The sequence below is a fragment of the Dermochelys coriacea genome, chromosome 10, assembly GCF_009764565.3.
Source record: "Dermochelys coriacea isolate rDerCor1 chromosome 10, rDerCor1.pri.v4, whole genome shotgun sequence".
In the NCBI taxonomy this organism is placed as follows: Eukaryota; Metazoa; Chordata; order Testudines; family Dermochelyidae; genus Dermochelys; species Dermochelys coriacea.
This window is the reverse complement of record NC_050077.1, coordinates 83000160-83072248: the sequence shown is the minus strand read 5'-3', so window position 1 is coordinate 83072248 and position 72089 is coordinate 83000160. Positions and strand designations below refer to the sequence as shown.

Genomic DNA, 72089 nt, shown 5'->3' with positions numbered 1-72089 from the left:
CAAGTGTGGAGGGAAGCTGTGGGGACAGCAAGTTGGGCTGTGTTATTGTTTGAGTTATAAATAAAGCTGAACCCCAGGGTGAGTTTAGAGACTGAGGGTTCGTCGACGCAGCTCCTGGCAGTGACAGACTCGGGCTTCCACTACCAGCACTCAAAATAGCTGTGTGGACAGCGCTTTTCAGTTGCAGCTTGGGGGCCATGGGCTTAGAGCTCCACAGGCGTCTGTCCCATGGAGCTCTAAAGCCCACCTCCCTCCTTAGAGCCCCCAAGGTACAATGCCTGTAGCGTGAGTTCGGCGAGCCAGAGTCTGTCTGCCTGGGCTCGGAGGCTCGCTGCAGCAGGCTGCGTCATCGTACCCTTAGGCCACATCCACACTCCAAGCGAGGGGTGTGATTCCCCTACTCGTATACACGTCCTCGCACTATCCAGGTGAACTTAAATAGCAGCGTAGCCGCAGTTACATGGGTAGTACAAGCCCACCCAACCTCTGGGTATGGACTCAGGCAGCTAGCCCACGCTATTGCGTTCACACTGCTATTTTTAGAACACTAGCTGAAGCGGCGCTAGCTTGTGTCTGGGAAGAGCAGGCCCAGCTGTGTAGACATACCCTTACTCATGTTCTCTGTTCTGCTGAGGGGGAGGAAGACTTTAGCTCACCTGCCATGCCCTGTTAAAATGAAACCCTAACTGGCAGAATCGGTTGCAACACAAGGAATTGCCGTTTCAGGTCCGGAGCACCTGGCAGTGCATTTGCACATGCATTATTTAGAAAGGAGCCCGCTATTGCTCATTGTGTTTTTAATGGGAAAATATTCTCAAGTGGATACTCCACCAAATATTGCACGTTGGCATTTTGACAGCTGGGGGAAAGAGTCCTGAACAGTTCAAAAGGGTTACAGCCTTTTGTGAGGTGAAACTGCTTTAGCCACCTCCAATTTCCTCCGATTACCATTACCCTCTGATCCCACTGAGGGTTACCAAAAGACATTACACCATTTCCTCAAGAAACTCCCTGAAAAAGCACAAGAACAAATCCACACAGACACACCCCTTGAACCCTGATTTGGGGTATTCTATCTGCTACCCAAGATCCATAAACCTGGAAATCTTGGACGCCCCATCATCTCAGGCATTGGCACCCTGACAGCAGGATTGTCTGACTAAGTAGACTCCATCCTCAGGTGCTATGCTACCAGCACTCCCAGCTATCTTCGAAACACCACTGACTTCCTGAAGAAACTACAATCCATTGGTGATCTTCCTGAAAACACCATCCTGGCCACTATGGATGTGGAAGCCTCTACACCAACATTCCACACAAAGATGGACTACAAGCCGTCAGGAACAGTATCCCCGATAATGTCACGGCTAACCTGGTGGCTGGACTTTGTAACTTTGTCCTCACCCATAACTATTTCACATTTGGGGACAATGTATACCTGCAAATCAGTGGCTCAGCGATGGGTACCCACATGGCCCCACAGTATGCCAACATTTTTATGGCTAATTTAGAACAACGCTTCCGCAGCTCTCGTCCCCTAATGCCCCTACTCTACTTCCGCTACATTGATGACATCTTCGTCATCTGGACCCATGGAAAAGAAGCCCTTGAGGAATTCCACCATGATTTGAACTATTTCCATCCCACCATCAACCTCAGCCTGGACTAATCCACACAAGAGATCCACTTCCTGGACACTACGGTGCTAATAAGAGATGGTCACATAAATACCAACCTATACCGGAAACCTACTAACCTCTATTCCTACCTACATGCCTCTAGCTTTCATCCAGATCACACCACACAATCCATTATCTACAGCCAAGCTCTATGATACATTTGCTCCAACCCCTTAGACAGAGACAAACACCTACAAGATCTCTATCAAGCATTCTTACAACTACAATACCCACCTGCTGAAGTGAAGAAACAGATTTACAACCTATCCTGAAGGACGACCCATCACTCTCACAGATCTTGGGAGACAGGCCAGTCTTTGCTTACAGACAGCCCCCCAACCTGAAGCAAATACTCACCAGCAACCACACACCACACAACAGAACCACTAACCCAGGAACCTATCCTTGCAACAAAGCCCGTTGCCAACTATGTCCACATATCTATTCAGGGGACACCATCATAGGGCCTAATCACATCAGCCACACTATCAGAGGCTCGTTCACCTGCGCATCTACCAATGTGATATATGCTATCATGTGCCAGCAATGCCTCTCTGCCATGTACATTGGTCAAACTGGACAGTCTCTACGTAAAAGAATAAATGGACACAAATCAGACATCAAGAATTATAACATGCAAAAACCAGTTGGAGAACACTTCAATCTCTCCAGTCACTCGATTACAGACCTAAAAGTGGCAATTTTTCAACAAAAAAACTTCAAAAACAGACTCCAACGAGAGACTGCTGAATTGGAATTAATTTGCAAACTGGATACAATTAACTTAGGCTTGAATAAAGACTGGGATTGGATGTGTCATTACACAAAGTAAAACTATTTCCCCATGTTTATTCCCCACCCCTAACCCCCCACTGTCTTCAGACGTTCTTGTCAACTGCTGGAAATGGCCCACTTTGATTATCATTACAAAATGTTTCCCCTCTTCCCTCTCCCCCCCCCCCCCCGCTCTCCTGCTGGTAATAGCTCACCTTAAGTTATCAATCTCATTACAGTGTGTATGGTAACACTCATTGTTTCATGTTTTCTATGTATATAAATCTCCCTACTTTATTTTCCACTGAATGCATCCAATGAAGTGAGCTGTAGCTCAGGAAAGCTTATGCTCAAATAAATTTGTTAGTCTCTAAGGTACCACAAGTCCTCCTTTTCTTTCTCCAATTTCCTAACGCTCCTCTCCTCAGAAGGAAAAGAATAAGGCAATACTATCTCATACAATGAGTTCAATACAGATTAATGAAATGGTCGATGAACATACTTTGGTCCTAAATATCATCACGCATCCTGACAGTGCCACTATGGCGAAGACGTTTTTTATATTTCTGCTATAACTCACTATTTTTAAGGTTTTCTAATGCGGGGGAAAAGATTTACTCTGGGCTAAAACTTGGAATCTCAGCCCAAGAAGGTTTGCTTACTATAGAGGTCAACTCAAACCCGCAAGAGCCCTGGCTCAAAACTGGGCAGAACCAGCTGTACTTTTCAGAACTGGAAGTAAAGCATACCCTTTTTAAGAGTGAGAGAAATTAATCACTGGAACAATGGACCAACGGTCATGGTGGATTTGCCGTCAGTGACAATTTTTACATCAAGACTGGATATTTTTCTAAGTGATCTGCTCTAGGAATTATTTTGGGGAAGCTCTACAGCCATACAGGAGGTCAGACTGGATGATCACAGTGGTCCCTTTTGGCCTTGCAATCTATGAATCTGTGAAAAGTAGACACTCTCCTTTGTGGTGGTTTCTGATCTCCTAAATAAAGCACAGTGGAGCCTGGTCACTGTTAAGTTGCTTCTGGAAAACATACAAAAAAAGTGGGCACTGATGGAGTTGGTGCTATCCTATGTAGCTCTCTTCCCTATATATTCCACCAATGTCCCAGCATGGGGCTAACGTATGCTGTGTTACTTTTTCAGGTTAGATATAAAAACGAAAACCACAAGCACTCATGGTCATGAAACAACATCATGTAAGAGCAAAGATGAAGAACCCTGTGGTCCTGGCAACATCTAAACTCCAGCAATTTCTATACTCTGGCTTGGTTACTGTATTTTACTTCTTCATTTCCACTTTAAATAATTATTAAACATCAATAATGTCTCTTATGAAAAATTCCCTTGCTATATATCTACAGGACGATATTTAAAAGGGATGTCGGTTAAAACAAAACCAGTTCCTTACCTATGTTATTATATAAAATGATTCATAATGAAGAATCAGACTCTTCCTCACTGCCTCGAATCTAACCCTGAGCGGTAAGTCCTCAAGAGGGCACCTGTCCTTTGAAGTACTGAACATATATCAAATATATCAGAGGGATAAATACCGGAGAGGGAGAGGAATTATTTAAGCTCAGTACCAATGTGGACACAAGAACAAATAGATATAAATTGGTCATTGGGAAGTTTAGACTTGAAATTAGACAAAGGTTTCTAACCATCAAAGGAGTGAAGTTTTGGAATAGCCTTCCAAGGGAAGCAGTGGGGGCAAAAGACCTATCTGGCTTTCAGATTAAACTCGATAAGTTTATGGAGGAGATGGTATGATGGGATAACATGATTTTGGCAATTAATTGGTCTTTAAATCTTCATGATAAATAGGCCCAATGGCCTGTGATGGGATGTTAGATGGGGTGGGATCTGAGTTACTACAGAGAATTCTTTCTTGGGTATCTGGCTGGTGAATCTTGATCATATGCTCAGGGTTCAGCTGATCACCATATTTGGGGTCAGGAAGGAATTTTCCTCCAGGGCAGATTTGAAGAGGCCCTGGAGGTTTTTTGTCTTCCTCTGTAGCATGGGGCACGGGTCACTTGCTGGAGGATTCTCTGCTCTTTGAAGTCTTTAAACCACGATTTGAGGACTCCAATAGCTCAGACATAGGTGAGAGGTTTATCGCAGGAATGTGCGCGTGAGATTCTGTGGCCTGCATTGTGCAGGAGGTCAGACTAGATGATCAGAATGGTCCCTTCTGACCTTAGTATCTATGCATCTATGAACATCTTCAACCCCCACTGAAATGACAGGGAGTAGGAAGCGTTCATCATTTTGCAGCGTAGGGACTATTGTGCTTTTGGTACTGCACAGGGTCTCAGCTCAGAGTGGGTTGTTCCATATGGTGCACCAGGCATGCCATATACTCCAGCACAACAGGGGACCAGCTAAAGAGGGAGCCTGAGCTTTTAAGTCGAATCGCTTTGCTTTTGTTTTGTGTCACAATCTGAAACATTTAGCATACTTTTTGTGTTTCTCATTAATGGGAGCATGTTTTCAAAAGGATTATATAATCATGCATATTTATGAGACAACCGTGGATCAAGAATACGGATATTTAACAGATGCAATTATCTTTAAAAAGTTTGGCTTTGTTTTCATGCTAATGAATACAACAGTTTTAAGCAAGCTAATTGGCTTGCCAGTTATTTGGTGGAGATTGACTGCTCATTACAACTCCTAGATTTTTCTTATAAGCAAATTTAAAAGGAGACAGTTCGCTCTAGGGTTAAAGTATTTTAGCCTCCAAGGGATACATAGTTTGAGTTTGTTGCACCCACACAAAAATAATGCTTCCTAAATTCTGGTGGCATCAGTTCTTCATTAGACAAAATATCTTTTTTATTTCCATTGGAAATCTATGAATGTTAGATTAAAAAGGGCAGGGGAAGGGGGGAGGAGCACTTAGAGGAATCACTCACCACAAAAGATAAAGCAGAACAAAGTTTTATTCTGAAATGCAGGCTTATTAATTAATATTGTGAATTCAACCAGAAACCAAAGTATTCCTAAGATACGCTTAGTTTCAATTAAATGAGTATTACAGGTTAACGGAGGAGGGCATATTCCTCTTACATGATTTGCAGCCGTCAGCAGCCTAGACATCACATAAGGTCACAAATCCTGGCTCTGTACCGAATTGGCCTCATCAGCAGAAATCTAGCAAGGCCAAGGGAATGGAGAGAGAGTTTTCTGGAGTGAAAATTTCACATGCATGAGTCTGTCCTCTCTTGTGATGGTCTATCCACCTGACAAGAGGACCAGAACATGGTCTTCACTGCCATACAGCAATGTGTTTAAGTTGATCATTAATATGAATCATTAATTAAGACATGAATTAATTCATTGGCATGGAAGCCTCAAACAAACAGTTACCCCTCAAGCTAACTAAAGACACCCACCCATTTTGCCCTTTGTCCTTTAAATATCATTTGACATGTTCAAACATTAATGGACCTTACAACTCTTACAAATAGAATTGCCTCCACTGCATGCAGAACTGAGAAACATAGAAAAAGGCTACACCAGAAACCAATGTCAGAGCCAGGATTAGAACTCATGACATCCGACTCGGTGGCCGTTCCTCGAGACCACACTCTCTCCTATTTACAACGTGATCATGAATACAGCTGATTTCAGCCTTCCTCTCAGCCTTTTCAAATCAAGGATACATGCAATTTTCCAAGCATAATTTTGAGAAGCCCCTATACTAAAATTTGGGTCCACAGGTGCTGAGCCAGTGTATGTCTGTGGAGTCACATAGCTGCTGATCCAAAGGTTTGTCTATTCCATCTTGCTGTTCTCCCTCTCCCTCACCTAAACTCCCTCTGGTGTTCTCAGTCATATACTGCCTCATCTCTCAATTGAATTAACTGTCAGCATACCATCAAAGTCAGGCTATGTAGAGCTCTCAGAGGGTGAGCTAAATAGTTCTTTTGGCTGGTCTGTTTATAAGCACAATTGGCTTGAGCTTTATCAGTGCAGATTTGATTATTTAAGAGAATTATTTTATCGAGTAATTATGTTCAGCTGAACTAGATTTCATTAAGCAATGCCGTCTTGATGTCAGAAACAAATACATTATTAATTTTGTAAAAGCGGCAAAGAGTCCTGTGGTACCTTATAGACTAACAGACATATTGGAGCATAAGCTTTCGTGGGTGAATACCCACTTCTTCAGATGCATGTAGTGGAAATTTCCAGAGGCAGGTATTTCCACTACATGCATCTGAAGAAGTGGGTATTCACCCACGAAAGCTTATGCTCCAATATGTCTGTTAGTCTATAAGGTGCCACAGGACTCTTTGCCGCTTTTACAGATCCAGACTAACACGGCTACCCCTCTGATTATTAATTTTATAATCTTTAGCTATTTCATTCAATTTGCAATATCAATAGACAGATTTGTAGCAGAAGCACAAACATACATTTTCAGGCATAGTTGTAAACAAGAGCTATTGAGGTCACCAGGCACTTGTCTATGCAATATGGAGCGCAGGACGGGCAAGATGACCTACTGGAGCAAATTTGCCAAGGAGGCTTCAAAGAGGTACTCGCAAACATTGAGAGCAACCCGTTTTTATGATCAAAAATCTTTCTTTGCACATGCAAATAAGCATTTTCTCACGGAGTTACGTGTCTAGGTGCATGGTGGCTCTACTGAGCCAAATACACAACTGTGTGCACACTCTGGTGAGAAGTTTAGTGTGGATTAGAAGGAACAGTGACTGTGGTAGGAGGAGAATTGAGAGAGACAGGGAAGAGGTTTTCTGTGCTTGGACTATGGTTTCAGTGTCTGGGTGCAAGAGGCTTCCTATGGAATCTGTTGCAGTTGCTCTTTCCTAGTAGGTGTGTAATATTTTCCTAGTGGGTGTGTAATATTTTCACCTCAGTCTGCATTGATGTAGTTCCACAGGTTCTCTCTAGAAAGAGAGCGACCGGAATTAAGAAGTGAAGAGCTCTAAGGCTGGGCAAGCAACCAAATACATTTGGTAATTAGGTTTCAGAGTAGCAGCCGTGTTAGCCTGTATTCTCAAAAAGAAAAGGAGTACTTGTGGCACCTTAGAGACTAACAAATTTATTAGAGCATAAGCTTTCGTGAGCTACAGCTCACTTCATCGGATGCATTTGGTGGAAAAAAAAAAGCAAAAAAAAAACAAAAAAACAAAAAAAACACTTTTTTTTTTCCACCAAATGCATCCGATGAAGTGAGCTGTAGCTCACGAAAGCTTATGCTCTAATAAATTTGTTAGTCTCTAAGGTGCCCCAAGTACTCCTTTTCTTTTTGGTAATTAGGAAAATTGTTTCCTTTCAGAAGAACAGGGATTTCCCATAATCCCAGGGGACACCTGGAACGATTCAAGGGCTAGCAAGCAATCGATGGCAGCAAGTTGCAGGGCAGAACAGGAAGATCTGGCAGGAGAATTTCTACAGGGAGAGCATCCAGTAAATCAGTGGTTCTCAACCTATTTACCATTGTGGGCCACATATGCAGCTTTCTATGTGTTATTCGGGCTGCATCCAAGCAATATGCATACATATGGCCCTGAGAATGTCACATGGGCCACAGCTGAGTGCTGATTGGGCCGTGGGTTGAGAACCACTTCAATAACTCATTGCTTGGCTTGCTTACATAGGTCAGTTGGGATGGGGTGGATCTGTGTTACGGATACTGTTCCACTGAACACTGGACTCCAGCCACATACACATTTCACATAGGCTACCAAATTGCCACCCTGCAAACACAACTTTCAGCCTCAAAGCCAGCCCAGACTGCTGGTAGTGCCGACCTACAGCTGCAGGACATTGCATCCCATTACCAGTCCCATGGGACATCCATTCCCCTCTTTTTGTCCATTACACTGAGGTTCTGGACTAAAGTAAAAGTGTGCATCATGCAGCTCTGACATTCACACAAAGAACAGAGATGGAGGGTGCCTCAAAACAGGGCAGTGCAGAAATATAAAGAATACCAGAGAGAATTTGGATTAGGCTAACTTTCAAATTACAGTGGATTAATGGAGAGAAATTGGCAGCAACAGCAGCAATTAGGAAACATATAGAATTGCTCAATCCTCAGAGGTGGGAAAAAGCAACACACTACCCATTACAGACCCTTTTCAGAGGATGCGAAGCAGTTATTGCCTAGCCATGGAAGGTCAAGAATCCCACGTCTGCGCCCAGTCAAGCTTTTTCAGCAGGAAAAAGTGTCACCCATGGAGGACTCCTTGGGTTGGAGCAGATGTCATTTTAATATTTCTTCCCTCCTCCATGAAACGGCAACCCTGATTCACCAGGGTGAAAAACTTACACTCAGCAAATCATGATGATCAAAGTCATTCCAACCCTGAACATCTCATCACTCAGAGGCAAGGAAACTCGGAATGGGCTGCACTTGCAAAGCTCGTGAATGGGAAATCAAGTCACTCTAAATACTGGGCAAATGTTTTGAACCTAAGTGCATAGTTAGACCATTAAATCCATGTTTAGGCATTATAAAAAATCAGGTGCCTTGCATTTAATGGGGCTGGGCATTCACAGCTCCTGTTCAAGTCAGTGGATTTCCATCCCCAAAATTAGACCCCCAGGTCTGAAAATCCTGGCCACAGTCACTGGAATATTTGATTTAAATGGACTGCCTTCTATAGGAGACAAATAGGGGGCATTGTGCAAGAGTCACAGTGGGGTAATAGTCTAGGAAGAGATTTGGGAGCTTCCCAAAGGTGTTACTCGAGGATGGTTTTCCCTAGGACTGATCCTCTAGAGTCTCAGGAAGATGTTGGCTGATTTTATGCCAAGATGGGCCTCAGAGACCCAGGCACCCAACAAGGTGGACTATACAAATAAATCACAGGACACCAAGCAGGGAAGAGAGAGCCCAGAGAGAGCACTTTGCATTGGGAGAGGGCTCACTGATGAGCAGTTGCCATTTGGCCCATGAGTAACTGTTAGAGATGCAAACGCTCCACTTCCTCCAATAAGTCAGGAGGAAAAAATTTGCTCAACAGGAGCCCACTTCCCCCAAACATTTGTACAACAAAATTAGTTTCCTAGGCAACAATCATACCCATTGGATTTTGAAACCTGTCATTTCAAATTAAATTCCAGACCAATTCAAGATGCCACACAGGGTAGGAAAAGCTGTTGTGTTTATTCTTAGCTTTCGCTAATGATGGCAAGATTAGTTAAGTTATTTCAAACTATGATGTTTAATTGCACAAGTCCTTTCAAATTTATAGCTTATAAGAAAGAAGCAAATCCAGTGGCCAATATGTATTTCAGAAGTATGTCTCTAGTGTTGTAATACAATGTTTTTGGCTGATTTTACTTAGTGCAAGAAACCTTACATTTCTTCTTTTGTGCTAATCTGATTAGAATATTAATAAAGATTAATTGAAAACCCCTTTTTTTTTTTAAATAATCTCAGCTGGTCCTATTTCCCATCATGTGAAAGACACTAGAAAGACTGTAAATGTAACTCCTCCTCCTGTGGATTATCAGATACAGGATTAACTTCTAGTGAACCAACCTACACACATTTCCTGTGTCCTTTTCTGTCTGGCATGACCAACTGCTACTGATGTGTCAAGAGATGGTCTGTGTCTTTTTGCAGGAGTCAAAAATATTTTATGAAGTAGAAAATATAACAGCAACAGGAGCTACTGCTCAAGGTCTTGTGCATACAATTCTACAGCATCCAAAGGAAAAGGAAGACCAGCACCCCCTCCCAGAAACAGAACTTTGAGTCCAAACCCTTCTGAATTCCTAGGGAAAGAGGGACTATTTGGGTTTGAATCTCCAGATCTAAATCTACTCCTTATGGCTTTTGTTTCAGGATGCATGCAAAACTGGAAGGCGCTAATTTTCTGGTAGCAGCTCGGATGCCACAAAAACATCTGAAAAGCAGCTGTTCTCATAAGATTTTCAACAGGTGTTGGTTTTGCAATTAGAACTGAGCAGCCAGGTTCTAAGCAGATACAACTGCCACCCAGATCCAGCTGCAGATTCTGAGCCTTAAACTGGAGGGAAGACGAACTCGTTTATGATAGGATAATTGAAAAGTTGTGAAATTGAGTAAAAGTCCAATTCCTACATTTATCACAGCTGAAACACTGGCTGCTGGGGACATTAGACTCATCGTGAAGACTCTGGAATGTTAACATATGTTAAATCACTTCCCGTGGTTTTCATCTGCTTGCAGTCTGTGGTCATGCGCACACACACACACACACACACACACACACACACGTTCTCAATGCACTGTCATTTTTCATTTAAGTTAAGGCATAACCACCATGTCTCTTTATACAAATATTTACACAGTTTGAATCAGGCTTGGATGGCAGAAAGGTACAAATGATACAAGTTTTAAAGAGGGGAGCCCAACACATCTATGCAGAATATGCAGACATTTCTCCAGTGGGAGGCCAATCCACTGTGAATGACTAATCTTATCCTCGTGCTGAATATTTCAAAATGGGTGCTCAGTTTCATTCTGGTTAAGTGGACCACATACTAGCCTATTAACATAACCACTGCTCTCGCGGTCTGTGTTACTGCTTCCTCACATTTGGCACAGGTCAACATAACATAACATGAAGATCAATGTAATGCAATATTGTTGCCTTTAAAAAAAAAAAAAAAAAAAAAAAAAGGACAGAAAAAATAAAGTCAGAATTTGCTTCTGCTCCGGACATAGGGCAAACTGTACCTACTGCAGCTTGGTAGAGTAATATCAAAAGACCAAGAACTTTGCTAGATCCATTGATTGATATGGAACTCCAGTCTCAAAGTCCTTCCAAGACACAAATCCCACACTCACTAGAAAATAAAAGTGGAAACAACTGATTATTGCCAGATACGCTGTTTTTCACAACCATGTCTCTAAATCCAATTAAGATACAATTTGAGGTTCAATCAGTTACATCAAACAACCCCATGGATTACATATTTAGAGACCAAATCTTTGCCCTGTACCTATGAACTTAAGTGGCAGAACCACTATTTAAAAAATTATTATAGAAACTTGAATTACATATTAATCTGATTTTCCAGAAGGTCTCTAGGAAATGTTTTCAATCAAGAAGTACATTTAGACTGTAATAAAATATTACAGAAATATTGACATCAGTTCTGGCTTTACTTTAAAAAGAGCGATTTTTTTTTCTTTTGCACACTGCCAAAGTAGTTAGCTGGCAAGCTTGTGAAAAAACAAGGTTTGAGAGGCACTTCCCTCCCTCCTGCCCCAGGCATATCCCTATCTGAGTGATCTGATTGTTTATTTTTCCCATGCCTACCCCAAGAACTCCATCATTTCCCCTTCCTAAAAGCTTCCATGTGTCTCCAAAGCACTCAGTCCCACAGGTGATAGAGAGACACTAACTATTTATATAAATTCAATGGAGGCAGGGTAGAGAAATTTCTTCAAAGCTGCCATACATTATTAGATGTGTTGTGCAGGCAGGATGCCAGATAATTTTAATATGGATCTATATACAAAGAAACTGTCTAGTTATACATAATGAATATTTAATCATGCGTAGATCAAGCAATTTCACAGAAGTAATTAAAAACAGGCTTTGTTTATTGCTAAAAATTATAGGTACCCTATTGACCTGGTGCTGAAGATCCTTTGCCATATTGAACATGTTACTCGCTGACATTACATTATTAAATGTAGGATTAGGTTTTTTCCCCTCCCCCCTTTGCAGATAAGAGCTCTTAAGATATCTTGTCTGTTTGTGCACAGAAGAAGAAAAAACGGCTTGTGATGAAAATAAAACTCTGTACGATTAGGGAGGGTTAAGAAAACACCATGCCACCCAGCACACACAGGCAAAGCAATTAAATACCAAACATGTTATTTTTAAGTCAGTACAGGCTGTGTATATTTATTATATTTTCCGTTAAAGTAAACCATAGCCATATCCTCAGAGATACAATCCAATGGCAAGAAGCAGTAATGCAAGAGCATGGTTAACACCAAGGGGCCCTGATTCTGCTCCCACTTACATCAGTGTAATGCCGGTCTATCTAGGGCCTCAATCCTGCTGTTGGATCAGTGCAAGAAAACGCTGGCATTCAGGCACTGATCCAACGGCAGGATTGGGGCCGAGGTTTGCACACTCACCACCCGGGGGGGTAGCTGAGCAATCTACGGAAAGATAAAACAAGAGTGTGACTCTGCTGCATTCTCTCCTCCCTGCCAGCTATTGACTTCATGCTGTGTGAGTGAGAAACCGAGTGAGAGCACAAACAGGCCCAGTGTTTAAAACCATCTTTTGATACATTCCCCTAAGCTGCAGTCTCGTCTCAAGGCATGAGCATAACTGCTGTTAATGTTAGCGTGCGTTATCTGAGCAAACCAATGGGAGAAGAGACACCAAAGCCACGAGTCATTTAATTTAATTTATTTATTTATAATATTAAAATGAGCTCAGAGTGAGGCAAACGAGTTCTGGGCCTACACAAGGATGTAAGAAAAATAATGAAAAAATGCTGGTGCCAGAGAAGTTAGTTCACATCTCAGCCCTTACCAAAGGCCGTGGGGAGGTTAGAGTCCTGCCAATGTTTCTCATTACATGTTAACAATTGAACAGAATGAGTCAAATCCTGCAGTCCTTGCTCTAGCAAAATTCCAAGTGACTTCGTTAAGAGGTGTGCCTCAAAAAGAAGAAGGAAGATTTGGCTCAGTACCTGCATTCTCTCAAATACAATTAATCATCATAAAGTACAGATTCTGCATTAGTTTGGCAGTCTAGCTTTGGGAGATATATTTTATAGTGGACTGGTGGGCTCTATAGCAAGGATCCTATTGTGAAGTCAGTGATTTTAAAGAACGGACCAGCATCAACTCAGTTAGCCCTACAATGTAGCTGTTAGCCCTAAAATTAGATATATTTGAGTATTAGTTTTAATTTCAATGGAAACAGTTTGGTTTGGTTTGGATTTTTTAAGACAAGAAATATTCCCTGTAGGGTTTGCCATATGAGTTAAGAAACCAAGAAGAATTAAGAGCTGAAAGTGAAACAAAAATAGAATGGCCTTCATTGACCTTGGTTGTCTAGGCTGAGAAAGTGAAAGGAAAAAAAAAAAGCAACAACAACAACAAAAAAAGAGCAACAGCAGCAAACAAACATCGAGGAATGAATAGTAAATGAGATTTTTAAAATTCCTTTAGCCTTAAAACCCCCCAAAAATAGACAAAAGGAAATTTGTTTGTAACTGTTTGTGGCCTGATTCACCACTATCCTGTCCCTTCAGGAGTCCCATACACCTGAGCAAATTGGGTGTAAGATGCTACCAGGTCTGAATGTTACCATTTTACACCTACTTTCCACAGGTGTAAACAACAGCACAAAGTGCCAGCCAGGCTAGATGATATTTAAGTTGACAGTTGACAATTTAAACTATTATTGTTTGTATGATGGCAGCACCTCAAGGCCTCTGCTGAAATCCGAGCACCATTATGCTAGACACTGTACAAACACACGTAATAAGAGACACTAGCTGCCCACAAGCACTCACAGTCTAAGTGAGGTCTTTGGGGCAGAGACGGTCCTTTTGCATAATGGGTTCCTGGTCTATGCCTAATACAAATAATAGACAAGACAGACAAAGGGTAAGAGGGGAAACAAGGTAATAGAACAGGTCAACCCCACAGCCCTGGTCTGGTGAAGCTCAATCCAGTGCCCTAATCCATTGGACCACACCGGCCTCTCCAGCAGTACAACATTGCTTAACAGCTACATTTAGAATCTGTCGTTCAATTTTTTGTATAACAATAAGCCACTGCCATTGTTTGAAGTTCAAGAGAGTTCATGGGAAAGCTCTAGGTGATGACACTTATAAACACTAAGAGCTAAAATAAGAGAGAAAAATAGCAACACGGACAAAGAATTTGAATCGTGCAGATTTTAATAAAAAGTTGGAACACTGGCCAAGGGTCGTTCAGTTTAACTATTATGAAAATTCACATACTTTACTATCTCCAGTTTTGCTATGGGACACTTAAAGATATCCCCACCTATTCCATATCTATACCTACATATATAGTTAAATGTTCATTTCATTCTCTATCCAGCTGATATCTGTCCCAACATTAAATATGACCCACGGCATACAACAGTGTAACTGACCTAGAATGCTTTCCCAATAAATCCTTTTGGTGTGTTAGACTAAATATTTAACAGCTTTGTCAAATAAAAGGGTAATATCATGTCTAAACTGGGATTGGTCACAGTTTGCTTCACTCTTAATTGGTTTGCTGCTTTCCTACGTCCAACCCATAGAAAGAAAAATAATTTCCTAATGAAAAAGTGCTGCGTTAGTCAAGATTTCTCCTTTCGGTTAAGGTGAGCAGTAGGTCAATTCAGAAAATGAGGCACATTCAAATTCCAAACCCACTGGAAAGCACCGATACAGTAATGATAAATGTAAGAGGCTGTTTGGGTAGCAAGGACTTGCTGAGAATCATTTGTTTGGCTTTTTTAACTAGCTAGTGGTAATTGCAAAACCATATCTATTCACAGGTTCATAGAGTTTAAGTCCAGAAGATCATCTAGTCTGACCTTCTGTACATCACAGGCCACTACATTTCAGCCAGTGACCCCCATACTGAGCCCAACAGCTTATCGAACTAAAGCATCATTTGTGTTTTGGCTAGAACATATCCTTCTAAAAAGGCATCCAGTCTTGATCTGAAAACATCACAAGATAGAGAAACCATCACTTCCTTTGGTAGTTTGTTCCAATAGTTTATCATCCTCACTAGTAAAAAAAAATAAAAGTACTACTTGTGGCACCTTAGAGACTAACAAATTTATTTGAGCATAAGCTTTCCACTGTATTTTCCACTGCATGCATCCGATGAAGAGAGCTGTAGCTCACGAAATCTTAGGCTCAAATAAATTTGTTAGTCTCTAAGGTGCCACAAGTCCTCCTGTTCTTTTTGCGAATACAGACTAACACGGCTGCTCCTCTGAAACTAGTAATAATGTTTACCTTATAATGCTGAAAACATATTGATCATGGTGAATAGATTGCATATGGCAGGATGGCTACTGCAACACACAAACACTGCATGCCAGGTTAGTTAAAGGGGTATTTTTAAAAATTACTGTATAGCACCTCAGCAGTATGGGTACTTTATAAAGTTTGTATTATACATTGTCTGCAGTCCAGATTTTGAGTTCTCTCAGCAGACTAGATGCCAGGACTCGGGTTCTATTTTGGCTCTTGTCGCTGACTTGCTGTGTAACTTCAGACAAGTCACCTTTTTGTGGCTTATTTTCTCCATATGTAACATAGATACAAAAATACCTCTCTCACGAGGCTGTGGAGAGGCTTTATTATTATTCATAAAGTGCTGTGATAGCCACAGGTGAGACGTACTTTGTAAGTGCATAGTGCTATTATTTTTGGCTTTTCTCTTGATAACTTTCTGCCCCAGACACTTTACATACTACTCCCTTCTTATGCTTTATGGAGGATGGGTCCATCAACGGCTAGTAGACAGGATGGGCAGAGATGCAACCCCATGCTCTGGCTGTCCCTAGCCTCTGATTGCCAGGAACTGGGACTGTATGACAGAAGATGGATCACTCGATGATTGCCAGTTCTGTTCATTCTCTCCAAAGCAGTGGATCTCAACCGTGGGTCCGGGGCCCCCTGGGGGGCCGCAAGCAGGTTTCAGGGGGGTCTGCCAAGCAGGGCCAGCATTAGACTCGCTGGGGCCCAGGGCAGAAAGCTGAAGTCCCACCACGTGGGGCTGAAACCCAGGGCCCTGAGCCCTTCCACCTGGGACTGAAGCTGAAACCTGAGTAATTTTGGCTTCCTGGGGGCCCCTGTGGTGTGGGGCCCCTGGCAAATGCCCTGCTTGCTACCCCCTAATGCCAGTCCTGGCTTTTATATGCAGAAAACTAGTTGTTGTGGCACAGGTGGGCCATAGAGTTTTTATAGCACATGGCGGGGTCGAGGGGGAGAGGCTCAGAAAGAAAAAGGTTGAGAACTCCTGCTCTAAAGCACCTGGCATCAGCCATTGTCGGAAGACAGGATACTGGGCTAGACGAACCATTGGTCTGACTCAGTCTGGCCATTCTTACATTTCTGTTTTCTCTTTGCCATTCTGCCCGTCATAACTCACTACTTGGTTCACCTATGGCCACTAGTCTATTTACCGCCAGTTTCATCCTCTTTTTTATTTGTAACTGGCATATAAATGAACACAGGTTTACTACAGAAGTGAATATCTCAGCTCTCCAGCAGACTGCATTTCCACCTATGCGCTGGAGGAATTTACTTCCGATGAATTCACATGAACTGCTGGTTCAGAGGCATGCAGGAAAAGGAGACTGTTGTCCAGCAGAATTACTGAAAACTTTAAAACTAAACAAAAACACTATTAGAGGTCCCTGACACCCACTAAACTCATTTAGTCCTTTCAGCTTAGGGAAGTAATTATTCTAAATACTGTAAGCAATATTAATAGAATCCCTGAGCCTTATCATCTTAGAAGTGCCACATTTCCTACGAACCAGAGAAAAAGTGAACCATGTTCATTTTAATTGAATTGTGCGGACAGTGCTAGATCCAATTAGACTAAGGGTATTTTAACTGCAAGCTCCTTCTTTCTAATAACTGAACTCGCACACTTCTTTCTAATAACTGTGCAACCCTCTGGTATGCTACAGAATCTAGCCTAAAAACTGCAGTTCTACCACTGATGGTGGAAGCACACAACAAAATGAGAAACAGCAGTTGCCTACTAGTAGCATGGCAGATCCGGGGCAACCTTGCAATTCCAGCTCCTGCCCTCAGAGAGCTCAGCTACTTTGTGCAGATTATGTGTTGGTTGTCCAGTGCACTTTACCCTGTACCATATGATACATGGTGTAGCTTCAGGGTGGAAGGGGAAAGGAGAGAGATAACAGAGTTGGCATTGTACTATGTAGCAACCTGCTGTGGATCAAGAATTGACTCAGGGGATCCAACCCCAAATGCAGCACCTAACACTATACTGGGAGAGTCGTATCTACCTGTGACAGATACCTGAGAAGTGTGATTCCCTCCCCCACTTTTTTTACACACACTTTGGCAATATTCCAATAGCTTGTCATGCCAATCAAATCCCACTGAACTGAGTTGTATTGCTGAGGACACAAGATGCCCAAGTATTTAGAAAACAGATTTCCTCCAAGACTGTTCCACCTTCAGTGTTCAATGCAGAAATGGCAGACATCCTCACAGGAACATTAAAATAACTACACACAGTGACATATTGAGCCATTTGCATTATTTTCATGAAGTGCCGGCTGTATAATTATCAGGAAAAGAGTGTCAGGAGGGGACCTGTAACATAAAGGCGGGAGGTTGTGTGTAACGGTACTGAAGATCACCCTTTGACACAGTAATTTTCATTTTAGCAGTGGCAGAGTAAGAGTGCTGTTAGGCACGGAGAAATGCCATTCACTGAGTGATGTGCAACTGACAACCGCCGCTGACCCAAATTCAGCCCTGGTGGGTGTAATTCAATGAGGTTAATGGAGTTACACCAGATGTTAGTTTGGCCTGCTCAGTCTATTCCAAATATTCCCTGGCATTTCTCCAACAATTATTAGAGGACAAGAGTCTACAGAGAGACACTATTAAAGTCTTGACTCTTACCACTCGGTGTCTAGTTATTTGCAATAGTCACCATGCTGTGCATTAAAGTGCTGTAACAAAACAGAGCCTTTACCCATGCTGTGCACCATCGCTGCCACAGGTTGAAAGCCACTCTGTTAATGACTTTGTGACTTTGTCCTGACCCATAACTATTTCACATTTGGTGACAATGTATACCTTCAAATCAGCGGCACTGCGATGGGTACCCGCATGGCCCCACAGTATGCCAACATTTTTATGGCTGACTTAGAACAACGCTTCCTCAGCTCTCGTTCCCTAATGCCCCTACTCTACTTGCGCTACATTGATGACATCTTCATCATCTGGACCCATGGAAAAGAAGCTCTTGAGGAATTCCACCATGATTTCAACAATTTCCATCCCACCATCAACCTCAGCCTGGACCAGTCCACACAAGAGATCCACTTCCTGGACACTACGGTGCTAATAAGCGATGGTCACATAAACACCACCCTATATCGGAAACCTACTGACCGCTATTCCTACCTACATGCCTCTAGCTTTCATCCAGATCATACCACTCGATCCATTGTCTACAGCCAAGCGCTACGATATAACCGCATTTGCTCCAACCCCTCAGACAGAGACAAACACCTACAAGATCTCTATCATGCATTCCTACAACTACAGTACCCACCTGCTGAAGTGAAGAAACAGATTGACAGAGCCAGAAGAGTACCCAGAAGTCACCTACTACAGGACAGGCCCAACAAAGAAAACAACAGAACGCCACTAGCCATCACCTTCAGCCCCCAACTAAAACCCCTCCAACGCATCATCAAGGATCTACAACCTATCCTGAAGGATGAGCCATCGCTCTCTCAGATCTTGGGAGACAGACCAGTCCTTGCTTACAGACAGCCCCCCAATCTGAAGCAAATACTCACCAGCAACCACACACCACACAACAGAACCACTAACCCAGGAACCTATCCTTGCAACAAAGCCCGTTGCCAACTCTGTCCACATATCTATTCAGGGGATACCATCATAGGGCCTAATCACATCAGCCACACTATCAGAGGCTCGTTCACCTGCGCATCTACCAATGTGATATATGCCATCATGTGCCAGCAATGCCCCTCTGCCATGTACATTGGCCAAACTGGACAGTCTCTACGTAAAAGAATGAATGGACACAAATCAGACGTCAAGAATTATAACATTCAAAAACCAGTTGGAGAACACTTCAATCTCTCTGGTCACTCGATCACAGACCTAAGAGTGGCTATACTTCAACAAAAAAGCTTCAAAAACAGACTCCAACGAGAGACTGCTGAATTGGAATTAATTTGCAAACTGGATACAATTAACTTAGGCTTGAATAGAGACTGGGAATGGATGAGTCATTACACAAAGTAAAACTATTTCCCCATGGTATTTCTCCCTCCCACCCCACCCCCCACTGTTCCTCTGATATTCTTGTTAACTGCTGGAATTAGCCTACCTGCTTGTCACCATGAAAGGTTTTCCTCCTTTCCCCCCCCTGCTGTTGGTGATGGCTTATCTTAAGTGATCACTCTCCTTACAGTGTGTATGATAAACCCATTGTTTCATGTTCTCTGTGTGTGTGTATATAAATCTCTCCTCTGTTTTTTCCACCAAATGCATCCGATGAAGTGAGCTGTAGCTCACGAAAGCTTATGCTCTAATAAATTTGTTAGTCTCTAAGGTGCCACAAGTACTCCTTTTCTTTTTGCGAATACAGACTAACACGGCTGCTACTCTGAAATCTGTTAATGAGGGGCTCAGCCCTGGGCCCACATGTACAGCCCAATTATAGGCCCAGATTCTGATTCCCTACCTTGCTCGGAGCAGCACCTTATTCCATGAATAGTTCCAGTGATGCCAGTAGACACATCATTTTTGGCATAAGCCACTATTCAACCTGGCCCCCCAGTGCCTCTCTGTACAGGAACTGTCAGGGAGCACTACAGGACTGACTCTATGCCCCACAAGCTGGAAGCAAATTGCAGGATACCCACCCAGCCAGGTACTAACTAACCACTGCTGGTTCAGGAGAGGAGAAGTGTACGTGACCCACTTCCCAACCTTGTATAGGGTTACCAAGTGCCCATTTTTCAGCTGGAAAGTCTGGTTGAAAAGGGGACCTGGCAGCGTCCGGTCAAATGTATTGACTGGACACCAAAAGTCCAGTTACCGTGGGGGGTTGGGGGCGGGGAGGAGGTGCTGGGTCATCCACCCACATCAGCCCTTGCTCAGCCAGGACCACCTGTTACCTACATCTCATGGACAGGCAGGGAGCAGGCTCCGTGTCAGGCTGTGCAGCTCCTGTCCCAGCCCCAAGCAGAGGGAGCCCAGCTGTGGGGAGAGAGGTGGAAAGAATCAAGCAACGAGGAAGGGGGAGGGGAAAGGGAAGTGAGCAGGGGCGGGACCTTTGGGGGGGGAAGAGGTGGGGCAAGGGGCAGGGCTGGTTTTCAAAAATGAGAAAGTTGGGAACCCTGCTTCCCATGGAACTGTGGCTGTATGAAAGCCCACTGACCATGCTTCTGGCATTCCCACCACACCACCACTTCTGCCCTGAAATGAGCTATGAGGTGTCTCTCTGGTATATGGGCTGTTCAGAGTCCTCGGTGCAGGGTCTATGGTGCCTTCATCTCTTACTCTATGCAGTATTGATCATAGAATCATAGAATACAAGGGTTGGAAGGGACCTCAGGAGGTCATCTAGTCCAATCCCCTGCTCAAAGCAGGACCAATCCCCAATTTTTGCCCCAGATCCCTAAATGACCCCCTCAAGGATTGAACTCACAACCCTTGGTTTAGCAGGCCAATGCTCAAACCACTGAGCTATCCCTCCCCCCTCCATCACAATTAGATGCTCTTTGTTCTTCCGAGAGTGGGAAAGGCACCTCAGGATTTACCTCAATAATCCACAGCCTCTGAATGCTAGAGCTGGTTGGGAATTTTTTGACAGTGTTGTTCATTTGTTTGTTAATGCCAAGTTGTCAAAATCAAAGCTTTTTACAGGTAAGGGTCAGTTTTGACAAAAAAAAAATTTTTTACTCAAAAATTTTTTTTATAGTAGTTTCAAAATGATCAAGAATGAAAAATTCCAATTTTCTGGTTCAACATGACTTTTTGTTTTGAAATTTAAGATAATGATAGAAAAAATGGTTGAAATCAAATGTTTTGATTAGCCCAAACTGAAATTTTGTCTGCCTTTTCAATTTCTGAACATTTAAAGATTCTGTGGTTTTGTCCTGATTCAGGACCAGAAAATCTTTTGATATTTCAAAAATGTTCATGTTAAAGGAAAACCATTTCCCATCCAGCTCTACTAAATGCTTCCTACAGTGGATCAAAGCAATTACCACAGTATGTCAGACCAATAGTCCCATAATTGCCACTTCCTTCCCCATAGTGGGAAGTACCAGATGCTTCTAAGAAAGGTGCAAGAAACTTCAGAAGTGGTCAAGTATAAAATAACCAATAGTAAAGTTGCTTCCTGAGTGTAAGGGACTGCGGAAGACTTTGTTACGGCCTAGCTAGGGAATTTCTGCTTTCTCCAGCCGAAGGACACAGCTGCTTTGTTATTGTGGGATATAGATAGTTATTGAAGGACATAGCTGCTTTGCATGGCTCTTCGCCAGGTAGCGGAAAGCCCCCTCTTTGGGAAGTACCTAATTCTATATTCATGAGCTGTTTTTGTGTAGTGCTTATTAACGCTGACTGTCTGCCCCTCTGTTGGACTCTGTCCCAGGCAAAGCTCCGGTGTGCTGGGTTCCCCGTCTTCGTGACTGCAACGCTTGGAGTCCCCGTTGCGTGTGGGTCACTAACCTTCAGTAAAGCCAATAACTCTCAGCTGTGTGTAAGCCTCGTTTTTCTCAGAGTCCTCGTGACAGGCCTCTGGTGCTTCGAGCACCTTGGCTCAGAACACAGACCTCAAGTAGGTAGGTGTTGATTTATGTCCTGCAGCATGAGGAGGAGTTGATGGCATTTGAACATCACTAAGGTCAAATGGACAATGCTGGGTCTTTAAAAGCAACAATTCAGGGCTAAAACTACACTGATCCTGTACATAGTTATCTTGTATATTCTGTATGTTAACATTAGCTAATCTGCACATATGAAAGGAAATTCAAATCACAGAATGTAATTAAGATATGAATTCTGATTTACAGGCAAGGAGGAGGGAAATAATACATGGCCTTTCAAGGTCAAAAAACAAACCCAGACAAAAGTATTATCTCCAGCATTGCACAGCTGATTGCATCATCTGCATATGAAATGAAATATAATTAATATTTGTCATGCATAGTCTGTTGCAGAGGGCCTCCCCCCCTTTCATTAATCTGTTAGTGACATCCACAGAGTTGCATATGGTAATAAAATACCGAGAACCATCTACAGTGATCTGAATTGGAGATCAATCTATTCTCGTCAGCAAGCCTAGAAGGCAGAAACTGTAACTTCCCCAGCAGTCAGTGACCTAGCTTGCAACAATTTGCTTAATTAGGAGAAAACAATATTTTTCACTAAATTGGGTGACTAATGTTTATCATGATAACCTGCCAAGGAGGTAGCTTTGCCCTTCTCCAATGTGCCAGGAAGACAGCTGAATGTTATATTTATCTAGAAAGGGTCCCACAGCCCTATGGTAAAGAGGATGAGAGACAGATTATACCTTCATGTTAATGGATGATGATTCTCTTCCTGCCTGCCTAGGAGACCCCTTAGGTCTTTCTCCCTAAGACATAAAACAATTATTTGTCCCAGGTATATTTTTCATCAACCCCATAAAAACTTCCAGATGATGTTAATGGAGGATAAGTTTATCTCCAATGGGTCCCAGGCAAGCTCATATGAAGGATGTGCCAAGTACTAATTAAACAATAAGACATAACAGGGCATGTGTTAGAGTGCAATCATGAGACACCTAGTTGAGCAAGAGTGATTGCACTGGTGATTAGAAAGGATTTTTTAAAATTTGTTTCATTCTGAAGATAGATTTTTTGTTGTTGTTGTTGCTGGGGAGGGGGGAGTTTGGGATACACAGAAGGGCTCCATTGACTCTAGTTCTTTGCATTTAAAATCTGCTCAGAGAGGCATCAAAGAAAGAAAATCATCAGTGGAGACCTGGCTTCCTGCATCTCACTCAGGTTGGGCCACACGAGTCCAAACACTGAGACTTGGTGTCTGGGTTGCAGCACCATTGCACAACCCTTAACATGACAGGCCCAGTTGCATGTGGCACCTGTGAGCCCTTTGGCTCTGGGCACCTGTGTCCAGCAGCTGTTTAACATGACTCAGAAACAGTGCTTTCAAAACAAAGCATTATTTATTCCGTCCCCGACAGGTAGCAAGCAGGTAGTGCAAAGGGTTAAACACCAACAGGCCTCTATGCCTGGGTCTGTCTTACACCTTCCTTTCTGCAGGCCAGCTTTCGTAAGCACCCCAGAGCCCAGTTAACCCCCAGCTCTGGCTGGGAGAATCAGGCTGTCCTGCTCCTTAGCCCGCTCTCTCCGTCTGCGTGTCCCCTCACCAACCAGGGAGCTGGTTGCTGATGCTCCCTAGGCAGCCTCTGAGCTTACTGAGCCCCCTTCCCGTTTTCTACGTCCAAGGTCCTGTAATGGCTAAGAGTATGTCTACATAGCCAGGCTGATAGAGTTGGACTAATGAGACTTGCACTAGTGCTCTAAAAATTGATGGAAAAAAACAGCCTGCTCCCGTGTCTCTAGGCTTCAGAGCCTGAGCTCCAGCCAGAGCCACAACTTCAAAGCACTGTCTACACAGCTATTTTTAGACTGCTCGCACAATCCCCACTAGCCCGAATCTGTCAACCCAGACTGGGAGGCTGGCTGCTGCAGACTGTGTGTGTAGACTTACCCAGAGTATTCCCTTTGGTCTCTTCTCTCAGCCTTGGCTAACAGCTCTGTCACCAGGCATGGGGCCTCTTCACAGCTATAGCCCTGGCTATTGCATTGGAGTGTTTGTTGGGATGCTCTTTATCTAGGCCATGGTTTTAGCTCACCTGCTTGATTCCTTTAACAACCCTTTTGATCTAAGGTCTGGTCTAGACCAGGAAATTAGGTCAGTTTAACTACATCCATCAAGGATGTGAAAAATCCACACCCCTGAGCGACATCGTTAAACTGACCTAAATCCCTGTGTAGACAGTGCTAGGACGATGAAAGAATTCCCACAAATAAATATATAATAAGCAGCAAAATGCCTTCATCAATGACCATTTAGCCTTCCAATGCCTTAATGGGATTTTTAGAAATTCATTAGATTCAAAGGTCCATTTCAGCCATGCCCCTGGCAGATTATTGAAAATTTAGTGGTGATGGGAGTCACATAGCCCATTTTTACACTAAAAGCTTATATCGGTAGAACTACATCGCTCAGGGGTGTGAAAAATCCTGAGCAATGTAGTTATACCAACCTAGCTTCCGGTGTAGACAGCACCTCGACAACAGGAGAGCTTCTCCTGTCAACACAGCTACCACCTTTCACGGAGGTGGATTAACTATGCCAACAGCAGAAGCTCTCCTGTTGGCATAGGAGTAACTTCACTTAAGCACTACAGCGGCACCGATGCAGCATTTTAAGTGTAAACTTCCCCTAAGTGTTCAGATGGATTAGATAACCTTTCTTCCTTGCTAATTCTTTTGGGTGTATGTTGAAGCTTCTGACAGTCACATGGCACATACCTATAAGGGCCTGCTCCTGCTCCTACTGAAGTCTACGGCAAAACTCCCGTTTGCTTCAATAGAGCAGGATCAGGCCTACAATTCCCAATATCAACTGCGTACTTCTATCACTTCAGTACTTACCTGTCGATCTCCATGTGCTCATGTGTGGGGAAGCTAGACAAGAAATACATCTTTTCTATAACTCTTTCCCTGGTTTATAATCCATTCTTCTGTGCAATTGGATTTGAAATTCCTTCCTGGGTTATTTTGACTGGTTGGGAAGCCCCATTCTCATTTACACTAAGACCCCTTTCTGTGGTTCTGGCAGTGGAAAGGGACCACAAACTGGGGGTACATGTAATTTACATTGATTTTAAGGCCCCTTTCCACTGCTAGAGCAATGAGAATCAGGTCCAGGAACTCTACTTTCTTGTCCCAGTAGAGACCAAAGCACACCCAAAGAGCATTGTACTTGTTTTCCTTTTTAAGAGAATCCACTGGTGACATTTGTTCTATGATTTGCAGTCTCCCCTCTCCAGAGGACCTTCTTTTTAGCATTTTCTCAGTACTGAATTCTGAATTGCTACATAGACTTGCCTTAGCTTGAAGTTCAGCAAAGCTAATTACTATTCTCTTCTTATATCAAATCAGAGAGCTTTAGAATACTTTCATCCAATTTTCCCTTGTGCAGTGACTCTATGTTAATTAGCAACTTTACCCCCAATCTATATATAACACTGAGTTTTCCTGGGGTGTGATTTTTCTACCTTATTATTTTTCAACCACACACACAAAAAAAAGTTCACTGGACACCTCACAAAAAATAGTCAAGACAAGATCCCTGCCTAAACAGGAGCTAGAGCACTCAGAGTCCCTGGACCATTTACCTAACCCAGTAACTTTAACAGATTAAAAAAGGCCCTCAAATTGAGGGATTTTGGGATATGGAATGACATGACTTGGACATGGCTTTTCCGGAATCTGATCATCTTTAAAGAGTGTCTTGCAAGACGCTCTTTATCACTAGGAAGTGAGATTTCCCACATTGTATCTCACCTGATTTTCTGAGCCACAGATTTGAATTTTACTCTGATCTTCTCTAAAGCTAAGAGGGGTCCATATATAATACTCTGGTTCAGACTCACCTCTGAAACATGCAGGGAAATGAGCCACACAAGGGTTTTTTGCTTTCACAAGACCCACTTCCATTACATCTTTTCTTTCTCTTCTTATATCTTTTATTAGCCCAACAAAAACATTTGAGGTTTGGAAACCATCACAGCAAATTTATTATGGCAGAGATTTCGGCACCTTTTCCTAGTGTTTACTTTCTAACTGTCTCTTAAAGCCCAGACAATGAGGTTCAAATCCTTTTGAACTTGTTTTCTAATTTCTCTTCCCTCTACAAGTAAAAAAAAAAAAACCTTTTATTGGCACCTCATTTCAGCTTCTTTCAATGTAACTTGCTGTTCCTATATGTACGGTCTCCAACTGACCAGCCCTGTAATGTTGGAATTACACACATTTCCTCAGGAAAGCTGGTATTTAACCAATTTTCTGCAGCCTTCCAGCTATCACGCATACCCCCACGCCCCCAGCTTGTTGCTGCTACTTTAATCCAGTGGGTGAGGAGCGGGACAGGGGGTTACTAGTTTTAAGCTAAATTTCATAGTCAGTAAAATCTGAGCTTCAGACATTCAAGGCCAAATTCGCAGGCCAGCGTCAAGTTAGCTCTAGATTTTATACAGCCACTTTGCATAGACATCTGATTACACACATAATACTGCACCACTCTAGCAGATGGGCCCAAGTACCTGATGTGTGCATGGACAAAGGTGCACATCTGCTACTCTGAGCAAGATCCACTGTGTGTATAAAACCAGTCTAGGGATGTAAGAGGATCCAGTTTTATACCATCAGGGACAAGCTGGGTGGTTGTTCTAGGACATTTGCATCTTAATTTTATTGTGTTGCGACAAGACAACACTGAGTGCTTCTAAGCACTCAAAGCTTATGCATTGCTGTATAACCTCACTTCCTGCAGTGTATTTCAAGAGGACTAGGCTATCTATTCCCGTCTTGTTCAGGAGGGCCATTAGCCAATCAAATCCTCCCAACACAGTATTAAATTAGCCATGAACTCAATCCTCATTGCCTGGAAGATTTAATTTACCCATTTTAATTCATTTACCCATTCTACTAAGAGGCCACCAACAGCTTGGCTTTTAGATTGTAGCATGTTGCAGTTTGCTGGTTCACAAGGCGAAAGAGCATCAGAGGGTGCAATACAATGAATGGGAAGCAAGCTTCTCTGTTCATTCAAATGGAGATAGATTATTGCAAACTCCTCCACGGTGTGTACAAAGTGGAGGAAAGTGCACTCTTCCCCCAATCCCAGAACCTGTGTTTGTGGGGAGCAAAGCACCCCAGAGGAGGACAAAGAGGAGACAGGTTCATAGCCCAGTTGCCACCCCAAAGCTTGCCAGATGTGCTGACGGAGCAAGGTAGACCACTTCTAAAGACAAAGTGGCTCTGCATTGTTTCTTACTCAGAGCTGTGGCACAGTATAAACCAGCATCCAGTGTGACCTGAATCCTGCATGTGATCTAAGGAGAAGATGCTTCCGGGTCAGTTAGAAAGAAATTTTTCTTTTAATCCACAAAAAGCCAAGTGTGTACTGTCAGCACATGCGTATTATTGCTTTAATTCTGTAGTAGGGAGCCCCCAGGGAGGTGATGGGGGAAGGTTCTAGGAAGAAGATCTACAGAGAAGCTGATGGAGAGATCCAACTGGAGTGTACATGTGTGCAAAACCTAACTTGCACACATGCATCAGGGTGCATCCTCACCTATGCTAGGAGCATGCAAATGTGCACTTCGTAGGTTTGGTTCTGAAGTGTGTCTTGCTCTTGTGAATCTCATCAGGAACAGAGACATTTCTCTTCCTCAACCTCTCCTCCACAAATATAAAGTCACCACATCACACGATTCAACAACACACATATACCACTTCTACAGAGCACAGCCCAGTTTTTTGGGGGGGGGAAGGATTGGGGGGCAGCCTCTAACTCAGATTTAGAACAGAAGACAGTGGGTTTGGGGAAAGATCAGAGAAGAAGAAATGCCAAGGCAATCAAGTGAATTTCCTGAAAGTGCTGAGTACCAAATGGAGATGTGATATTATGGAGAATCTGCAGCCTTCCCTTCCCAGGTCATGCAGGAGAGTTAGGTAAATAAATGCAATCTAATCACTTCCCAAAGGAAATGCTAACACTTTCCATGCAAGTTTCTTTTCCTAAAAACGTTCCTTAGGTCAGGTGTTTCGGTTCATTGGTGTCAAATTCACCCCCTCTTTATCCTCATCTGCTTCAGAAAATATCTGGGGAGTCCAGAATTCCCATCTCCCCCAGCATAGCAGCACTCACAACCCTCTCCACACAGGCACACTGATCTGAGACTTTTCAACATTTTAAAAGTTCCCTGAAACTTGCACCCCAGGGATCAGAAAAGCACAAGACATCTCCCCTCCCTTGAAGGTAAGCCATAGATATTCAGAACCATCTCAAAATAATACAGTAGTCCATACTGGCTTCGAGTATTTGTGGATAAGATTGATCCAGCATCCAGCTGACCGTGGCATTTCTCATTCCATACCCAGCACACACTGTATATATCAGTCTTATTCTCTAATATGGCTAAGAGAAGCCTGGAATTTGAAAGCCCATCATTAAAACTAATAGGCATACAGTATAGTGCAGCTTTCCTCTTTACTGGCCCACACTACGGAGAGCCAGTCCCAAGCAAAGGACAGCTGAAACCTGAGCATCATGTATACAGACACAGCCATTGTGGTCTCACTTGCATCCGTGTAAATCCAGAGTAAGTCAGGGGAGTCACTCTAGATTTACACCAATAGAACTGAAATGAGAATTTGGCCCACTAAGAGGAAACTAGAGCAGAAGTATTTGGAAGTAAAACTCAGCAAGCTTCACTTTCCCACCTTCCCATGAACCAGGGGCTGACAACAGTCTGCATCTTTCATACTGATTGCAATGGTGATGCAATCTACTAAAAATAGCCAAGTGTGCTTTGACTGTCATGGAATAAAGAAAAACTTCCGGTCCCCCTTTTATAGAGCAAATCAATTCGCATGCTCTTCTGTTTGCTGTACACATGACTCACAGGCATAGATGTACATACTTGTGGAAAAGCCCAGATGCTAGAAAAAAAACACATGCAAGAGGCTTGATAAGGAAGTCGCAACCTGAGCAAAGTTATGCATTTGTCAGAGGTGGAAATTTGGCCTTGTCATAACAGATTTTTAAAAATTAAGGACAAAAAATCAGAAAAGATCAAAATTATTCCATTTTGGGGGTGATTACATACCATCAATTTACCCCAAAGTTGGGTGAGGGTCATAAGCAGCCTTGCTTATTAATGATAACATTTGGCATTTTTAAAGTGCATTTCAGACCCAAAATTGCTTGACAGGCTAGCGCGCCACTCAGTAATGAAGCAGCCATCAGTGAGGTGAAACACAGCAGCTATTTCCTAGCACAGGATGCTGGGACAGGAAGGAAAGAAGAACAGCTTATTCAATTCAAACTGCCGGCAGAACGTAGGTAGGAAGAATGTGACAGGGTCCAAGACCCCTTCTCTCGTCAGATGTGCAACTGGATCTTTAACCATCACAAAGTGTTCAATTTTATATCTCGTCGGAAAGACACCACCCTTCAGCAGCACAGTGCCCTCTCTGTAATGGAGAGATGGGTGACACCTACTGAATCATCAACACCAATGATGGCAGAACCTAATCAAGGTGTTCCTTGATTGCTTCCCCAGCCTTATACTCTGCTGAGTTATGAGGTGTCAGAGGAACACTGCACAAGACCTTTTTCCATTATTGTATTCTTGCTACTGTAAGAGGGAGGATCAAAGACCAGAAAAAAAAAATCTAAGATGACCTAAGAAAATTGAATGTCAGATGCTGTGCAGAAGACACACCAATCCCGCAAAGCAAAATACATTGCAGCCTAGGATCTGTGTTCATCTATGCTGTTTGGAAAACATACCTGATTGTACTTGATAGGAATGTGGGGGTTTTGAATGGCTTGGTGCTCTCACGGTCATTGTGGACCATCCAGAGCTAAAAATAAAATTGTGAAAATAGGATGAAGGGAAAAGAAAATATGCAAGTTCAAGAGACTTAGTGAAAAGAAATATCAGAGTGAATTCAGCAGAGAGTTCACGTTTACAGATAAGCGGCATAATCGGGAAGGAAATTGAAAATGGAATTCCTTGGAAAATAATGTGTGTTCTAATTGGTTCCCTCTGTGTCGATTGGACGAAACCTCTCTCCATCTGGATCTAATGTCAGTGTTATCGTAGCACTGGTACTGTCAGAAACAATGACCTTCTCTGAACCAGTTTGTTTTGGCAGGAAAATTAACTACACAAGATTAATTTCCAGTGTAATAAAACTTCTGCATCTGACAAGTTTAGCTGAAGTTTTGGGTCAGGTTCTCCATTCTGGCCAAGCACAGGATCAGGAGTGGGGCACACAAGTGGCTTTCAGCCACTTTAAGACCTCCTATGTCCTTGACCTTGCCAAAGGTCAACCCAGCCCCAGAGTTGCTCTGAGTTCCACAGCTGAATAGATTCATGGGGACAGTCGGCAGCCAAGAATACTCCTGCCATGCCCCCTCCGCTGGGGTGTGGGCGGAACCGTGTTCTGCCACACTTACGCCACCTGGGCAAAATTAGCACCTTGTGGGACAATATACACAGAACCAGTTCTGCCCTGACTTCTGCAACTCAAAACACTCTGGGTCTCCTTTCTGACCAGCAGCATAAAGGGGCAGTGGAACAGAGGATCTTCTTTTCTATTTATCTTAGTTATTTCTGAAGGGCTTGTCACCATGAAGCCTGCAATAAACTGGACGGAATTCCTCCTTCAGTCAAAAGCAAATGACACTGCCTCTTCGCCCTTCTCTGTTATACTGTAATGTTACGAACAGACATTTTTCATGCCCTGTGTGACTGGACAGTCTTTCCTCGCTACAAGATACACTTTGACCAGTTCACTAGCTGGTTTGGGGTTCTGTTTACAATAAGAGCTTACAACTACATAGTGGAAATATATTATGGACTTGCCATGGGGCAGACAGGGGCAGAATTTGTACTCACAATTTACCATAACAATAAAGCATGCAGTTGGGGTCCAGATAAGAGGAGTTGACATAATGTAGCAGCTTTACAATTAAAGGAAACCTACAAAATGTGCAATTTACAGGGTAATCACAAGATGGGCAGCAGCACTGCTTCTTCGTAGCAAAAATTATGACATTTCATGATCTGGGCAAAGTCCTGCGTTTGCCAGAGGAGGAAATTCGGCATTTTCACAATGACAACCTATTTAACAGAAAAGTGGCCATTTCCCACAATGTTTTTATTGTTGTTTTATAAGATTCCAGAGGAGGCCAAAGAATGGATCCATGAGGTTTCCCTGGCCCTGGGAAAGGTGGGGGCATGTCCGTAATCATTGCTGATAAGTGCAGGCAACTTCCATTCCCGAAATACATCTGTCAACAACCCTTCTTTACCGTCAAAGTCACGTCAGTAAGTGTTTCTTCTGGATGGTTCTGAAGCCTAGCACCATGACATGCACTTTGTCTGCCAGATGAGATGCATTGAACAGAAGACGTTTTTTGCAGTAAAGACAAACTCATACTTTAGTATATTTTTGTATCGTTCTAGTTTGGTTGCCTCTGAAGATGCCCTTCCTGGGCTTGCTGGACAGTGCCATAGGTGCTGGAACGAGGGGTGCTGCCACACCTCCTGACTTGAAGTGGTTTCCATCATATAGACAGGATTTACAGTTTGGTTCAATGGCTCTCAGCACCCCCACTATCCAAATTGATCCAGCCCCCCTTGACCGTACACGTAGTAGTTAACATTAATAAAAGATTAAACGAACTATGGGATCAGAAAGGCTTTCAAGGAACATATAATGTTATACTAATCCTAGATTTATGGATTATTACGCATATTACTGGATTTAAAAATTGAACTGAAACTAGAGAAGGAAAAAGGATTAGGCAACATCTGAACTATCCAAGCATGACTGTTACCCTGAGAGAAATAAATATCCTCAGCCCTTGAAGTCATCTCCTTTGAAGGAGAAGGAACACAAGTTCTTTCCTATTTTTCCAGTTCTGAATAGGGACAGCCCAATTGTCTGGAATAAGGCTCTGACCCAACTCCCAGAGACGCCAACAGGACTTTCCATTAACGTCATTGGGTTTTGGATCAGGCCCTTAGTAGCAAATCCAGAACTGAAAGCTGCTCCTTACTAAGGCACAACTTAATAAATGATATGATGAGCAAAGAGCTTACACTCATGTTTGAGCCGAGGCGCACTGTGGCTCCGACGCAGTGTTAGACATAGTACAGTACCCAGCACATCGGGGCTCTGATCCTCACTAGGGCCTCTCAGCACTTCCAAAACACAACTCATGGACACACACTAGTGGTGCTGAATGTTCCAGGGGGGAAAATAAGCTTGTCAAATCGGGGTGTGGCAGTTTTCCTTTCGGCTTGTCTGCAATCATAACTCTCAAGGGCAGGCAACTTCCACTCCAGGAACACATCCATAAGAGGTCCCTGACAGCTTGTAGCAAGGACGAAAGCAGCACTGGCACGAGACTGACTCTATGCAGATGTTGAGCCCCATGTTAAGGGCCAAAATCTTGAGGTATTTAATTTTTATATACAGCAGCAGCACAAAACAGCCCTGACTTAGGCAAAATTCCCTATTAAAGTTAATGGCCCCCGGCCCTGCACTCATTTCTTAGCGTATGCAGCTTTTGAACCCACCTCCTCTGGAGATTTTCTCAAGCGTGTTTTTTCATATTAATGGGGCTTTTCACATTTCTGCATGCTTTGTTGGGAATAATTGCCAGCCTGCCTAGATTTCACTCCCTCCGCTCCCTCTCCCCACACCCATCCCCTGAAAAAAGTCAGTAATTCTGTGGCAGAAAATTATGAGCAATTAACAAAAAACAAGGCCCCGTTTTTCTCTTTTATGCTAGTGTAAAAGAGGAGTAGCTCTGTGAGGTCAGCAGAATCGCACTGATGCAAGACAGGGGCTAGTTAGAGGAGAATAAGGCCTCTGATCGGCTGGACATAGTTCAATGATTTTCTGGTTCCATTCATCTTTCATTGTCTTGCTGGGAAGCTTTCACTAAAGGACAAACACCAAAAAGTGGTAATTATCTTTTTGCAGTACAAAATACACAGAACTGCAGCAGTGCACCAGTTCCTCTTGCTCTCAGCAAATCAAAGTATTAAGTTACACGCTGAACTCAGATTTGGTGATGGTGCAGAAGAAGGGCTTCCATCTGGTTTTTATGGTACTTCATAAACAAACAAACATGTAAATTCTTGCAGCACACTGACATCTTATGCAAAAAATATTTGTTACTGTTACAGAGCTGAAGCCCCAGCAATGTTACGCACCACCGTGCATCTTCAGTATGAATATTCAAAATCGAATTTGCCAAAAGGAGTTTAGAAGGGGAGTTTTTCAAAATATTGGCCCAAATTCTATCCTCAGTTTACACTGATGTAAATCCAGAAAAGCTCAGTCTTCAAATGGAGTTGTTTCCCGTTACACCAGCGAAAATAATTTGAGATCCATGAAGTTCTCTGGACCTACACCAAAATAAATGGGATCATAATCGGGCTCTCTCTGTACACACTTACAGCAGAAAAAGATATAGGATTTGTCATCTCCTGTACAAGTCAGAAATTTAACCCCAAAATATATTTATTTATTTCAATGTTTTTATTTAGAAAAAAAGGTCTTTCTGCAAATGTCTGTTCATTGTAGGAACCAAAATCAATTTACAACAGATAAATGTAGGGAAATGGGATAGCACTGTGATTCTGTATGTATGTGATGGCGAAAATATACATAGAACCTGAATGCACCAAAGCTCATTTTCAAATGGAGAAACATTGTTTGTCAATTTAAAGAAACAAGAATACAGATGCAGAAAATCATGCTCTATGGAAGAGTGTTGAATATTTTGGTGTTATCAATTTCCCTATTGAATTTCAACTTTACATTTGGGAGACTTTCATGGGGGAGTGGGAATATCCTAGCTTCTAGTAGGCTTACACCAGGATATTAGAGCTAGAGCTTGTCTCTCTCACCAACAGAAGTGGGTCCAAAACAGATACTACCTCACCCACCTTGTCTAACGACGACTGTGTCCTGCCACATTTGAGGACACACAGCATGCACGAGAGATATGTGGACTTGCTATGCCATCTAGCTGAAACCTGCACAATGCCCCAGCCAAACGGAGGTACCTGGTTGGTATGACATCAACTCACATCAGCTGTGTCATATTCTTTTAAGCAGGCAGACCTGTATGCAACCTGCTAGAAAGTGCTGCAGTTTCTACTGCTTTCTTCTAGAAAGTGTAGCAGCATACAAGAGAATGCAACAGAGGAGTTCAGAATCTTTCCAATTACGTTCTTTCCTTATAGTGTTGAGCATAATGTACCTGCTACCATTTTTGGAAAACACGGTCTGGGATTAATCTTTCTGATTAACTGCTGTGACTATGAGCAGTACCATCCTAAGTGTGCTTTACAGAACGTTAGTTCCACTTAGTTACTATTTGAACAACAATGAAAAGATGTAGAGGGCTACATAAATGTCAAATATTATTAGTATTAGTTGGGGGTGATGTTCTGTCTGTGTTCAGCTGAGGGGAGAATGGAAAAGTGAGGTCTGAAAGTGCCAGGCAGAGTGAGGAAACTTTAACCAAGATTACACACTTCAATCTGGTCCTATTGAGTGAATACTGACCATGTACTAGGGGCAAGTGCTGATCTTGGAAGTCCTTCCACAGTCACACAATCCAGGGGGCAGTGGAGAATTTGCACCTTCCACAGTCACAGCAGTTAATCAGGAAGATTAATCCTAGACAGTGTTTTCCAAAAATGGTAGCAAGTATCTCATGCTCAACAGCACAAGGAAAGACCCTAAATGGAAAAATTCTTAACTCCTCTGTTGAATTCTCCTTCAGGTCTCCTATGCTGCACACCGAGGCTGGGTGAAAGCAGTAGAAACTTCCTTGTTGGGTGTATTGATTTGTTGACTGTGGAGTGATTAGCGCGTACTACAGATTGCCTCCAACAGGAGAGAGACAGACATTTGTTATTTTCCTTTTGGCAAGAACATAATAGCAAATTCATCCCTGCTGTATATCCAAAACTGTACTTTTTCTTCAATACATTTACACTGCAGGTTTCCAGTGAGATAAAGCGGAAGAGCTAGAGGAACACCGGATCTCAAACGACATCGAGAGTTGTGTTACCATGCAGGACAGAGATTAGAGGCTGGTATTGGACAGTGATTGCCTAAAGCCTTGTTCCACCGACGCCCAGTGGCGCACAGCTTGGACCTCCTAGTGGAAAGGACAGGTAAACAAAGCGGAAAATAGTCCAAACACAACTTGGACTAACTTTCAGCAGAATAAAGACTCCCTGTTAGCTTTGCCCACTAAGAACATAAGAACTGCCAGGCTGAATCACACCAGTGATCCATCTAGTCCAGAGGTGGGCAAACTACGGCTGGCGGGACTGTCCTGCCCGGCCCCTGAGCTCCCGGCTGGGAAGGCTAACCCACAGCACCCTGCTGTCCCCTCTCCACCGCAGCTGCGCCACCGCGCGGGTACCATGGCTTGCGCCCGCCCACCTCCCAGGCTTTCCAATAAGCCTGTCCTGCTGCTCTGATCGGCATGGTAAGGGAGTAGGTGGAGGGGGGTTGGATAAAGGGCAGGAGGTCCCGGGGAGCAGTCAGGGGACAGGTGGCAGTTGGATGGGGCGGAGGTTCGGGGGGGCCAGTCAGGAGACAGGTAGCAGGGGGGGCTGGATAGGGGGTGGGGTCCTGGGGGGCAGTAAGGAACAGGGAGGGGGAGGTCAGGGGACAAGAAGTGGGGGGGGTAGATGGGTCGGGGGTCCCAGGGGGCCTGTCAGGAGATGGGGGTGTGGATAGGTCGGGGAAGTCAGAGGACAGGGAAGGTTGGATAGGGGGTGGGATCCCGGGGGTGGGGGCAGTTTGGAGCTGGGGGTCCTGGGAGGGGGCAGTCAGGGGACAAGGAGCAGGGGGGGGTTGTATGGGTCGGAGATTCTGAGGGGGGCAGTCAGGGGGCGGGAAGTGGGAGGGGCAAATGGGGGCAGGGCCAGGCGGTTTGCAGTGCCTTCCCTACCTGGCCCTCCATACCGTTTCGCAACCCCAATGTGGCCCTTGGGCCAGAAAGTTTGCCCACCCCGATCTAGTCTAATATCCATCTCTGACAGCGGCTGTAGTGTGAGTTTATATCCTCCCACTACAGTGGCCAGCACCAGCTGATACAGAGGAAGATGCAAGAAACCCCAGAGTGGGCAATTATGGAAGAACATGCCCACAGGGGAAGCTCCTTCCTGACCCCCACAAGCTAGAAGCCAGCTTCTGCTCCTCTTTTAAACAGGATGGTTTAACAAAAGAGCTATCAGGTCACCTCTTATCTGCTCAATGTTACTGTTAATATAGCTATAGCATTTCCAAAGACACTTTGCCTTTGGTTTTTTGGTATAGTGAGAAAAAAAAATTCTGGGGGTGGAGGGGAATAATCAAAAGGGGATGGAAGATCTGGAGGGAGTGCAAGTTCCTCCCTCAAAATAAAGAGTGAATGCTCCGAGCTCCCTTTGGTAGCCGATTCACACAACTCCAAATGCAAAAAGCTCTGCAATGCAGTTCTGAGCATCAGGATCGTTTTCAGGTGACTGGAGACTCCTAGCACATAGGATACTCACTAGCCCACCCTATTGTTGCAACTTGCTGCTCAGTGTCAAGTGCTGAATACCAGCGAACAGTGCGACCTACACTACAGTGATACAGCTGTGCCATTGCAGCACCTTAGTCATGGGAGGCACATAATGGAGGCTGGGGGAGACTAAGCCTCCCCAAAACTCACGCCGCCAGGAGAGGGGAGGTAGTGGCAGATTTGGGGCCCCCAGAAAAGTCTTCCCCTGCCATGGCCCCGGGGCTGGAGAACATCTTGCTTCCCACTTGTGCTTTTCCAGTCTCAGGGCCTCAGCAGGGAGGGAGGAGCAAGGGGGGGGGAATCTTTGGGGAGGGGGCAGAAGCAGAGTGGGGGTGGAACAGAGGTGGGGCCATGGGCAGAAGGAGTGGAACAGGGGAGGGGCTCCAGGCTCAGAGCTCCAGCCAGGGCCAAGAGCTCAACCCTGGCCAGGCTGAGCTCTCAGTCCCCCCCAACCCCAGCTAGGGTCATGGGCAGAGGGAGGGGTCGAGCTCTCAGCCCCCCGCCCTGGCTGGAGCCACAGAGGGTTGAGAGCAGCAAGCGGGCTGTGGTCTCATCCGGAGGAGGCAGGATCTTGGCCGGAAGAAGCGGAGCAGGGGGCTAGCCTCCCCAAAGGGAAGCTTCACCTACTGCCCATGACATTAGTATAGATGCTGCCTACATCCCTGGAAGGGGTTTTCTTGTCTCTGTAGTTAATCCACCTCTCTGAGAGGTAGAAGATAGGTTGATGGAAGAATTCTTCCTTTCTGCATCAACAGCGGGGATTAGGTTGTACTAACTACATCACACCGGGTGCAAAATTTGTATCAGCGATGTAGCTAGATCAGTCTCATTTACATATATAGATCAGGCCTACATCTCACTGCCTCAGGTTGGTTCTGGCTTGTAAAGGACACTTGAGAGAGCAAAGGGACACATGAAGGATAGTTTGAGGTGGAGAGGCCAGTTTCAATAAACAGGAACTATGGGCAAGCTAGCATAGCAAAGCACTGAATTAGCCAGGCCTTCACCCAAGAGAATCCCAGCATAACAGAGGTGTCTGCATCACTTGTCTGGGGATATAAGTTTGGTTGGATAGAAACAGGCAGTTGAATGGGCCTGGATACAGGAATAAATAAAACTAGCCATCTGCTAACTAATGCAGCTCTGTTTTCTAGTCTTCTGAGCCTACAGCACTACAACACAGAAACCAAAAATTATAGTTTGCATTTCTGAAATACCTTCCATCCAGGGATCTCACAGAGCTTCAGAGTCACCAGATAAGCCTTAACACCCTTCATGAGGAAATTCAATACTGTTGTACCCATTTTACAGCTAAGTGAGAGTTTGTATGATGTTTCCCCAAGTGGGACACTGAGTCAGAGCTCTGCTCTAATCAATCACAAGGCAAAGCTCCCTCCATAAGGAGAAATTAAGGACAGTTAAACAGTATGTGACCAGGGATGGAAATGCCATTGGAAGCTAATAGGAATTGGGGATGCAACTTCCTTACTCTGCTTTGAAAGTCATAGCCTACAAAAAGAGATATTTTAATTACACTAATAATTCTCCTGATTATTTTTCAGATCCTGTGGAGAAAGCAGATGATTTTCTTTTCTTCTGTCTCCTGTTTTGTTTAATACTTTCCATTTATATACAGGAGCCCAAGCCTAGCAGATATTATTGGCTGGATCGAAAAAATATTGAACTGATGCAAACCATCTGTGAACCATCCATTCCCTTAAAAAAATCAAATACTTGGGCCAAAGGCTATAATTCTAATGTGAATTATTTCCTCCTTTTCCGTTCATACATACACAGGAAATGGAAGGACAGTACAGCATCAGACTCCAGCAATGCTTCTATAGTGTTAGTGCTACCACCCTCTGGGGGCACCCCCTGCCAAGGTAAGCAAATAGAGTCAAGTTCATGTCCACAACATCTCCCCAAGGCATTGCAGTTACGTTTGCCGACACTCACAGAGACGAGCCTTTGCCCAAGAAAGGAAGTTTTCCTCCCATTCAATAAATGAACAGTTGTCACAGCCTCCCAGCCATTTTTGCAAAGCTTCGTTTCTTCATTTTTTTCCCCTACTAGAGTGTAATAGAAAAATAAAAGAAACTCAATCCCCCAGCCGCTGCTGCGGCTGCTGAGCAGCGAATCCATTACGAAGATTAGAAGAAAACACTTCTCTCTCTGTTAAAAAAAAGGGGAGGGGGCAGATTTTAGGGAGCTCTTTATGCTTGGGAATTAGGGTTGATAAATGCTGGGGGTGAATTCCTGGCCCACTGACATGAAGTGAGCTGTAGCTCACGAAAGCTTATGCTCTAATAAATTTGTTAGTCTCTAAGGTGCCACAAGTACTCCTTTTCTTTTTGGCCCACTGACGTCAGTGGGAGTTTTGCTTTCAACAAGGCCAGGATTTTACGTGCGGGGTTTTCAACAGGAAACACGTCTCGGATCTAGGGCCAGTCAGCTGCAAAGACATGCTCTGGGGTTCCCTTCATCACAACAGCCTTTCAGGGATGCCCTGAGGCACAGCTTGTGGCTGGGAGTTGGCCCTGTGTAACAATAAGTATGCAGGAGAGCATGAAAGGGCATATTGTGTGTGATACTCCAGTCACAGGGTGTGTCAGGTGTGCTGTGGGAAGCTAATGTTCTCTGCCTGAGAACTACCATTAGCCATGAATAGGCCAAATGCCCTAGAGTGTATGCTTGCTGTCGGTTTATGGCTTTCCGTTCATTTTGAAATTTATCGGTGGCGGGGGAGCTTGTTTCTTTATTTTATAACTTTGCCTCATTTCTAATGACCATACATCTTGCTATCAGGGAGAGATTAAATTTATCTGGGAGCTTGAACACTTGGCTACAGCATTGCCAACTATATTGGATCCTCTCCCTTGGGGGCAGGCCTCCGTATTCGAATTTGGATTCCGCTGAAGCACATGGCTTTGGTCCAGGCACAGCTCATGCAAAGTTAAAATTCGGTTGTGTTCTGCTGCTGTCTGAGGAGGACTGCTCAGCTCTGAGGCGCTGTGCTCCTGGTGCCTTTCACCTGTGGATCGTCGGTTCAGTTCTGATCTCTGGTGAACAGCAGGATAATTGAAGACTTGTCTGGTCTGGTGGCCACTGACCAGGAGTGGCTTTTACGATGTGGACACCTGCTATGAGAAACAGGACTGAGCCTCTTTCTCATCTTTTCAGACAACCCATGGCACAGCCATCAGAGGGCAGGGACTTCCAGCTAGCACTCGTGATTGCTTCCTAGTTTTGTCTTACGTGTGGCTGATGGAGTAACATCTCCTTCTCTGAGAAGCAAACCATTCCATATCCTGGCTCTCTTGGGTTTTAAAGCACTGCACAAACTCTTGTCAATCCACCCTCCCACACCTGCGAGGTAGGCCTGTATTAGCCCTGTTTCACACATGCTGTGCCAAGATTCAGATGAAATGATTTGCCCAGGGCAACAGAGGGAATCAGTGTCACAGCAGGGATTAGAACTCAGGCAATCCCCGTTTCTAGTCCGCTGTTCACATTAACACGGCACATTGCTCTTTAAAGACTGACTCGGCACTTGGGGCCTAATCCAGCAAGCAGAAGAGCACTTCCATTGATCTGAACAGGAGCTGGGGCTCCTCCACATCTTATCTTGGAAGCTTTATCCTTGTCAGTTGGAACAAATTGCTGTACTAGCTGCAGCACCAGCTGAGGTTTCTTATGACACAGAAGTTCCCACTTACTGTATTTCTAGAATGTTTCCAACCTCTGTGAAGTTAATCCCTCCGATGTTATTTCCTTTCTTTCACAGCACAATTGCTTTTATTATATTGCAAGCCAAAATTATATTAAGATGTAAATATTTTGGTGCAAAGTTGCTTAATTTAAGGCAATAGCATCAGAGAGATTTGCAGTCTTACAGAGGATGGAGGAGGCGGTGGAAAAAAGAAGTCATATTTACACTAAAGATTGTGAATGTTTCCTTAACCCTGAGTTATAAAAAGTTACCATGCAATTGTCTCTTTAGACCAGGATTGCAAAGATATTGTGACATGGCAGTTAATATTCTTTCTAAAGATTAAGTCAATAGTATGATGAGTCATGCAAAGGTTCTGTTCTCAGATGACTGAGTCTCCTAAGACTAACTAATGGACAGAATCTAGTCCAATGGAGAGCATTTCTGGGCTGTATTTGCAACCGTAGGCAACAGAGATTGCAGACTGTTTCTGAGAGGTGGGTAATACACATCAGCAAAGAAAGTATCACAGCTTTGGCTGTGCCATGACCCTGCTAACCAGTGGGATTGCACAACTTAAGTGTCATGCCACAGTTAAAAAAAGCATGCATCCGTGAAACATTTCTCACTTCACTGAAGTATGGGTGTGCCTCACAATATGAGGTTTTCCTGTGTTCTCAGAAAGCCATGTCCTCTCTGCTGCATTTACTCATGTGCAAGAAGAAGGGTGATTATGTTGATAGGACACAGGAAAGGAAGTCAGGAACTCTGGGCTCTTTTCCTAGCTCTGCCATGAACTCTCTGCAGGCAAATCACTGAATGCTTTGGTATGTGAAATGGGGTTAATACTGCTTCCCTGCCGCACAGGAACTTAATTTACTAGAGACAACTTGTGATCACTTCTCTCACCTGAGCAGGCCCAAGTGAAGCGAACAGAACTTGGTCACATGAGTCACCTGATACTAGTCTGGTTCTTATGGACGGTTTGCCAAGCACCTTGAGATGCCACTATGCAAGAATAATTATGTGAGTGGGTTAAAAAAATGGAAGAGATTTAAAAACTGTTCTTCCGCATGCACCCCAGGGTGAGGTGGGAAAAGAAGGTGCCAAGTTCACTGCCACATGTTTCTCAATTCATTCATGCCTAGAGAAGTTTGTTTTCTTTGTACATTCCAGAGCATGGAGGACAATGAGTCCAGTTTTATTTTACATACTGAAAAATATTGGGGCAGTCATCTGACAGATGTAAATACTTCATTATTTAGGCCTCGCTGTAATTTATTCATTGGTTTATGAACCCACAGCTCTCCAGGGAGCATGGCAAATCCATGATCTTCTCAAGTGCCAGATTCTGCACTTGGATCTCTCTGCTTTAACTGACAGGAGCAACCAGACCACTCACTATGGCCTACACAAGTGTAGAGGGTGGAGATAGCAGGTTAGCCTTGTGTTCATTTAGACTCCACATCACCCTCCCACCCCCTGAATTGCCTTTTGGGTTGATATAAAGCAGCTTAGTGCAGTTTGGGGCAGTTTGATACTGTTGGGACTCTTCCAACACAAACATAAGAAACACAAGGATTGTGTTTGTTTCCTTTGAAATGTTCTTTTAAATTCTGTCTGCATATGTCATGTAGTTTTGCACTGATTGAGGGGCCTTGTGGCAGACCAGATCTCTGTTGCGGTAAAACCCTTGAAGTTGCTGGAGTTCTGCCGATTCATACCAACTGCAGGCTTACAATTTATTGTAAGTTACATTTTAATTTTACTGGCATGGGGGCTAGGGAAGTGAGCTTGCAGGAGCCTTAGGGCAGAGACTCCTCCTATAAATTATACAGTATTATATGAGGAGCTGCCCCTGTTGAAGGAGGACACCATACCAGGAGATTCTGGGTAAGAGCTCCCCTGAATAAAGAAAGGGAGATTTGGATCAACTGGGACTGAAGAGACCTGTCAGTAGAAAACTCTGAAATCATTACCTTAAGGTCTCCAGCATCCGGAGTTATGTTCTATTTTTTAACGGAAGAAAGACGTCAATTTTGGGGGGACATCCTACCTCATCTAGTTTCTCCCTCCAACCCCAGCAATTTTCCATAGGCATCTGAGCCAGCCTGGCTTGGCTTATATCTACGCTGCATTAAAAACTCACAGCTAGAATGGACCAGCTGTGGGTTTTTAATTGCAATGTAGACCTACCCTTGGATTTGTTAGCCACGTCTGGATAGAAATCCTCATACAACTCCGACGGCAGGAGGAAACAAAACATATCCAGGTTTCCACACTTTACATGAGGATACCAGCCAGACGCAGGGGTTCTTCAGTAAGTGACAGGATGCTTTATCTGGGCTTCTCAAAGGATCCAAATCAGCTTGATTGCTACACATCTGGATGTGTTCAGCAGCACCTCGCTAGGATACCAATGATGACAATAAAAAAAAATGCTTGGAGCACTACATGGGGCTTTATAAACACGAATTAACTCATCCTTTTATGTGATTCCATGTGGGAAAACACAAGCCTGAAACGGAACTGCATGAGGATCCAACTTCAACACAGCTGTGGGAGAAAAAATCAATATTCAGATTAAATAAGAGGGAGTCTCACACCTCGGCTACTTTGAGGGCACACTGAAAAAGCAGGAAAATGTTTCCTTATTAATGGGCATTCCTGTACCATTTGTCACTCAGCGTCATGCCCAAGCACCTCACCAAATTAAAGATACGAAGGGAAGAGCTAGGAGTTTATGTGCCACCTGTGTAAATACAACCTACAGGACCTTGGGAGGAGGCACCAGGACAAGCAGCAGATCGTGTGTATTTGTTTGTGTGGATTTTCTTTTTGCAAAGAGCTGTATTAACAGCCTGGGAATCTGAATTCCTGTGATTGTCCAGAAAAGAGATCTAACACTGGCAGGAGCAATGCACGCTTCCCCCATGCCAGCCTTCCAGCATCCCTCACTCTGACCTGCAGGAGCCATGAGAATAATTCAGGCTGTGCCCAAAGACTTGGTCTCTCAGAGGTGGACAACAGGAGTGGCCATTAGCTGCGACGGCTCTTGTGTAACAAATATCTGTTCCAGCTGGTGATGAGCCAAGACCAAATTCATTTCATACAGGCTACTAAAGTAGCCATAGCTTTAGGTCACTACTGAACTAGGCTGGATTTGAGACAGCAACCAAGACGTGAGCAGTCATTTATTTTATGACTAGTCCTCTGAATCACTCAGTCCACAATGTGGCAGATGTCGATCCTAAGTGGATTCTTGGGTTGTCTTCATTTTGCTCAGAGTTTTTCCCATTATAAAAAAAGTACTACAGTATTCTCCAAGAATGCTCCAAAACACTTTGTCTTACCGTAATGCTACTGCAGTGCTTTGTGGAGGGTCACTGTAAAATGCTGTCAGTAAACATGTCCCTCTGATATGTGACTGAGTTGGAAGATTTCACTTGAGAGGAGATGAAATGAATCACCTGAAGCGCCAACACTCAGTCTGTCTTCCTCAAAAGGGTTCAGGGAAGTTACTCCAAATTTGCAACTACGCGACAAAGCAAAATCCAGCTCTCACAGCCATGGTTAACTACAGATGAATCTGAAACACTGAAATCCAAAGCTCCCCCAAACTAACAGGTTTTGTAATCTGGGACCAGACCTCCTTGCTGGTTCTGGTTGGGACAGACCAGAATCTTGTAAGGATAGCCATATCGCAGGATTTAGACCCAAAATGATGGTAACCTCACTAGCTCACTTCCTGTAAGATTTCTGCCAACATCTAATCCCAGTCACTTCCATTTTGAGCTAAATTATTGTGAGAACAACTCGTAAGATTTCGGAACCGTTGAATCTGAACTCCAGCCCTTGACTGTTAGCAGTGTAGGGCCTCTGAGACATATTTAGATTCATAGATACTAAGGTCAGAAGGGACCATTCTGATCATCTAGTCCGACCTCCTGCACAGCGCAGGCCACAGAATCTCACCCACCCACTCCTATGAAAAACCTCACCCATGTCTGAGCTATTGAAGTCCTTAAATCATGGTTCAAAGACTTCAAGGAGCAGAGAAGCCTCCCTCAAGTCAACCATGCCCCATGCTACAGAGGAAGGCGAAAAACCTCCAGGGCGTCTCCAATCTGCCCTGGAGGAAAATTCCTTCCCAACCCCAGATATGGCAATCAGCTAAACCCTGAGCATATGGGCAAGATTCACCAGCCAGATACCCAGGAAAGAATTTTCTATAGTAACTCAGACCCCATCCATCTAATATCCCATCTCAGGGGATTTAGCCTATTTACCCTGAATATTTAAAGATCAATTACTTACCAAAATCCCATTATCCCATCATACCATCTCCTCCATAAACTTATTGAGTAGAATCTTAAAACCAGATAGATCTTTTGCCCCCACTGCTTCCCTTGGAAGGCTATTCCAAAACTTCACTCTTCTGATGGTTAAAAACTTTCATCTGATTTCAAGTCTAAACTTCCTGGTGGCCAGTTTATACCCATTTGTTCTTGTGTCCACATTGGTGCTGAGCTTAAATAATTCCTCTCCCTCTCCTATATTTATCCCTCTGATATATTTATAGAGAGCAATCATATCTCCCCTCAACCTTCTTTTAGTTAGGCTAAACAAGCCAAGCTCCTTAAGTCTGCTTTCATAAGACAAGTTTTCCATTCCTCGGATCATCCTAGTAGCCCTTCTCTGTACCTGCTCCAGTTTGAATTCATCCTTTTTAAACATGGGAGACCAGAACTGCACACAGTATTCTAGGTGAGGTCTCACTAGTGCCTTGTATAACGGTACTAAAACCTCCTTATCCCTACTGGAAATGCCTCTCCTGATGCATCCCAAAACCGCATTAGCTTTTTTCACAGCCATATCACATTGGCAGCTCATAGTCATCCTATGATCAACCAATACTCCAAGGTCCTTCTCCTCTTCCGTTACTTCTAATTGATGCGTCCCCAACTTATAGCTAAAATGCTTGTTATTAATCCCTAAATGCATAACCTTACACTTCTCACTATTAAATTTCATCCTATTAGTATTACTCCAGTTTACAAGGTAATCCAGATCCTCCTGTATAATATCCCGATCCTTCTCCGAATTGGCAATACCTCCCAGCTTTGTATCATCTGCAAACTTTATTAGCACACTCCCACTTTTTGTGCCAAGGTCAGTAATAAAAAGATTAAATAAGATTGGTCCCAAAACCGATCCCTGAGGAACTCCACTGGTAACCTCCCTCCAACCTGACAGTTCGCCTTTCAGTAGGACCCGTGGCAGTCTCCTCTTTAACCAATTCCTTATCCACCTTTTGATGTTCATATTGATCCCCATCTTCTCCAATTTAACTAATAATTCCCCATGTGGCACGGTATCAAATGCCTTACTGAAATCTAGGTAAATTAGATCCACTGCATTTCCTTTATCTAAAAGGTCTGTTACTTTTTCAAAAAAGGAGATTAGGTTGGTTTGGCACAATCTACCTTTTGTAAAACCATGTTGTATTTTGTCCCATTTACCATTGACTTCAATGTCCTTAACTAATTTCTCCTTCAAAATTTTTTCCAGGACCTTGCATACTACAGATGTCAAACTAACTGGCCTGTAGTTACCCGGATCACTTTTTTTTCCTTTCTTAATATAAAATAGGAACTATATTAGCAATTCTCCAATCATTCGGTACTATTCCTGAGTTTACAGATTCATTAAAAATTCTTGCTAATGGGCTTGCAATTTCAGGTGCCAATTCCTTTAATATTCTTGGATGAAGATTATCTGGGCCCCCCAATTTAGTCCCATTAAGCTGTTTCAGTTTCGCTTCTGATATGGTAATATCTACCTCTATATTCTCCTTCCCATTTGTCATGCTACCATTATCCCCAAGATCCTCTTTAGCCTTATTAAAGACTGAGGCAAAGTATTTGTTTAGATATTGGGCCATGCCTAGATTATCTTTAACCTCCACTCCATCATCAGTGTTAAGCGGCCCCACTTCTTCCTTCTTGGTTTTCTTCTTATTTATATGGCTATAGAACCTTTTACTATTGGTTTAATTCCCTTTGCAAGGTCCAACTCTACTCGACTTTTAGCCTGTCTCACTTGATCCCTACATGTTCTGACCTCAATTAGGTAGCTTTCCTTGCTGATCCCTCCCATCTTCCATTTTTAAGCAGCTCTGATTTGTCCCAGAGAGAGCAGTGGCACACATACAGAATGGCTAGACCAGTACAATACAGACTTACTGGCAAGTTCATAATCTGACATTCTCTCAAAGGGTGAAACTGGCTCAGGTGCAGTAGCCTCACACGTGCCTTAGATACCACTTAAATCCTAATTTGAGAATTTAAGTGGTGCCTAGACCTTGTGGTTGGTCCTCTGCCCAGGAGTGTATTTCACCACTAAAGCACAAGTCTTTTTCCATTGTAAAAAGAAACCTTGGCATGCTACTACACATATCTATAAGCAGTTTGTTTGAGGAGACACTCCTTAGATGCCCTTTAAAGCACTTGCCTGCTGAATTGGGAAGGGCATCTTTAAATAAAAATTAAAAGGCAAACAAAGCCAATGTCTCCACTTAAAGGTTTGGAGATTATTAATGTGTATAAATTATAAACTGTAGCTGTTTTAAGAGGAGATAAATATGAGATCAAGACTTCTGACTACACAAACAGTACAAAGGTGCAAGTAAACAGCCATGACAAGTTTAGCACTTTCTTGGAGACTAACTTCTGCATACAGTGACTGTGCTTCATGCCACAGCTCCTTCTGGAATATTTAAAGAGGAAGCAGCAGGCTGTCTCCAGACAGCAATGCATGATCGGCTTTCCTTTAGCAGAGACTGTACTGCACAAGGTCAGTACAAACTAGGCAGGTTGGTTTTAGAAAGCGTGGCACATATTTGTACATAGTTTCCATTATAAAGCAAACAGAGAACAGCAACACCCAGTCACATTAAAAAGGTTGATAAACCATCGGCACAAAGCATCCCTATTTGGTTTCAGAGATAGTCAATATAACTTAGACACATAAATATAGCTGTGTATCTAAAGACAGATTCCTCTCAGAATTCCACAGTCCATGGAAATGTTGCAACGCTGAGATTCCTCAAACTGCCATTTGCAGAGTAATTGCCGTTGACTGCCAGCTTCCCATTACAAATACAAACAGGCATATACTGTACATTAGCTTTGCTCCTTTTCAGAAGACCTTCTCATCCTGGGCAGAAATCAAAGCTAACAAGATGGAAAGAAGCTGGCCTTGTTGGCACCTTGTGTGACTGTGTCGAGGATGTTTGCCATGAGCTGCACATTTTGCCAAGACCAACCATAGCGGCAGAGAGCTGGAGAGTAGGACACAATAGAAGCATCTCTTTGCTGTTGTTTTATTTATTTTACTAAATGGAATGTTTGTGTTACAAGGTGTTGTGTTCTTTTTTTTTTTAAAGGCTATAAACCTGTAGAAACAGATTATTGCATTTTTTTCAAGACTTTTCCTTGACATTGTCTCAAGACTGGGACTTCTGGTGTGAGAGACAAGAATCAAACTGTTCATGAGCAGGAGGTAGATAGGATCATAGGAATTACAGGTGCAAAGTCCAGACCCTTTACATAAGGCATGATACTGCCTCCCTGACAGAGGATTTATCTCCATAACAAGGTAGGGCCTTGTTTTGACTCTAGTATAAATCAGATAGTAATGGGTACCATTGTGATACTATCGTGGCTTTTGCACATAACTGGTAAGACCAACGTGCTCTTTTACTGTAGACCTGGGAATTTTGCCTATGACGTTGGCAACTGGCGAAATATTCCACCAGGGGAGGAAGGCGGAGGAGGAGCAGCAAGTGGGATTCTAATACAAATGAGTAAAGAACCCCAAGTCTTGAACGTTCTCTTGGAACACTTTAGGAAAGGGGTAATCACCAATTAAAGTGGCATCAATTAAAGCAGCATCAATTAAAGTGTTTCACTTGACCAGGCTGGCACTGAGTTTGTGCACTGCTTTTCAACAATCTCAGACATATTGGACACAAATAGTCTTGTTTTAGTCTTGCAATCCATTTTGTTGCAGAAGCGTGGACCATACTGTGAAAACCCACCCATTTATTATGTCCAAGTCCCCACTGCCTCTTGCTCAGAAACCCAACACAGTGAGGTAATTTTGTATCCAGAACTACATCTGTTTTATTGGCTCACTCACCTATAAAAAATACCAACAGTATTCAATGATCTTCTACGACACAAGATCTGCCTTTTGGTCTTTACGTTGATTTTCTCCAGCATCTTCAGTTAAAGACCCCTTTGCCCTATACCAGAGGTTCTCAACCTTTTTCTCTCTGGGCTCCTTTCCCACCCCTACCCCCCAACACACTATAAAAACTCCAAGGCCCACCCCTGCTACAACAATTGTTTTTTGGAATATAAAAGCCAGGGGGGCCTTATGGGGTAGCAAGCAGGGCAACTGCCCGGGGCCCATGCCACATGGGGCCCCACAAAGCTAAGTTGCTCAGGCTTCAGCTTCAGCCCTGGGTGGCAGGGCTCAAGGCCCCAGGCTTCAGCCCCATGCAGCGGGGCCTCAGCTTTCTGCCTTGAGCCCCAGCAAATCTAATGCTGGCCCTGCTTGGCAGCCCCCCTGAAACCTGCTCGCAGCCCCCCCCCAGGGGGCCCCAGGCCCCTGGTTGAGAACCACTGCCCCTCTACCATCCAAGAGGGGTTCTGAGGGCCCCCAACATACAAGCCAAACTTTCCTATTTGCTGCTGCACAGCCAATCATTTCCAAAGACCAAATTGCTAGGTTCATGACAGCCCATCCACCTGTCCTGCCACGCCAAAGATTATCATGAAAAAAAACAGAAGAGCCCTCTGGTTCAATCAGAAGAGCCCTCATAGAATATCCACAAGCACAAAATATAAACAACATTATGGAACATTCAATCTAAGCATAAAGGAACTTTTCTGAAACCTCCATTGTAAAGAGCAGGATGGAAGAACCATACATTTGTCGTTGAAGAATTAATGCCAATGTTGCTCCCCCCACACCACAGTTAAATGGTAACTTCCCCAAAATAGCCTTGTGGGAATGGTTCAGGGAAATAAAGGCGCGTATGTGCACCCACGTGCGATATAATGAGATATTTAAGCAGATGCCTCTTGCTGTGAGATAAAAATAATTGCGCAGGGTGACGGTGGATTTTGTTTGGGGCTTGGGTTGTGTGTCAACAACACATTATGCAGCACATAAAGCAAAATGATGCACTGGACTTTCTGCCGAAAGATTCATGTTGAGTTCAGTGGGCCATTTAGTGAGTAACTGTCGCTTCAAACAACATTCAGACAAACAGGAAACAAGCCAGCAAACTGCTGCTCGTACCCCTGCGCAGGTTCAAACACTTTGACGGCTAGATAAACAGACTATTTAATTAAACCAACAAGTCATCATTTATTTTCACATCACAATAGGTTAAATGACTTTTTATTCCCATTTTCCATAACAACAGGGCAGACTTTTTGGTCATAAAAGCTAAACTCTAATTAACAGCTGGTGTGGCTGAACTTGGCAGCATTGTGAGTAATTCAGTACAAAGCAAACACATTTACTATAAATGGCTTTTGATTGTAGAGACCAAGGTAATAGATGTTACACAAATCTGTGCCAACCAATGTCTGTTTATTTTTTTCGAGGAGCTCCAACGTGGCCAAGGTGAAAGAAGCAATTGTTGTCATCAGAAAGATGGTAAATAGGAAAAACATTTAAATTAGAACTGACCTGTATCATAAATAAGTAGTGGAATCCATGCAGTGCCCTTCGATTCACTACTAAATGCCTAACAAGAATGCCAGACGAAGCTCCCCCCAGGTGGGACACGTTTCTTACTTCAATGTTAGGAACCCTACTCTCTGAATTTCCAGCTAAGAAATTTAAACAAATGGCTGATTGATTTCTCTGAATTACCCACAGACTTCCGTCTCAAACCTGGATGACAAACATTTCACATAGATTCTTTTCATGTGAAGTTTGCAGAGTTCTTCATGGATTAATTGAGATACAAAACATCACCATGCAATGAATATTATCAACCCCATTTTACAGAGACAATAGTGGGACACAGATATGTGACTCAACCAAGGGCAGAGGCAGAGCTAGGAATAGAACCCAGGAGCCATGACATACAATCCCCTTCTCTAACCACTAGACTTCACCTGTTTATAGCCCAATAAGATAGATACCAGACTGTTGGGTTTGTTTTTCTCAGCACAGAAGTAAGTGTCATACTTGATGCTGGATATCAACAAATGTCACTTTGGCTTGGGATATAAAAATGTCCGTCTCATCTTTTTCTTCCATAACTTTTTTTATTTGAAATCAGCACTTCTTTTATAAGTGCCTTGCTGTTGTTTCTGCCAGAGAGGAAGGAGGTTGAGTACTGTCAGCACTGGAGAATAAACGGTGTGTCAGCAGCGGTTGTTTACCTTTCTCCACCCTGCAGCAGTGGTTTAACCTGCCAGCAACATGATTTGCGCTGCTCCCCACACCTTGAAACTGCTCCAATCCCAAGGTTTATCTGGGCATACTGTCAGTCATGTCTAACTTTTTAATATATTTTATTATTTATGCAGAAATATTGACAACAGCCTGAGGCCCACAGCCATAAAAATTATTTAAAATCAATCTCTCATGCTTCAGTTACTGATTTTCCATTTAAATGGTCTCCCGGGTGATTTAAATATCTGGGTTAGCATCCAGGGCCTTGATATCGATCTTGTTTTTCAATGGAATGGTCCCTTCCTGCCATGCAGAAAAAGCTCTGGCCTCCTGGTGTCTGACAAAGGCAGAACTGAATCGCTAAAGACGAATTGTGCTTCCCGTAATCTTTTATTTTCTTTTTTTCTCACCCAGATAGAATTTTATAGAAAAACTGCCAACGGAGTTTATCCAATTAGATCGGAGGGGGCTGAGGGGAACTATTTATTCTGAAATATTATAAAAGGGCTTTGACCTTCAAATTAAACTGGGGATGCTCACAAGGGTTTGAGCATATGATCTTCAGCACTGTAGCATAGACCTCTACCACTTCAGTGAAAGGAGTAATTGCATTATTAGCATGTAGCAGTAGTAGGCTGTTATCCAATAGTGAACCAACACAAAAGCGGTACTACATTCCCAGTGTGTGTTACACTAGAGGCTTGTCTACAATGGTTGTTATCCCTGATTAATTCCATTTGTGGTTGTTCTTATTCTGGAATAAAAATATCTTATTCTGAATGAGTTTAATCCACTTAAACTAATTCAGAATAAGGCACTTTTTTCCAAAATACATGTCCTCACATGAAGTTAATCAGTAATAGTTAATACACTTTAAATTCACACCCCACCGTATTCCAGATTAATGTTCATGTGCAGACTATTCCTAGCAAGAGTGCAGGTGACCTCAGATTTCCTCATTTTAGTTGTTTTATTTGGCAAATCTACAGCATGTATAGAACTCTGTTCATTAAACAAGAACTTAGACACAAGTAATCCTCTCCTTTGAAGGCAAGGCAGAATACAAGGTACTTTCCTCCATATTTGGAGGGACAGTCTAAACCAGGCAAGGAATATTATTAGCTGTTGAATGAGATCATGGACAACAACTGCCCCACCAGTCCCCCCAGACCCAATTATGTTTTTTTTCCTGGCTTCCCATTTAGCTGATCCAAAAAACTGGGAAATTTTATTGCAAAAGTTAAGGGGAAAAATATCCATTTCCTTGCTGAAAATTTTCAGCTATTTTTCCCACCAGCTCCAGTTTCCTAAAGGAAACCATGAAGGATCCTACATCAGTTGGTTAAACACAGTAGCTACGCTACAAAATTACAACCAAAGAGAAGCAAAAAGATTCTTCCCTTTCTTGCACTAGTGTGCATGTGGAGTAACTCCACTGGCAATCAACGGAATTACTCCAGATTTTCATCACTGTAGAAATCTAGCGAGAGCAGATTTATAGCATGCTGAATTTATACTGGTATAACTGGAACAAGAATTCAACTCAGTACAAAGAACAATGGATTGCAAGACCACAAAGAGGTGAAATAACTCAACCGAAGAGAACAGTGAAAGTCAGCAAGGACTTTTCCTTAAGGGTTAGCAGTGTTCATGCATACATGCTAATATGTGCATGGGTACATGTACAATGCAGAATAAATGTAACAATCAGAATATAAATTGTGATTTCTAGACATGGAGCATGACCTTGCCAAGGCATTCTCCCCTCTCAACCTGTCCATGCAGTTACCTACACCTATTGGCATTACTGCTCTAATCATTTGCCTGACTACCTGAGCAATCCCAAACTGGAGTTAACCCTTTTCCTTCATATGGGACCTGGCATTGCCTCTGCAGTGACTCTCCATGATTTCAGAGTAGCAGCCGTGTTAGTCCGTATTCGCAAAAAGAAAAGGAGGACTTGTGGCACCTTAGAGACTAACAAATTTATTTGAGCATAAGCTTTCGTGAGCCACAGCTCACTTCATCAGATGCTCACGAAAGCTTATGGTCAAATAAATTTGTTAGTCTCTAAGGTGCCACAAGTCCTCCTTTTCTTTCTCCATGATTTGTAATCGAAAAGTTGCCTTGACATTCAATCAGTACCTCTGGGGATCACATGGCAGTAGCAGTTTTGCACGTGTAGGCACCAAGCTTTCGGTGTGACAGCATGTAACCTTCATAGAGGAAAGCACAAAAAATAGAACAGTGCAAGTGTCAGAATCCCAGTGTCACTTACCAGCTGTCTAACTGGAAGGAGCCATTTTTATCTGCACAAGCTGAGTAATGTTACCGCTGCCAGCTTTGCTTCCTATTCTGGAAATAAAGAGAAGAATATAATGTTTAAAAGATTACATTTTTGGAATCCTTTGGAGGAGCAGAAAATAAGAGAACTACTCAGACATTCACACAAGTGTATGAACAATGATTATTGACATTTGAAGTCCTGTTCATGTCAGACAGGACACTGGTCCTATTTTAGAACAAATATTCTTTATCGGGGACATCAGTTCATAAATCCTGACATACGACTCTACAGAACTACAAGGATTTTGCAACCTGGCAGTGCCAACTACACAGCCTGTAACTACACAGCCTGTAGTGGGGGGAAGCAGCTCCTAAGTAACCCATTAACGACAGTAACAGCCACATGGAAAACTATAAATACACAGAAATCCCACCATAATGCAGAATTCTTTATGTAGTTTTACACTTTGGATCCTTTAAAGTGCACCTACCCCTGCTTTTTTCATTTTCATTCTCTGGACAAAAGGAAGTATTTTAATTTCCAATATAGAAGTATCTGGTTGAAACTAAGTGTTATAATACTAACAACAGTCTGTACTTCCTTCAGGCCTCTCACCTGAAGAGCTCAAAGCACTTTCTGGATATTCACACAATACATCTGTGAAGCAAACTAATATTATCTTCATTACTAATACCACCTCAGGTAGGTTGCCTTTCAGTGAATCCCACAAAGGCCAATGGTTTACCCAAGCTTTTGGGGAGGCTGATGGTGGGAGAGGGAAGTATTGTCTGGGCTTGATTGTATTTATTTTAGTGCTGTTGATTAATTGCAGTTAACTCACGCAATTAACTCAAAAAAATTAATCACGATTAAAAAAATTGTTACTTAACTGCATTCAAAAAATAAAATGCAAAACTTTAGAGCCTACAAGTCCATGCAGTCCTACTTCTTGTTCAGTCAATCGCTAAGACAGACACGTTTGTTTACATTTACGGGCCATAATACTGCCTGCTTCTTATTTACAATGTCACCTGAAAGTGAGAACAGGTGTTCACATGGCACTTTTGTAGCCAGCGTTGCAAGATATGCTAAACATTCGTATGCTCCTTCATGCTTCGGCCACCATTCCAGAGGACGTGCATCCATGTTGATGACGCTCATTAAAAAAAAAAGTGTTAATTAAATTTGTAAATGAATTGCTTGGGGAGAATTGTACGTCTCCTGCTCTGTTTTACCTGCATTCTGCCATATATTTCATGTTATAGCAATCTCGGATGATGACCCAGCATATATTGTTCATTTTAAGAACACATTCACTGCAGATTTGACAAAGCACAAAGAAGGTACCAATGTGAGATTGGTAAAGATAGCTACAGCAATCAACTCAAGGTTTAAGAATCTTAAGCGCCTTCCAATATCTGAAGGGGATAAGGTGTGGAGCATGCTTTCAGAAGTCTTAAAAGAGCAACACTCCGATGCGGAAACTACACAACTGAACCACAAAAAAGGAAAATCAACCTTCTGCTGGTGGCATCTGACTCAGATGATGAAAATGAATGTGTGTTGGTCCACACTGCTTTGGATTGTTTTTGAACAGAACCCATCATCGACATGGACACACGTCCTGTGGAAGGGTGGTTGAAGCATGAAGGGAAATATGAATCTTTAGCACATCTGGCACATAAAAATTGTGTGATGCTGGCTACAACAGTGCCATACAAGTGACCCGTTGTCACTTTCAGGTGACATTGTAAACAAGAAGGGGGCAGCATTATCTCCTGCAATTCTAACAAAACTTGTTTGTCTGAGTGATTGGCTGAACAAGAAGTAGGACTGAGTGGACTTGCAGACTCTAAAGTTTTACATTGTTTTATTTTTTAGTGCAGTTATTTTTTGTACATAATTCTACATTTCTAAGTTCTACTTTCATAATAAAGAGATTACACTACAGTACTTGTATTAGGTGAATTGAAAAATACTATTTTTTTGTTTTTACTGTGCAAATATTTGTAATAAAATAATATAAAGTGAGCACTGTACACTTTGTATTGTGTTGTAATTGAAATCAATATGTTTGAAAGTGTAGAAAACATCCAAAATATTTAAATAAATGGTATTCTATTATTCTTTAATTGCACAATTAATCATGATTAATTTTTTAATCGCTTGACAGCCCTAATTTATTTACAAAAGGTACTGAATTGCTCATGCAGTTGTAATAACCATACATGAAAATTAAGCATACTATTGTACAGACATTTTTGCATTCACCAAACGCGTTTTCTCCAAAACTCATACCATAAAAACATTGTCTTGAATCAAGCAATGAGACATAGAAGGGTTACAAAGCACCTTAAAACTATAAGCTTACTAGTAATGTTATTTAATCATACGGTTTTAGTTTACAAATCTAACATGAAAATGATTGAGCACAGTGCAAGCACAAGCGGCTTGGTACGTCACATGTTATGGAAATATCTCCAAGAGAACAGATTCTAGGGAACTTATTTGAGAGTAACAGCATTGTGGGAAAAGCAGATGGGCTGTAACTTAGAATCCTGTGTTTGGGGAGTTTAGTCTGCACTTTGCCAGATACAAATGGACGAAGAATGCGATGGACTTTATTAGACTGGTCACTGCGGGTGGCGGTGTACTACACTGGCCAGTATGACACGGACAAGAAGAGCTCTCTTTAAGCTTGCATTAAGGCAGTTTATAGTCTGCCTTCAGAGCCTGGTCCTGGGGCAGCTGGCAGGGGAACGGGCCAGGCACTTGGGAGAAAAAGGCCTCCTTCAACTATTTCCCACAGCCTGAGCTTCACAGCAGTGGCAAAGAGGACCAGCCTGAGCCAGCTGCCAGCAAAACCTCCTGTCCTCTCTGGTTTACGGTTGCCCCTCTCCTCCGACCCTAGTACTCTGTACTCTTTTCTCTCTCTTTCTCCCCCACACCTCATATGGCTTCACAGAAGCAACAGGAGCCAGGTCAGCAGCTCCCTGGCCTCCAGTAGTTTACCCCTGCTGACAGCCTTTCCCCTTTGTGGCTCCAGCAGTGTCCCCCCATTAGGGGAGGTTTCAGAGTAGCAGCCATGTTAGTCCGTATTAGCAAAAAAGAAAAGGAGCACTTGTGGCACCTTAGAGTCTAACAAATTTATTAGGGGAGGGGCACTCCCCTGTCCAAAGGCTGAGATCCTGCCTCCCAGCTCGCTCCTTTCCCTACTATACTCCAGACTACCGCCCGCGACCTTCCTCAGAGTCAAGTGAAGTCCGCCCCTCCTGCAGTCCAGCTTGTTAACTAGGGGGTCCTGCCAAACCACCACAAACCCCAGCCTAAGCCTTCTCTCCTGGCCTCCTTCCCTCATAACCCACTGCTCCCCACCCCTACCTCTCTCTGCCCCAGGGACACCCCCCCTTATCTCTGGGGGAAGGCAACAAGTGAGGAAACCCCACCCAGCCTGTGCTAGGAGGATCATCCCCTACAAGCAGAGTGTTTTGGGGGGAGCAAAAGCACCAGCCTGTCCCATCCCTCCCTGCCTCCCTCCGGATATGGGACTGGGAACACACACAGCTGAATTTAACATTGGTAAAGCAGCTCAGGTCAACTCTGCCTTGGCTCTTCAGTTTCAGGCTCTTTTATTTCCTGCCAGGGAAGTAAACCCAAAACACTGGGACCCCAACAACTGAAAAGAGCATTTACCCTCACCATTGCACCAGAACAGGGAGCTGCTTCCTCCACCCAGCCTTCACTTGCTGGACTAAAGGAGGTGGGCAGGGAGCGAGTTTTAAAGGACCCGACTCCTCCCCCTACAGCCTGCTCCACCAATCACAGCTTGGTTTCTACAGTTCACTATTTTTTTCCTGAGTGCCTTTTGTCTGCCCCTCAGAGCCACGCCCCCTCCCTGCCTTCTTCCCAAACTGGAGGGGGGCAGGGCACACAGCAGCCATGCGTCCTTCTCCCGCCAATGCTATGGCCAGGCTCCTCCAGCCCAGCCCTAGCCAAGAGGAGGGTGGTGTAGGAGCCAATATTGTGATTTAGGACAGTTCTCCCATGCCACGGTTTCCTCCACCAGTTGTATCTGCCACATTGAGGTCTGCTTTGCTCTAGGGTCCCTGCCTGAGAAAGCCTTAGTAGGCCAAACTCCAGGCTCAGGAAGCCCACCCCAGAGCAGAATTAAACCCCAAGGGAAAAGGCAGCCCCACTTGGCCAACCCTTCTACTCCCCCCATTACACAGACCCAGCAAAGCTAATGCCAGCTCTCCCCAGGGCCATGGCAGTGCATGCGGACAGGCGGAGACGGAAACCCGAAGGCCTGGCTTTCACTCGCCTTGTTCTAGTTCATGCTATACCCTGTTGTAAGTTGTCAGGTCAAAGCTTCATTCATTTCCCCTGACCTCGAAGCTGGTATGAAAGGCGAGCGTTATTTTCCCACTAACTAACTGGATGAGGTGCTGTGTGAGTCCAGCGTCACTCACATGTCAGGCCTCATTTTCTCATTCCCCTTGACAATCTTTTAGCTCAGTCATTGTCTTTTGTTTGGTTTTGAACATAAGCAAAAAGGTAGGGAAGAGCCTTAGGTTCGGCAGAGATTAGCAGAAGTTAAAAAGCAAGGCCATTTGTTTAGAAAGACATCCTTTCTAATTGGTTTGGAAAGGTGACTTCAGTAATAAAAGCCAGCCTGAGAAAAATTGGCATTTACTTTGGTTGACCTGTAGCTAAGTCTATCGCTGGTGCTGAGTAAATACAGCAAGGAGAGAAAAACACAATGTCCTAAAGCAAACACCAAGGACAAGCTTGATGAGAGTATTTAAGCAGTTATTAGAGAGGATTTGATTGCAGGCCTTGTCAGAGCCCCATGGAACATGTGATGTTTGTTTTAACAGCACTTAGCAGCTATCCTGTTAAGGAAAAGAACAAAGTGTAGGTGTTATAAAGTCAATATTTTTACAAGAAGGAGTGTGACAAAGGTCCACAGAGCTGCAGTGAAATGAAATTGCTTTCTCATCGGTTTATACAGCTTAACTGAAGTTTGTATTATTTTCCCATACTTTTCCAGATGTGTATGCCATAAAAGATTAAGATCATAGAACAAAAATGATTATTTCCACTGATGAGATTACTGACCTTTTTATGTTTATTTTATTTTTTTTTCTTAAGTAGAAGATGGATTTGGGAATCAAAATATTATGAGTCCGTGGAAATTTCTACTTCAGCTGGGCACCTGGAATTCTTACGGTTGGGTAGTCACTTTCATTCTAAAGTCTTGTCTGCTCTCAGGTGCTTAGAAATGCCACAAAAATAATTAGGCCTTGAGCTGAAATTTCTCCTGGTTGTTGTTGGCCAAGAGGTGAATTTATCTGTAAAGCCCAGTAAAATTCCCTTGGTTTGGTTCTGAGTTATTGGAGTGTGAATTTTAAGCCTTAAAGACAAATTTTCAAACACTTTTCTTGCAACTGGGACCATTAGAAAATGGCTGCTTCTTCAAGCTCCTAGTGGCCCATAGATTTAGGGCCCTCCATAGCAGTCTCCAAAGCTGCTAGCCCATGTGAGTTCTGCAGGACTCCTCGCATTTGGAGCTACAAATGTCTCCAGAATTGGGAGTAGTTCTCCATAGCAGCAGATAGAGTAGTGCCACTTGAGAAATTACCTCCAAAACATTTCCCTACAGTCCTCCTCCCTTGACCCCTCTCCCCACCATGGTCAACTAGTTACATGCAGTGTTGCAAATTTAGTCTTTTCCAGGCCCATGGACATTCGAACACTCCCTCTAATTTCAATTCCTGGGGAAATCCCTGTTGGCCTCCGACACCATCCCCAGGGTGCAGAATTACAGGCTGCCCTACACATATAGATCATCCTATCATGCCACCAGTACCCAGGGGAATGAGGTGCTGCTGGGGTCAGATTTTTTGGAGGGAAATAATTACCACCTAAAAAAAAAAAAAAAAAAGAAGCCTGACGAAAGGTTGAAATTTTCCTACATGTTTCAGGTCTTCTATGACATTTTTCTATTTATGGCAACTGAAAAATTTCAGCATTTCAGGCAACAGGTTTTGGTTTTATTTAATCTTTTTGCCTGCCTGGTAGAATTTTTCCAGTTTGGGTTTGCCAAAAAACAATTTTTTAAAATTTGTTTTTGTTTACCCCAAATGAAAAACCTACAGTTTTGGCAGGTATTTGTAGTCAAAAATAGACTTCCCAGAGACATTGCCAGTTTGATAAGCATTTGCCCACTTAAAAAAACACAACCACTGTTTAGACAAAATTTTCAACCAACTCCAGTGTTGGGGCTCTGGAAAATTACAACAGCCATTGGGATAAAGTGGACTCCCTGCAGCATCTCTCTAGTTTCTGACAGGTTTCAGGGTAGCAGCCGTGTTAGTCTGTATTCGCAAAAAGAAAAGGAGTACTCGTGGCACCTTAGAGACTAAAATTTATTTGAGCATAAGCTTTCATGAGCTACAGCTCACTTCATCAGATGCATCTAGTTTCTGAGAGGCACAGGATTCTCTTCTTCAGGCCTCTGACCCATGGACATAATCCAGCTCCCTGACAAAGACTCAATCTGGCTGCTGGGTCCCTAAGTTTAGCAAACATATGGTACTAAAGAATACTAAGGGGTTGGCATTACTTCCTACTTGCTGCATGGAAACCCTATCTCTAAGTGTTCTGAGCTTTGCATGTTTAAATTCTCACCTGACCTTGCATTTGCAGATCTTTGCTTTTGGTGCAAAGTGTGAAGAGGATCATCTGTATCCTTATTGCAGCTATTAACCTCTGCTTTTGAGGACGTTGGAGGTAAATGAGTAACTTTTGATTCCAGGGGCAATAGGAAGAAAAAACACAATATTGATGCCAGTGCACTCCAATAAAGGATTTTGTTTTCTTGTATACGTGTAAACATGATTTTATACACAGAAAAAAGTTAACTTGTCAGGTTGGAAATTTTCAAGCATTTTAAAACATACGCACACACACACACACACACACACACACACACACACACATATACACATCAGAGATGGTCCCAAACCAAAACCCCGATTGGAACATCCCCATATCTTAAGAACTTTGGAATTCAACCGTAGATCTAGATCCAGATCCACATTTTGTGAAAGGCCTCTGTATTTATAATAGGCTGAACCAAAACACTGGCATTAAACAATCTCAGGTTTTCACAGTGGGATGGAAATCCAGACTCAGATGTCAATACTGCAGCATGAGCCCATCGTCTGTATTTTTCCCCTCTGGCAGACCAACTAAATATGGTTTCCTTCAAATGTCATTTAATCAGAGAGTAATACATATGCATTGCTAGAGAACAAAGCAATGGGTTTTCCGATATCTGCCTTCCCCAGTCCCCAGTGCACATGTACGTGAAAACACACACACAGACACACAGTGCCACAACCACCACCTGCAGGTTTTATTTTTCCAAGCAACGCAGTTTCTATTAGAATATAAATCCTGTCACAAATGCCAGAGTCCAATTTGCAACTTGCTATCTCACATGCCAAAGGACTGAGTTAAAAATAGTAAACTGCAGGGAGGTTTCCTTGTTTATAAGATTCAATGGCTCTGATTTAAAACTAGGCCATACAAAAACCTCAGTGCAGGTGTCCGGTCATTTCTTTCTTTTCATCGAGGCTTAGCTGGTCCCCATCCTAACTTTGTAAATAGCAACTCTGTCTTGTTTACAGAGCTAATGTTGGCATTTTGTTATAAATGGTAATGCCAACATGATAAAGTTAATTACTTATTATTTGGAATCTAATTTGCATTGAAGGCTGAATTGATTAATAGGTAGAGTTTGTGCTTGACCAAGTGTCTCTCAAAAGCTCCTGAAGAACTAGTAAAAAGAAAAGGAGTACTTGTGGCACCTTAAAGACTAACAAATTTATTAGAGTATAAGCTTTCGTGAGCTACAGCTCACTTTATCGGATGCATCCAATAAAGTGAGCTGTAGCTCACGAAAGCTTATACTCTAATAAATTTGTTAGTCTCTAAGGTGCCACAAGTACTCCTTTTCTTTTTTGCGAATACAGACTAACACGGCTGCTACTCTGAAACCTGAAGAACTAGTGCTAGTTAATTCACAGCGCTAGAGCTAGCTCCTAGTCACTACAGTGGATATGGCGGCCACAAGATGTGTGCATGCTCAAACCCCTCCGTTAGAAAACGTATTAACAGGAAAGATGAAAGCATTAATGTACTGGAGCTAAGAATTCCCAATGCAATATCTAGTTCAGCTAGTCCAATATCAGGTAAACCTTTACATTGTGTTATTTTTCACATGAATTTCTCAAAGTATGTGTGGAAACACATTTGCATCCTAAGTCAAGCAGGGCCCAGTTCTGCTTTCATTTCAAATCAATGGCAAAACCCATAGTGATTGCAGTGGGTCAGGTCCATTTAAGTGCAGTTCTGGGGGGGAAAATAAAATGTTAAAAAAGAAAGACCCATAACTGTGGAGAATGATTCCCACACTCCCTTCATTGGTCCTTCTCTCAAACAGGCCTTACAACCTTTGGGGCCAGTGTATTCCATTATATCCCATGGAAAGAAATTTTTAGCATCATATTTGAGAAAAAAAATACTTCTCCACAAAGCTGTTCCAAGTTAAAAACTTGTGATCTGATCTCCTAGCACCTTGAGCTGCATTTTACAGAGATTAAATCCCAAGTGATTAGACACCTCACTCCTATTTCAATGGGAGCTGGCTGACTCACCTAGAGTCAGGCAGAAAGCCAGACACAGAAGCAGGTATTGAACCTAAGTCTTGCTTTTTTTAGTACTATGCCTTAACCACAAGGCCAATCATCCCTCTAGCTTGAGAGAAATAACTATTTCCTAGTGAATGCATTTTTTCCCAAAACCTTCTATGCTGCTAGATGTAACGTTAATACCACATCAGACAAAACACTGTCCTTAAAAGACTTGTTACAGCCTGCTGGCCAAGATTAATTCACAGAACTCTATGTTGTCAGTGATTAAAAAAAACAACTTGTTTGTTAAGTAACCAGGCCAAGAAAGTCAGCAGAGGTTATGGTGTATACATACCAATGGCTGCATTCAACATCAGATTGGATTATGTAGTGTAAAATAATTCTTCCCCCGCATTCAATATGAGCTGATTGGAAAGTGTGCCACTGGCCCAGCAATGGCATATAACACTTCCAGGCAGGGTAGCGAGGGACCCAATGTGTTCTGTCTCTACGATCACTGCCAATGTTTGAACATTTTTGCCAGGGATAATGTTCCACATTAGCCAGTCACCAGTGGGCCATGTGCACACAATGACGAGGGGAGAGTTTTCTGCTCTCTTGCTCGTCCCACAGAGTCCTGTGGCCTTTGGCCTGTACGCTGAGTGCAGTGCAATAATGACCCACTGTGGGGATGCCCCAGTGCAGAAGGGAAAGAAGAGCAAAGCCCCACCTCCTTGACTTCAGTGCAGCAAAACCAGCGTTCTGCAGGGAAGGGGGCAAGATTTACTCTGCCTCATGCCCCCAAATTCCCAGCAGCTTTGGGGAGTTTTGTGGGCAGTGCCAGGCCCTTCAGAAGCAGATATGAGGAAACCCCCCACTCAGTCAGAGAAACAGCCTAAAACAGGACTCCCAGCCAGCCCCCATGAACTTCCCCCAGCAAAATCAGCCCTCTGGTTGGGCCCTGGCAGATAGCTGTTATCTTCTTGGGGGGAAAGCCTGGTGGCCCAGCTGTCCCACCTGGTACAGCTAGGGGAAAACAATAAGCCTGCTCCCACCTCCATCATCTTATTTGGGAACCTCCCCCTTCTCTCCTCACACCCAAACTTCCCCTTTCCTGGCCATTTGAAATAGCTGTGGAAATGCTACTCTGAAATTAGCTAGCATAAATGTGCAGTACTATGTGTAGGGCTACATCATCTGGTCCAACAGGCCCAGGTATGGGAGAGTAAAGTGGGCTCTAAACCTTTATTCTGAGACCAGCTGCAGACAGGTTTGCCCCCAAGCACAAATTTAGAGCAACCCTAAAGCTGCTCTAACTTTCCACTGGCCTGACTCCAACGGCCCCACTCACGATCTTTTAAGAGAGAGGGAGCAAAGAGCTACCTCCATCAGTCCCTACAGAATCCCTTGGGGAAAGGGAATTCTCAGGCAACCAGCTACCCAGTTTGTAGTTGCTTTGCACTGGCGGCCTGGTGCAAAGTAGCGACGTTACAAGCCAAGATCTAGCTCCTAGTGTGGTCAGCATGCAGCTCTGCAGTAACTGGGTGCACTGGCGCTCCTAAGCCAGCCATCCTGTAGGAGAAATTCTGTAGCACTAAGTCAGAGGGCTGCCACGTAGAGAAGCACTTGGATAATAGTTAGCACAGTAGCTCATCACTCCTTAGCAAGTGCCGTTAAACCCCGTTAATGACGCAGGGAGCTATAAAGTTGTCTGCTACCATACTGAGATGATAGATGGCCAGGGCAGCTATCACCAACCTTTGGAGAGATTTCCTCCATTCATCCTTTTTATTAGGAAACATTTTCCACCACTAGGGAGGGCACAGCAGTCCTGCAGAGCCGACCGCAGAGAGGGAGGTGGCAACTCAGCACAGGGGCCTGGCCTTGCACTGCAAACTCTTACCAAAGCCACTGGCAATTTTAGAGCAAGTCTTTCATTCTTGTGTGCAGGTGAAGCAGTTCCCAGGATAAGCTGCGTGTTTGTATCCCCATGTTTAACTCACCCCAGAGAGGTGCCCTGAGCAGGAAAGTCTTCTAGGCCTTGGCTCATCCTACCTGCCTCACCCGAGGAGCACAGTGGGGTTGTTGTGCCTCGATGATGCAGGAGCAGCTACTCCATGGCCAGTGGGAGAAGATTTCTTCGCCCACCAGCTACACAAGGGGCGTGACCAGTATGTGGGCTGCATATGGGACAGCAGGATTTGAGCTGGTATGTGGCTGAGGAGGTGCAGTTCGACCGATTACAAAGAGCTGCAAAGTGCCCAGAACTCAAACAGGGCCACAATGGAGCCTGCACTGTGTGTTGCTTTCTCCTTTTTTTTTCTTTACAGTTCCCTGGCTTAAAAGAGAACGAACCTAGACACAAACCACAAATATAACACATCAGGGAAAATGCAGAGAAAGCTCCACCCTGAAATCATCCCATTGTTTCTCTGCCTTTCAACAGGCTTCGTTACCACAAATGTGGTCAGGCCCTCTCAGAGGTCCAGAGAGGCCCCTAGCCATAATAAAAATAAAAAATGACACCTGAAAACAAAATAAGCCACCAAAAAAAGCGTGAGATAATTTGAATATTTTTATTTAACAAATGCTTTTCTAGTCTTTTTCTGTGAAAAAAAATTGCATCTTTTACCAAATCGACTAACAAATTTATTTGAGCATAAGCTTCTGTGAGCTACAGCTCACTGCATCCGATGAAGTGAGCTGTAGCTCACGAAAGCTTATGCTCTAATAAATTTGTTAGTCTCTAAGGTGCCACAAGTACTCCTCTTCTTTTTTGCGAATACAGACTAACACAGCTGCTACTCTGAAACCTTTTACCAAATCGCATCTCTTATTTGCTTAAATTTGCAACTCTAAACTGAGAATGTGTGTCACATTTTGGTCCGATAGAGATGCACATAAAAACAAGTTGAGAAACATATCAAATGCCAAAAATTAACAAGTGTCTAAATTTGAGGCCCCGCCAAATGGCCGTCCTGGTCCCCCTCTGATTGGCCCTGGATGTGGTAATACTGACCTAATGGGCTCAGTTAAATCCTACAGGCAGATTAGCCTTAATTTTGAATATCCTTGTTTTTGCAGGCCTTTAAGAAAGGCTTGTTATTTGCACAGTTATCAGTTATCTACTTTGAAAACATATAGAATATAAATGTTTCAAAGAAACCCTGACTGTACCATTGGTGCATTTCCAGCAATACAGAACGCACCCCGTGTCAGCACTCTGCATCACTGTCATGGGAAGTTCTAACGCAGTGGTTCTCAACCAGGGGTACGCGTCCCCTGAGGGTACGCAGTGGCCTTGCAGGGCGTACATCAACTCATCTAGATATTTGCTCATTTGGCTAAATAAAAAGCACTAGCGAAGTCACTACAAACTAAACATTTCATGCAGACAAAATGAAAGTCAGCAATTTTTCAGTAACAGTGTGGCTGTGACACCTTTGTATTTTCATATCTGATTTTTTAAGCAAGTAGTTTTTAAGTGTGGTGCAACTGGGGGGTACATAAGACAAATGAGACTTCCAAGGGGTACAGTAGTCTGGAAAGTTTGAGAGCCACTGTCCTAGTAACAGCTGAGAGCTGCCAGTAAATTAAGCAGAGAGCTGTAGCATGAGATCTATAATGTATCACACAGCAAATCTCAATAGGCTCCATTTTGTGCGTTTGCGTTAGATGAGTAATTTTCTTAAAGAAAAAGGTGCAGAAAAGATCCATTTGTGCTTCCTTTTCCAAAGGATCTCACAGAAAGGTGGGCCAGAATGTCACTAGTTCCCAGTGCCTTTTATAATACAACCCTGGGCTTCCCCCAGCCCCCTAATAAACTTTAAGCTTGCTGAGCAACTCCTGCAGATGCCATGTGCCGTCACCTCCCAGAAAATTGAGCCCCAGTTGAGGAGCAACTCTGCACCGAGAGCCTTTAGGTTTGCTTTAGTCAGTGCTACATCGCCATCTGCTGCACACACGTTTTATTGTTACACAGAAAATTCTTTGCAGAAAACATGAGCTTTCCAACCGCCAGTTCACGGAGGGCTTGTCTACATGAGGGACTTTGGCACCAGTTTGAGCTAGCAGTAAAGTGCAAGTGCAGTCCACCTCCAGCAATCCTGGTGCAAAACCCCATAATGCAGGCAAGCCCAAGAGTTCATGGGTGGTCATTTCCCGCTACTAAATCCTGAAGCCAGGCTGAGATGTTTATTTTCAAGGTAGGAAACATTGCTCTCATGACAGGATTCTGTCCAAAGAACTTCCTGCTACTATTCCATCTGACCAGATGGAAGGGTGAGGACAGCTGTTGCAGAAAGTCCACCAGTCATTGTAAAGATGCAAGTCCTTCTGCACCACCTACCTCTGATTTAGAGCAAGGCAAAAGAGGAGACTCAAACCCACAGAAGTTAGCAAACATTTTCAAAACCTAAGGACTCCAGAAGGGCTAGTTAACCTAGAAACAGAATAGGATACAAGAGTAACTAACTGAACCGCTATTTGCTTACATTTTGTCTGATAAAGGTTGTAGCTGTTCGAGCCAACAAGGAACTGGACAGAAGCTTCCCATGATCCACTGCTGTAAGGATTCATTTATTTCATTTCTCTGGTTTTCAGCGCCAGAACACTTTCCCCCTTTTCAACAATAAAGAACAAAAAGTAGAGTTCACATTTATGCAGTGGATTCCACTGTTGATGGAATCCAATGACAAATTTCATCTTTAATAATCCAGCCATATCCTCATCCAGAAAATCATTAGAGTAGATCTTTATTCCTATATGAGAATTGTATTTTAGGTCTTTCTTCAATTTAAAAAAAAAAAAAAGACAGTAAGAGAACTTGATATTTTATAAGTAAATCCAAGTGCCTAAAGATAGAGAATAATGAAATATGATTTGAACAGAAAAAGAATGGGGGAGAGAGACGTGCAACTAGCATCTAACACTCAGCAAACTGAAAAAAATTATTGTTCACTAATTAAAATGTTTGCATCTGAATTGCAGATTAAATATTTGTTCAACTCCAGCAATTTCAGCAAAGCAGACATGGGGAATTACATGGAATTACTCTACGGGGAAATAATGGTATAAGTAACTAAGTGTCTTCTCCCGTTAACTAATTCATAGCAAATCAGCTATGAGGAAGCCATACCTGCTTTCTCCCTGGCTGTAGAGGAGATTCCAGAGCAACTGGCAAAATCAGGAGGGGAAATAATTTTTCCAGGAAAAAAAGTGTGTGTTTGTTTTTATTTTTTTAAGCAGCAACCTTTTTAACGGCATCTTCTCTGTAAAAGTGAATGTAGCCACAGGCAGTGTAATTTTACCATGTGTTTGGATTATTTTTAACAGCATAGTAATTTAATATCAATCATGACAAAGACGAGATGAATAGTATTTATGGACAATACAGTGCTACTTGGGGGAAAAGGATAAGCTACTTACCTGTAATTTGGCGTCTGGGACTAGATCATCAGTACAGACTCGCACTCAGTACTTGGCTTTTGTGGTCCGTGCAGGCCCATCCCAGGAGCGGAGTTCTGTCCTGACAGCACTTGGAGGAGGAAGGAAGGGTTCATGATGTATATTGGCACATAAAAATGTGACTTGCTTATAACAATGGGTAAAATCCTGCCCCTTGGCTGCTGAAGCAATACAGCAGTAGTAAGAGCTAGTCATTTTAGAAATTATTTTTCCCCATAAGATGACTTCTGACAAGAGTTATGCAGTCCTAGGTGGTGGTGAACATCTAGCGCTAGAGGAGAGGACCAGTGTTTGAAGACAAAGTGGTATCAACACACATCTATTAATCCGGGTGTTGATATGCGTCAGGGATCACCTATTTTTATAATTTAAACAAGCTACAGTTTCTCGTGTGCCATTATTATTGCTAATAATATTCATGCTGTGCAGGCAAACAAGCCAACGGGCTTTCCCCACGAAGTTGATAATTTATATTCTGATCCTGCAGACTCTGGTGAATCAGCAGGCAAGAGCTATGCTCCTGCAGTGCCAGAACACAAGTACCAGAAGGAATGTAAGACACCGCTCCGGTTCCCCAGAACAGGGCTGCAATGGCTTCCTAGAGCAGTGAAGCAGGACTCCAGCACTAATGAACGGTGTTCTTAGTACCATGACAGATATCACGGACGAGGGGAAGGGGGAAAGGCACAGGTATAAAACAGACCCCTACAGAGAACTGTGCTCTAGCAGATTAGATGCAGTGCTCTAATCCCAGCATCAACACCATGGCATCAGCAAGTTACTTCGGTCAATGTTTTCAGAAAGGGTCCCTTTCTGAGTTTGGATGCCTCACTTTTGGGGTGCTCAGCTGTAGACATCTTTAATTACAACAATCCTGAGCTCAGCTGTGGCACTTTTCATCCATAGATCTTGAAGTGCAGTACAAAGAAGAGAGTCCTATTGTCCCCATTTTACAGCTGGGGAGACTGAGGCAGAGAGGGGATGTTACTGGTCTCACAGCAGGGCTTGACAGAACGAGGAATGTGAAGCAGGTCTCCTTAGCCCCAGCCTAGTACTTGATCCACTTTGCCTCCCCCTAACCTGGCTCAGGGCAAGGATGACATGATGGGTAAAAACACTGACCTCTGCTCCATGCTGTCATCCCCGCTGCTGCCAGCAGGTTGGAGCTACACTCCCCACGAAGCAATAGTGGGAGATCTGCCAGTTCTCAGTGCAGAGAAAGCTAGAGAGCAGACATGTTCCCCTGGCTGGGATGTTCCATGTCAAGGAGTAGGTGACAAGCTCACCTCCCACGCAGGAGACCTGGGTCAGCTCCTAAACAACAGTCAGTTTTCTGGCTACATCCTACACCCCATTTCTGCAGATCGCCAAGTCCACTTGCAGTTTGGCAAGACGCAGCAAGACTGGGGGCCTGCACTTGGCAGAGGTCACGCTCAGAACTGCTGCAGTAGATCAGCAGAGCCAGGGGAAGCATGCCCAGAGCCGGCCTGGATCAAAGGCAGGTTCCATGTTAGCACAGTCTTTCTCCTGCCCCAGTTCTCGGGAGCGGGGACAGCTCTAGTGCGCTAGGGCAGAGTGCAGCGGGAACGGCTTTACCAGAAGCAAAGCTTTCGGAAAATAGGATGTGCACAAGTCTAACTCTGCTCCCAACAAACTCAATGGTAAAACTCCCATCGACTTCAATTGGTGTCGTTAGGCCAATGCTGAACACTTCTGAATTTCCCCGCTGCGCATCGAGCTGGGGCACCCCCGTCGGCCTCCTGGCGGGGGCAGGCAGCATTACTTGGCAACAATCAGGCTGCAGCCCCTAGGCGGGGCAAGGCAAGCAACAGTCAAGAGCCCTGCAGCCTCCTGGCTAGGGCAGGCAGCAGCACTTGGGGAGTGTTCCCCCTGGGCAGGGTGAAGGCCTTACTTCTCCCTGGGCTGGGACATAGAGCAGGCAGCAGCCTCCTCAGCGGGCGGCGGTTTGGCTTCCCCGGCAGTCTCTGCAGCCAGCGAGTCGTCTGGCGCATAGTCCAGGTCTTCGGACTCTGCCACCAGGAGCCTCGCAGGCACCTCCACAGGAACCAGCCGTGCACGTCCTTCCTCCTCCATCGCCCCCCCCCAACTGAGTTGGGCGGCTTCCTTTTATCTGGCTTCTCCACCTACAGCATACGCAGCAGGGGGAAGGGGGCATGGCCTGCTCCCAGCAGCCCAGGGCGGGGTTGGTACACCCTGGTCACATCACCCTTGAGGTCTAACTTTTACCTCTCAGTTCAGTAGGAGATCTCAACTTGACTGCAATGGAAGCAGGACTGGGCCAACGTTCAATATCATGTTAGAAGGCAGAGGTGGGCAAACTATGGTCCCGTCCTGCTGGTAAGGGGGCAGGAAGTGGGGGGTCCCAGGGGGCGGGAAGCAGTTAGATGGGGCAGAGGGTCTGGTGCAGGTGGTCAGGGAACGGGGGGGCTGGATAGGCGTGGAACCTGGGGGGGGCCTGTTAGGGGGAAGGAGGGGTGGATAGGGGTCGGGGCAGTCAAGGACAGGAGGGGTTGCATAGGGGGTGGGGTCCTTGGGGGCGGTTAGGGTCCTGGGAGGGGGCAGTCAGGGGACAAGGAGCAGAGGGGGTTAGATGGGTCAGGGGTTCTGAGGGGGGCAGTTACAGGGCAGGAAGTGGGAGGGGGCGGGGGGCAGGCTGTTTGGGGAGACACAGCCTTCCCTACGCAGCACTCCATATAGATGTGGCCCTCAGGCCAAAAAGTTTGCCCACTCCTGTTGTAAGGATTGCAGGCTTGAAAAAGCCCATTTGTTAACAGCTCCCTTCCCGCTCGTTGCCAATTGCTAGGTTTGACAGACTAGTTATGAATCATCTGCTTTTTATTACCCAGGGCAGGCAACAGCCAGTCTAACAGTGCCAAGAACACCCAGCCAACCTCGCAAAAGCAGTTGCCCTGTAACGTCCAACTCAGAGGTTTTTTGGAGTTTAAAAATTGAAGAGGAGAACAGGCAGCAAAAACTTTGGAAGAACCCTCCCTGGGTCACAACTGAGAATACCAAATTCAGGACAAACTGCTGAGAAACAAGGCAGACACACCCCAAAACTGGTGGATATTCTACCATAAGATATACCATACCAGCAACAAAAGTAAACTTCTGTTTCAACACACTGGCTAACACGAAGTCAGAAAAGCAGTCTTCTTAGGCATTCCAGTCCTTGTATCAGAAGCAAAAACATTAAACTTGATGTTGAGTGGTTATTTAAAACCAATTTAATCAAACAAAAGGGTTCTTCTGATCCCAAAAGGGCCAGCCAAACATCCAGGTCAAGATATTAACTCAGATCTTACCCAATAATCACACTGTTGCCAATCCTTTAAAAGAAAAGGAGTACTTGTGGCACCTCAGAGACTAACAAATTTATTTGAGCATAAGCTTTTGTGAGCTACAGCTCACGAAAGCTTATGCTCAAATAAATGTGTTAGTCTCTAAGGTGCCACAAGTATTCCTTTTCTTTTTGTGAATACAGACTAACAAGGCTGCTACTCTGAAACCTGCCAATCCTTTAGTATTCTAAAATCTGAAGGTTTATTTATCAAAAGAAAGGTGAGTTAAAATTGGTTAAAGCAATCAAATACATACAATAATTGAAAAGTTCTTAGATCAGGCTTATAGCAATGATGCAATAAACTGCTGGCTTAAGTCAAGTCTCTGGCTACTTCCAAATCATTGGAAGATCCTCAGTCCCTTGGTTAGAATGCTCCCATTAGCGCAAGTTCATAGTCCAGAGGTTTGAGCAGGAAAGAGGTCAAATGGAGATGTTTCCAGGGCCTTTTATAGCTTCTGCCAAGTGAAGGGAATCCCATTGTTCTCACTGTGGAAAATTACAGATAACAAGATGGTGCTTGGAGTCGCATGGGCAAGTCACATGTCCACGCAGAAGCCATGACCTAGACTCCAGATAGAATGTTCACAGAAAGTCCATTAAATGTAGATAGCCGTCTTCCATTGCGAGTTAAGTGCCCTTTGATGTGACATTTAACTCGAATAGTTCCTTCACGACATGCTGGCTAAACACCATCGTGGTGTTTTCACGGGAGCCAACATTTAAAATACAGGTACAGAGCCAATACTCATAACTAAAAATACAAAAATGATACATGCATACAAATAGCATAAACATATTCAGCAAATCATAACATTTCCATAGACACCTTACTTGACATACTTTGTACAAGATTTGTTGCAATTATATAACAGTGGAAGCAACAATCATCTACATGGTTATATTTTAATCAGATAATGTCACACCAAGTATGTGTAGTAACTAACTTTGGCCTTAGTTTACTAGGGTATAAATTAATTATTTAAAAGGAAAAGACATGGGCATGGTTTGCTTGACAGTTTTCACATCTGCTGTCAGAGATAATCTAAGGAAACTGAAAAACTCCTTCTTGGTTACAAAATTTCTCCAGATATTAGGCCATATCTAGAGAGGTGTTGAGTACCTGCCACTCCCCTTTCAAGCAGTTCACTGATTGATTGGGGGTTGGGGGGGACAGATGAGTGGAAAGTTGCACTTGAACATCCCAGTGCCCACACTCTGCCAGTGCTTCTGCCTGCATTGGCCTGGAGCCACACAGTGGGGCTGAGAGTACACAGAGGAAGTAACAGCTGATGAGCTTCTTTGGTCAATAACTAATAGACAACATGGCCTTTCAGCAAAGCAGCATGAGGAAGGGTCAGAGGCAGAGATGGAGTCTAAACAGCAT

The 72089-nt window shown here is 43.6% G+C and overlaps 1 long non-coding RNA gene across 1 annotated transcript; it reads right to left on the bottom strand.

The window, feature by feature from the left end:
- Nucleotides 1-33488: 33488 nt before the first annotated feature.
- On the bottom strand, nt 33489-66904 carry LOC119862936. The gene is made up of 3 exons (XR_005295436.2): nt 66369-66904; nt 53168-53244; nt 33489-33525 (listed from the first exon to the last, which is right to left on the bottom strand). It is a non-coding gene; the product is annotated as an uncharacterized LOC119862936 (long non-coding RNA).
- Between the last annotated feature and the right edge of the window lie 5185 nt (nt 66905-72089).